The sequence below is a fragment of the Salmo trutta genome, chromosome 15 (assembly GCF_901001165.1).
Source record: "Salmo trutta chromosome 15, fSalTru1.1, whole genome shotgun sequence".
Lineage (NCBI taxonomy): Eukaryota > Metazoa > Chordata > Actinopteri > Salmoniformes > Salmonidae > Salmo > Salmo trutta.
The window spans coordinates 3,205,580-3,277,668 of NC_042971.1; the positions used below are offsets into that span (position 1 = coordinate 3,205,580).

The 72,089-nt window shown below is 40.5% G+C and overlaps 1 protein-coding gene and 2 long non-coding RNA genes across 3 annotated transcripts; 2 read left to right on the top strand and 1 right to left on the bottom strand.

The window, feature by feature from the left end:
• Positions 1–18,138: 18,138 nt before the first annotated feature.
• Positions 18,139–19,682, bottom strand: LOC115149674 (uncharacterized). The gene is made up of 2 exons (XR_003866930.1): positions 19,626–19,682; positions 18,139–18,233 (listed from the first exon to the last, which is right to left on the bottom strand). It is a non-coding gene; the product is annotated as an uncharacterized LOC115149674 (long non-coding RNA).
• A 14,277-nt stretch (positions 19,683–33,959) lies between these two features.
• On the top strand, positions 33,960–34,858 carry LOC115149683 (uncharacterized). The gene is made up of 2 exons (XR_003866938.1): positions 33,960–33,992; positions 34,778–34,858. It is a non-coding gene; the product is annotated as an uncharacterized LOC115149683 (long non-coding RNA).
• A 5,175-nt stretch (positions 34,859–40,033) lies between these two features.
• Positions 40,034–54,188, top strand: LOC115149578 (NACHT, LRR and PYD domains-containing protein 3-like; the record flags this gene model as incomplete). Its single annotated transcript, XM_029692532.1, has 5 exons — positions 40,034–40,253; positions 40,632–42,423; positions 42,656–42,829; positions 48,792–48,915; positions 53,667–54,188. Coding segments are annotated over 5 exons (2,832 nt in total), but the record flags the coding sequence as incomplete, so codon positions are not given.
• Positions 54,189–72,089: the final 17,901 nt, after the last annotated feature.

Sequence of the window (72,089 nt, forward strand, 5' to 3'; positions counted from 1 at the left end):
TATCTGACCTGCACCTAGTTATTATAGATGTTCTGTAAACAGTAACAACATATGACCTCTATCTGACCTGAACCTAGTTATTTTCAAGGAAGTACAGTCAGTTTAGTCAATTCCATCATCAAATTAGTAGATTTGTCAATTTAGTAAAAGTTGTTGTAAATTACACAAAACCACAAAGCAAGAGACTTCAAACACCATTTTTTTTATTTATTTATAAAGGGGTAGAGAGAATATTTAATGTGATGGAAGCCATGCTCCTGCTAATTAGGTTTCTTTGCCATAGTTTAAGTTATGTAAATCAGGAAAAAAAATCTAACATGAAAGTTATTTCTTGAATTCTTCCATTTTACCTGTCTTGATGTGGTTTGTTCATTTTGTTGTTGTTGCTGGTTTCACTGCAGTGGCAGAAAATGGCAGACCACCTGGTCCACCTACCTACCATCTCCTAAAGCCCAGTCCTGTCTCTATACCTGTGAAGGATCTCTCTCATTCACTTGGTCCACCTACCTACCATCTCCTAAAGCCCAGTCCTGTCCCTATACCTGTGAAGGATCTCTCTCATTCACCTGGTCCACCTACCTACCATCTCCTAAAGCCCAGTCCTGTCCCTATACCTGTGAAGGATCTCTCTCATTCTCTCTCAATCTCCTCCCCCATTTATCTCCATATAATAAATCCTCTTCAGCTTCCACTGTGTAGTCTGTGCTTTATGAAGACATTGTTCAGAATGATTAGGATCCAATATAATCCTAGATGATTGTTTAATGGCATCAACATTTACATGCAGTATAACAGATCTACGAGTTGTTCAATGAATCAGGAAAGCAGCAGATACAGCAGTCAGCACAGCCAGGAGGACACAATGGTAGATGGTATACGGCCTGTCAATATGCAATGGGACCAGGGAGAACACAATGGTAGATGGTATACTGTAGCCTGTCAATATGCAATGGGACCAGGTAGGACACAATGGTAGATGGTATACTGTAGCATGTCAATATGCAATGGGACCAGGGAGGACACAATGGTAGATGGTATACTGTAGCATGTCAATATGCAATGGGACCAGGGAGGACACAATGGTAGATGGTATACTGTAGCCTGTCAATATGCAATGGGACCAGGGAGAACACAATGGTAGATGGTATACTGTAGCCTGTCAATATGCAATGACACCAGGGAGGACACAATGGTAGATGGTATACTGTAGCCTGTCAATATGCAATGGGACCAGGGAGGACACAATGGTAGATGGTATACTGTAGCCTGTCAATATGCAATGACACCAGGGAGGACACAATGGTAGATGGTATACTGTAGCCTGTCAATATGCAATGGGACCAGGGAGGACACAATGGTAAATGGTATACTGTAGCCTGTCAATATGCAATGGGACCAGGGAGGACACAATGGTAGATGGTATACTGTAGCCTGTCAATATGCAATGGGACCAGGGAGGACACAATGGTAGATGGTATGCTGTAGCCTGTACAAGCCTATACAAGAGCCCTGTATATGTTTACAGATAAACCCAGGACATCAATAAAACACAACAGCCCTAATATACATTACAATAAAACACTATAATAAAACACAATACATAACATTAGCGCATATTTAAGAAAGGAATTGCATTCTGTAACATAAAAGTCTCCCATCAATAATGTAAAATGCTTGAAAGGCACCAGAATATCTAACTGCTTTTTATTGTTCCACACATAGAGCAAAAACAAATAAAAGTAGATTTTCCCAGTTCAGTCCAGACCAGATGGATCTCCAGAGTTATATTAACATGTGGTTCAGTAACATGAACAGTTCAGTCCAGACCAGATGGATCTCCAGAGTTATATTAACATGTGGTTCAGTAACATGAACAGTTCAGTCCAGACCAGATGGATCTCCAGAGTTATATTAACATGTGGTTCAGTAACATGAACAGTTCAGTCCAGACCAGATGGATCTCCAGAGTTATATTAACATGTGGTTCAGTAACATGAACAGTTCCCAGGTCTATAAACTGATACAATCAGAGGAGGCTGGTGAGGGGAGGACGGCTCATAATAATGGCTGGAACGGAGCAAATGAAATGGAACACCTGGAAACCATGGAAACAAAGTGTTTGATGTATTTGATACCATTCCACTGATTGTGCTCCAGCCATTACCACGAGCCCATCCTCCCTAATTAAGGTGCCACCAACCTCCTGTGGCTACAATATGTATAGGGCACACATTCATTACCATGAGTCCATCCTCTCTACCAACCTCCATACATTCATTACCATGAGACCATCCTCTCTACCAACCTCCATACATTCATTACCATGAGACCATCCTCTCTACCAGCCTCCATACATTCATTACCATGAGTCCATCCCCTCTACCAACCTCCATACATTCATTACCATGAGTCCATCCTCTCTACCAACCTCCATACATTCATTACCATGAGTCCATCCTCTCTACCAGCCTCCATACATTCATTACCATGAGTCCATCCTCTCTACCAACCTCCATACATTCATTACCATGAGACCAACCTCTCTACCAACCTCCATACATTCATTACCATGAGTCCATCCTCTCTACCAACCTCCATACATTCATTACCATGAGACCATCCTCTCTACCAACCTCCATACATTCATTACCATGAGTCCATCCTCTCTACCAACCTCCATACATTCATTACCATGAGTCCATCCTCTCTACCAACCTCCATACATTCATTACCATGAGTCCATCCTCTCCACCAACCTCCATACATTCAGTACCATGAGTCCATCCTCTCTACCAGCCTCCATACATTCATTACCATGAGTCCATCCTCTCTACCAACCTCCATACATTCATTACCATGAGTCCATCCTCTCTACCAACCTCCATACATTCATTACCATGAGTCCATCCTCTCTACCAACCTCCATACATTCATTACCATGAGTCCATCCTCTCTACCAACCTCCATACATTCATTACCATGAGTCCATCCTCTCTACCAGCCTCCATACATTCATTACCATGAGTCCATCCTCTCCACCAACCTCCATACATTCATTACCATGAGACCAACCTCTCTACCAACCTCCATACATTCATTACCATGAGTCCATCCTCTCTACCAACCTCCATACATTCATTACCATGAGACCAACCTCTCTACCAACCTCCATACATTCATTACCATGAGACCAACCTCTCTACCAACCTCCATACATTCATTAGCTGGTAATAAAAGTCATACTTAATCTGTATGTTCCTGGTCAATTCTGCAGTGTTGTTATAGTTTGATTGTACGTACCGCTGACACAATTGCCTCGTCACAAAACGTTTCTACGTGATCGTTCTGTAACGTTGAGCTCTTCCTTAACAAAAAAAGATTGCATTTTTGAAACTGCAGTAAAAGTGCAGTAACTGTAGTCGACTGTGGTATTTTGGACGCAGAAATTGCAGAATAACTGCACTGTTATACTACAGTCTTAATGGCAGTTTCACTTCAAAATTACTGCAGTAAAAAAAATGTTATTTTGAACGTAGTATTTGCAGCATACTGCAGTTATACTGTACTCTGAGTGTAGTTGTACTGCAGTTATACAGCACTCTGACCGTAGTTATACTGCAGTTATACTGGACGCTGACTGCAATCTTTTTTCATAAGGGCTACTGAACAGGTCCTGTATTTTTGACAACAGTAACTTCTGTAAAGCTCTCAACTGCTTGTATCATTATTACCATTAGAGGAAATTAATGGAACATTTTCCAGGTTCTGATCACAACAACAACTAAGTCTGACAAATAAAGAGGGAGAATGGTCAACATGCAGGTTTGGATCCCTGCTAAGGTTACGTCACCTGACATCACATGACGTTGATACTTCCTTTGTAGTAAAGGTATCATGTGATCCTGTCAGATTTGATTTGTATTATTAATATTTTGTAGTATTCATCAATTATTGAAGCTGCATCTGTCTTTCATTTGAATCATGTTGATGTTTGCATATGCATTATCCATTTTTTTCTGAAATAATTAATGTAAAAATAATGACACATTTTTTTTGGCCACATTTTGTAGTTGATTTTTCGAACCGGATTCTTATCAATATATTCACCAGTATCATTATAATATGCCTGTAAATTGTTATGTACCTCATGATAGTAGTGGGGGGCACTACTGAAGCACATGGCCACCAGGGGGATGGGATTGCACAAATATATCTGAATCACCCCAAATATAAGTTGTGCCAAGCCACAAGTCTGAGCTCCTAAAAACAAAACATAGAATTATGGGGATTCCATGACCAGAAAAGGCTTGTTAAATAGAAGGTTTTCTAGGGGTGTACAGAGCTTCATGGCTTGTTAAATAGAAGGTTTTCTAGGGGTGTAGAGAGCTTCATGGCTTGTTAAAATAGAAGGTTTTCTAGGGGTGTATGGAGCTTCATGGCTTGTTAAATAGAAGGTTTTCTAGGGGTGTATAGAGCTTCATGTCTTGTTAAATAGAAGGTTTTCTAGGGGTGTACAGAGCTTCATGGCTTGTTAAATAGAAGGTTTTCTAGGGGTGTATAGAGCTTCATGGCTTGTTAAAATAGAAGGTTTTCTAGGGGTGTATAGAGCTTCATGGCTTGTTAAAAAAGAAGGTTTTCTAGGGGTGTATAGAGCTTCATGGCTTGTTAATCTTGGCGTTCCCCTAGGATAGGGGGCGCTAAAGCGATTTTGGAAAAAAATTTGTGCCCATTTTAAACGGCCTCCTACTCAAACTCAGAAGCTAGGATATGCATATAATTAATACTTGTGCATAGAAAACACCCTAAAGTTTCTAAAACTGTTTGAATGGTGTCTGTGAGTATAACGGAACTCATATGGCAGTCAAAACCCCGAGACAGATGGAAACAGGAAGTGGAATTCTGAATTGCGAACTCAACTTCATCACGTTGCCTATTAATCACACCGTGAGCTATGGTTCATTGAGCACTTCCTATTGCTTCCACTAGATGTCCCCAAACTGAATGAATGAGATGCTGTGGAACGTAGTCACACGGAGAGGGCCATCACCATTATGACGCCGGCGCCCCTGGTTACCCTCCCCTTTCGAAACGTTTTGAAACACAATGCAATCGTCCCCCTCGAATCTTATTGGCTCTCTTGTTGAAAAACGGCCTGAAGATTTATGTTATACAACGTTTGACATGTTTGAATGAACCTAAATGGGAAAAAAATGCATTTTCTCGAAATGGCTGTCCCATGGCCGACGAAGCATTTGGATCAGCCTTCAGACGCGCTAACAAGAACAAGCTCTTGGAACATAAAGGAGTCATTTTTTCAAACGAAAATACATTTGTTGTGGACCTGGGAATTCCTGGAAGTGCTTTCTGATGAAGACAACCAAAGGTAAGGGATTATTGACAATAGTATACAAGACTAGATGTGATATGCGATTGTTCCAAGATGGCGCTGACCTGTAATGTTAGCCTATTTTTCAGAGTATCGCATCCCCTTTTATCGCAAAGTGAGATTACCCAGTAAAGTTATTTTTAAATCTGGCATTACAGGTGCTTTCAAGAGATATTCATCTATAAATCTTAGAATGACAATATTACATTTTAAAAATGTTTTCGAATAGTAATTTAGTAAATTGTAGCTCTGTTTCATCGGATGCATTTGAGGGAAAAGCACCGATGTAAAATGCTGTTTTTATATATAAATATGAACTTTATCGAACAAAAGAATGCATGTATTGTGTAACATGATGTCCTAGGTGTGTCATCTGATGAAGATTGTCAAAGGTTAGTGCTGCATTTAGCTGTTTTTTGGTTATTTGTGATGCATGTGGTTGGTCGGAAAATGGCTATGTGGCTACTTTTACGATATACTCCTCTAACATAATCTAATGTTTTGCTTTTGCTGTAAAGCCTTTTTGAAATCTGACAACGTGGTTCGATTCAGGAGAGGTGTATCTATAAAACGATATAATTTGTTTGAAAAAAATTGAAAAAAAAAATTATTACATTTTGTTATGCTAATGGCGATATGATTTTTCGCTGGATGTCTTAAATAGAAGGTTTTCTAGGGGTGTATAGAGCTTCATGTCTTGTTAAATAGAAGGTTTTCTAGGGGTGTATAGAGCTTCATGGCTTGTTAAATAGAAGGTTTTCTAGGGGTGTATAGAGCTTCATGGCTTGTTAAATAGAAGGTTTCTAAGGGTGTATAGAGCTTCATGGCTTGTTAAATAGAAGGTTTTCTAGGGGTGTATAGAGCTTCATGTCTTGTTAAATAGAAGGTTTTCTAGGGGTGTATAGAGCTTCATGGCTTGTTAAATAGAAGGTTTTCTAGGGGTGTATAGAGCTTCATGGCTTGTTAAATAGAAGGTTTCTAAGGGTGTATAGAGCTTTATGGCTTGTTAAATAGAAGGTTTTCTAAGGGTGTATAGAGCTTTATGGCTTGTTAAATAGAAGGTTTCTAAGGGTGTGTAGAGCTTCATGGCTTGTTAAATAGAAGGTTTCTAAGGGTGTATAGAGCTTTATGGCTTGTTAAATAGAAGGTTTTCTAGGGGTGTATAGAGCTTTATGGCTTGTTAAATAGAAGGTTTTCTAGGGGTGTATAGAGCTTCATGGCTTGTTAAATAGAAGGTTTTCTAGGGGTGTATAGAGCTTCATGTCTTGTTAAATAGAAGGTTTCTAAGGGTGTATAGAGCTTCATGGCTTGTTAAATATAAGGTTTTCTAGGGGTGTATATAGCTTCATGGAAGAAAACAAGTGTATGAATGTAAATGTTTATATAAACGGTTTAATATTTATATTGGAGCCTTGAGAACCCGGGAAATATACTATTTAAACATTCTACACCCTGTATATGGCCATTCAACCCCTATACCCATTATCCACATAATGTCCATAACCTCACCTCTATACCCATTATCCACATAATGTCCATAACCTCACCTCTATACACATTATCCTCATAATGTCCATAACCTCACCTCTATACCCATTATCCTCATAATGTCCATAACCTCACCTCTATAGCCATTATCCACATAATGTCCATAACCTCACCTCTATAGCCATTATCCACATAATGTCCATAACCTCACCTCTATAGCCATTATCCACATAATGTCCATAACCTCACCTCTATACCCATTATCCTCAAAATGTCCATAACCTCACCTCTATACCCATTATCCACATAATGTCCATAACCTCACCTCTATACCCATTATCCACATAATGTCCATAACCTCACCTCTATACCCATTATCCACATAATGTCCATAACCTCACCTCTATAGCCATTATCCACATAATGTCCATAACCTCACCTCTATACCCATTATCCTCATAATGTCCATAACCTCACCTCTATACCCATTATCCACATAATGTCCATAACCTCACCTCTATACCCATTATCCTCATAATGTCCATAACCTCACCTCTATACCCATTATCCACATAATGTCCATAACCTCACCTCTATAGCCATTATCCACATAATGTCCATAACCTCACCTCTATACCCATTATCCACATAATGTCCATAACCACACCTCTATAAACATTATCCTCATAATGTCCATAACCTCACCTCTATACCCATTATCCTCATAATGTCCATAACCTCACCTCTATACCCATTATCCACATAATGTCCATAACCTCACCTCTATAGCCATTATCCACATAATGTCCATAACCTCACCTCTATACCCATTATCCACATAATGTCCATAACCTCACCTCTATACCCATTATCCTCATAATGTCCATAACCTCACCTCTATACCCATTATCCACATAATGTCCATAACCTCACCTCTATAGCCATTATCCACATAATGTCCATAACCTCACCTCTATACCCATTATCCACATAATGTCCATAACCTCACCTCTATACCCATTATCCACATAATGTCCATAACCTCACCTCTATACCCATTATCCTCATAATGTCCATAACCTCACCTCTATAGCCATTATCCACATAATGTCCATAACCTCACCTCTATACCCATTATCCACATAATGTCCATAACCTCACCTCTATACCCATTATCCTCATAATGTCCATAACCTCACCTCTATACCCATTATCCACATAATGTCCATAACCTCACCTCTATACCCATTATCCTCATAATGTCCATAACCTCACCTCTATACCCATTATCCACATAATGTCCATAACCTCACCTCTATAGCCATTATCCACATAATGTCCATAACCTCACCTCTATACCCATTATCCACATAATGTCCATAACCTCACCTCTATACCCATTATCCACATAATGTCCATAACCTCACCTCTATAGCCATTATCCACATAATGTCCATAACCTCACCTCTATACCCATTATCCACATAATGTCCATAACCTCACCTCTATACCCATTATCCACATAATGTCCATAACCTCACCTCTGTTGCCATGGTTTTCAGCACAAAATATTTCTGATAACAAGACAGTTATGTACTGAATTCTCACTGTCTATCCAAATAGAGCAGCTGGGCCATGATTTTGCTTTCACCTTCAGACAATACACCCCTCTGTTAATTAGCCCACAGAACCCAAGCAGATAAACACACCTTCAAACAATACATCCCTCTGTTAAGTAGCCCACAGAACCCAAGCAGATAAACACACCTTCAGACAATACACCCCTCTGTTAAGTAGCCCACAGAACCCAAGCAGATAAACACACCTGTCACAAAACATCCCTCTGTTAAGTAGCATGTCAATATGATACAGTAGTAGTCTACAGAACCCAAGCAGCATGTCAATATGATACAGTAGTAATCTACAGAACCCAAGCAGCATGTCAATATGATACAGTAGTAATCTACGGAACCCAAGCAGCATGTCAATATGATACAGTAGTAGTCTACAGAACCCAAGCAGCATGTCAATATGATACAGTAGTAGTCTACAGAACCCAAGCAGCATGTCAAGATGATACAGTAGTAGTCTACAGAACCCAAGCAGCATGTCAATATGATACAGTAGTAATCTACAGAACCCAAGCAGCATGTCAATATGATACAGTAGTAATCTACAGAACCCAAGTAGCATGTCAATATGATACAGTAGTAGTCTACAGAACCCAAGCAGCATGTCAATATGATACAGTAGTAATCTACAGAACCCAAGCAGCATGTCAATATGATACAGTAGTAGTCTACAGAACCCAAGCAGCATGTCAATATGATACAGTAGTAGTCTACAGAACCCAAGCAGCATGTCAATATGATACAGTAGTAGTCTACAGAACCCAAGCAGCATGTCAATATGATACAGTAGTAGTCTACAGAACCCAAGCAGCATGTCAATATGATACAGTAGTAGTCTACAGAACCCAAGCAGCATGTCAATATGATACAGTAGTAATCTACAGAACCCAAGCAGCATGTCAATATGATACAGTAGTAATCTACAGAACCCAAGCAGCATGTCAATATGATACAGTAGTAGTCTACAGAACCCAAGCAGCATGTCAATATGATACAGTAGTAGTCTACAGAACCCAAGCAGCATGTCAATATGATACAGTAGTAATCTACGGAACCCAAGCAGCATGTCAATATGATACAGTAGTAGTCTACAGAACCCAAGCAGCATGTCAATATGATACAGTAGTAGTCTACAGAACCCAAGCAGCATGTCAATATGATACAGTAGTAGTCTACAGAACCCAAGCAGCATGTCAATATGATACAGTAGTAGTCTACAGAACCTCTATTATAGATCTATATGTATTATAATCTATATCTCCACCTAGTCTATTATAGGTCTATATGTATTATAATCTATATCTCCACCTAGTATTTTATAGCTCTATATGTATTATAATCTATATCTACACCTAGTCTATTATAGATCTATATGTATTATAATCTATATCTCCACCTAGTCTATTACAGATCTATATGTATTATAATCTATATCTCCACCTAGTCTATATGTATTATAATCTATATCTCCACCTAGTCTATTATAGATCTATATGTATTATAATCTATATCTCCACCTAGTCTATTATAGATCTATATGTATTATAATCTATATCTCCACCTAGCCTATTATAGGTCTGTATGTATTATAATCTATATCTCCACCTAGTCTATTATAGATCTATATGTATTATAATCTATATCTCCACCTAGTCTATTATAGGTCTATATGTATTATAATCTATATCTCCACCTAGTCTATTATAGGTCTATATGTATTATAATCTATATCTCAACCTAGCCTATTATAGGTCTATAATAAACTCCTCTCTGAAGATGTGCTTATTATCACATATAGTCCTATATTGTGTAGCCTATTTGAAGAACAGTCGGCAATATAATAAGCTATAATAAGTTGTTCCCTGTTACAAATGGTAACAGGAGCCCTGCTCAGAGTAAATAGTAGTAACACTTTATCAGCCCCTTCAAAACACTCTAAATAGTGGTAACACTGTATCAGACCCTTCAAAACACCCTAAATAGTGGTAACACTGTATCAGCCCCTTCAAAACACCCTAAATAGTGGTAACACTGTATCAGCCCCTTCATAACACCCTAAATAGTGGTAACACTGTATCAGCCCCTTCATAACACCCTAAATAGTGGTAACACTGTATCAGACCCTTCATAACACCCTAAATAGTGGTAACACTGTATCAGCCCCTTCATAACACCCTAAATAGTGGTAACACTGTATCAGCCCCTTCATAACACCCTAAATAGTGGTAACACTGTATCAGACCCTTCATAACACCCTAAATAGTGGTAACACTGTATCAGCCCCTTCATAACACCCTAAATAGTGGTAACACTGTATCAGCCCCTTCAAAACACCCTAAATAGTGGTAACACTGTATCAGCCCCTTCATAACACCCTAAATAGTGGTAACACTGTATCAGCCCTTTCAAAACACCCTAAATAGTGGTAACACTGTATCAGCCCCTTCAAAACGGCCTCATTCTTCATGACACCCCTCACGCAGGTCCACTGATTACGGAATTTGCCTACATATTCAATCTAAGTATTTGCTTTTGCTGATTGTTTTCTCATTACTCATAAATCACGATGCCTACAAAAGTGACTCATAACCTGTAGGAATCAGAATCTTATTAGGTTATAGTTTGGGAACTTTATCATGTAAAATTATATATTTTTTTATTCAATTGACATCAATTAATTTTGGTATAACAACTATTAAATAATATTGTTACGTCCTGACCAGCAGAGGGAGTAGTGGTGTAGTATTTTGGTCAGGACGTGGCAGAAGAAGTCTGTATGTGTTGTCTAGTATGTCTGTTTCTGTCTTAGTCTTGTGACTCCTGATCAGGAACCGCTGGGGATCGTTGTTCCTGATTGGGAGTCATATATTTCGGAGTATGTTTGTCACTTGGGTTTATGGGTGGTTGTGCTAACACTGCTAGTCTTTTGTTTGTATGTAGCCTGTAGTTATTGTTTTTCCTGTGGATGCTTTGCTCATATATATTAAAAAGATGAGTATCCACATTCCGTCTGCCGTTTGGTCCATTCAACACGGCAACAACCGTTACAAATATGCTGCTGTAAATAGGCATACTAGGTTATTGTCCTTCATCATCCAGTTAGCTTCAACAGGACACATGTCCTACCATCAGCCAGTAAGCTTCAACAGGGCACATGTCCTACCATCAGCCAGTAAGCTTCAACAGGGCACATGTCCTACCATCAGCCAGTAAGCTTCAACAGGGCACATGTCCTACCATCAGCCAGTTAGCTTCAACAGGACACATGTCCTACCATCAGCCAGTAAGCTTCAACAGGGCACATGTCCTACCATCAGCCAGTAAGCTTTCAACAGGGCACATGTCCTACCATCAGCCAGTTAGCTTCAACAGGACACATGTCCTACCATCAGCCAGTTAGCTTCAACAGGACACATGTCCTACCATCAGCCAGTTAGCTTCAACAGGACACATGTCCTACCATTTGAAATGATGGTGTGAGGAACACTTCCCTGCTGAAATATATGGGTTGGTCAACAGTACATTCCACTCTATATCAGATTTACATTGATACACCGTTAACCTGTTAGGGCTAGGGGGCAGTATTGACACGGCCGGATAAAAAACGTAGCCGATTTAATCTGGTTACTACTCCTGCCCAGTAACTAGAATATGCATATAATTATTGGCTTTGGATAGAAAACACCCTAACGTTTCTAAAACTGTTTGAATGGTGTCTGTGAGTATAACAGAACTCATATGGCAGGCCAAAACCTGAGAAGATTCCATGCAGGAAGTGGCCTGTCTGACAAGTTGTGTTTCATCTTGGCTCTTTTTATTGAAGACTGAGGATCTTTGCTATAACGTGACACTTCCTACGGCTCCCATAGGCTCTCAGAGCCCGGGAAAAAGCTGAACGATATCGAGGCAGCCTCTGGCTGAAACACATTATCGCTTTTGGCAAGTGGCCGATCAGAGTACTATGGGCTTAGGCGCGTGCCAGAGTCGACCCCATGCTTTATTTTCTTTCGTCTGTTTACCTAAACGCAGATTCCCGGTCGGAATATTATCGCTTTTTTATGAGAAAAATGGCATAAAAATTGATTTTAAACAGCGGTTGACATGCTTCGAAGTACGGTAATGGAATTTTTAGAAATTTTCTGTCACGAATTGCGCCATGCTCGTCACCCTTACTTACCCTTTCGGATAGTGTCTTGAACGCTCAAACAAAACACCGCTATTTGGATATAACAATGGATTATTTGGTACCAAACCAACATTTGTTATTGAAGTAGAAGTCCTGGGAGTGCATTCTGACGAAGACAGCAAAGGTAATAACATTTTTGTTATAGTAAATCTGACTTTTGTGAGTTCTAAACTTGCTGGGTGTCTAAATAGCTAGCCCTGTGATGCCGGGCTATCTACTGAGAATATTGCAAAATGTGCTTTCACCGAAAAGCTATTTTAAAATCGGACATAGAGTGCATAGAGGAGTTCTGTATCTATAATTCTTAAAATTATTGTTATGCTTTTTGTGAACGTTTATCGTGAGTAATTTAGTAAATTCACCGGCAGTGTTCGGTGGGAATGCTAGTCACATGCTAGTCACATGCTAATGTAAAAAGCTGTTTTTTGATATAAATATGAACTTGATTGAACAAAACATGCATGTATTGTATAACATAATGTCCTAGGGTTGTCATCTGATGAAGATCATCAAAGGTTAGTGCTACATTTAGCTGTGGTTGGGGTTTATGTGACATTATATGCTAGCTTGAAAAATGTGTGTCTGATCATTTCTGGCTGGGTACTCTGCTGACATAATCTAATGTTTTGCTTTCGTTGTAAAGCCTTTTTGAAATCGGACAGTGTGGTTAGATTAACGAGAGTCTTGTCTTTAAAATGGTGTAAAATAGTCATATGTTTGAAAAATTTAAGTTTTTGCATTTTTGAGGGATTTGAATAATGATGAAGCACATTTTGCAATATTCTAAGTACATAGCCCAGCCATCACGGGCAAGCTATTTAGACACCCGGCAAGTTTAGCCTTCATCAAAATCATATTTGCTATAAGAAAAATGGTCTTACCTTTCCTGTTCTTCGTCAGAATGCACTCCCAGGACTTCTACTTCAATAACAAATGTAGGTTTGGTCCCAAATAATCCATCGTTATGTTCCATCAGCGACGTTTTGTTCGTGAGTTCTAGACACTATCCGAATGGAAAATCACGGTCGCGCGCATGGTGCATAACGTGACAAAAAAATTCTAAATATTCCATTACCGTACTTCGAAGCATGTCAACCGCTGTTTAAAATCAATTTTTATGCAATTTATCTCGTAGAAAAGCGATAATATTCCGACCGGGAATCTGCGTGTCTGTAAACAGAGGGAAAAACAGAAAGGTGGGGGCGGCCAGTGCCCACGCCTAAGCCCTTTGTCCTCTGATAGACCACTTAGCAAAAGCGCTCCTGTGTTTCAGCCAGGGCTTTGAATTACGTCATTCAGGTTTTTCCCAGGCTCTGAGAGCCCATTGGAGCCGTGGGAAGTGTCACGTAACAGCAGAGATCCTTAGTTTTTGGAAGAGATGTCAAAGAAAGCAAATAAATGGTCAGACAGGGTACTTCCTGTACAGAATCTTCTCACGTTTTGGCCTGCCAAATGAGTTCTGTTATACTCACAGACACCATTCAAACAGTTTTAGAAACTTTGGAGTGTTTTCTATCCAAAGCTAATAATTATATGCATATTCTAGTTTCTGGGCAGGACTAATAATCAGATTAAATCGGGTACGTTTTTTATCCAGCCGTGAAAATACTGCCCCCTAGCCATAAGAGGTTAACACCTTTATCTATCTGTTTTAGCAGTCCCATTGAGAACAAGGACTCCATTACAACTCACAATTACACAACAATCTGAATCACATTCTGAATAATACATGGAGATGTTAAGGGGCTCAGTGAAGGGTGAAGAGGAACTTTGGGGATGGAAAGTTACTGAGTGAGACAAGGGGAAGTGCAGAAAGATCATATTCTTTTCAAACATGTTACTGGTGAAAATTCATATTTCTAAGGAAGGAGGCAAAGGGTCACATCTGGTTTCAGTTCCTGATAGGGCAGGCCAGTTGCTATGGTACCAGGACAATGAGGGATGTGGAACTCAACTCCAGATGAGGTCAGCAGTTGAAGAGAGAAGACACTGCTGGGAGGGGGGCCATTTGGGCCCACCCTGAAAACCTTCTGACTACAGTCCTATCCCATACAGACACTGCTGGGAGGGGGGCCATATGGGCCCACCCTGAAAACCTTCTGACTACAGTCCTATCCCATACAGACACTGCTGGGAGGGGGGCCATATGGGCCCACCCTGAAAACCATCAGACTCGGGCCTCACCAACCCACTCCTGAACCTAACATACCTTCAGGCCACTGCTGGACCTCAGCAACCCACTCCTGAACCTAACATACCTTCAGACCACTCCTGAACCTAACATACCTTCACGCCACTGCTGGACCTCAACAACCCACTCCTGAACCTAACATACCTTCACGCCACTGCTGGACCTCAACAACCCACTCCTGAACCTAACATACCTTCAGGCCACTCCTGAACCTAACATACCTTCAGGCCACTCCTGAACCTAACATACCTTCAGGTCAATGCTGAACCTAACATACCTTCAGGCCACTCCTGAACCTAACATACCTTCAGGTCAATGCTGAACCTAACATACCTTCAGGCCACTCCTGAACCTAACATACCTTCAGGCCACTCCTGAACCTAACATACCTTCAGGCCACTCCTGAACCTAACATACCTTCAGGTCAATGCTGAACCTAACATACCTTCAGGCCACTCCTGAACCTAACATACCTTCAGGTCAATGCTGAACCTCAGCAACCCACTCCTGAACCTAACATACCTTCAGACCACTGCTGGACCTCAACAACCCACTCCTGAACCTAACATACCTTCAGGCCACTGCTGGACCTAACATACCTTCAGGCCACTGCTGGACCTCAACAACCCACTCCTGAACCTAACATACCTTCAGACCACTCCTGAACCTAACTTACCTTCAGGCCACTCCTGAACCTAACATACCTTCAGACCACTGCTGGACCTCAACAACCCACTCCTGAACCTAACATACCTTCAGGCCACTGCTGGACCTCAACAACCCACTCCTGAACCTAACATACCTTCAGGCCACTGCTGGACCTAACGTACCTTCAGGCCACTGCTGGACCTCAACAACCCACTCCTGAACCTAACATACCTTCAGACCACTCCTGAACCTAACTTACCTTCAGGCCACTCCTGAACCTAACATACCTTCAGGCCACTGCTGAACCTCAGCAACCCACTCCTGAACCTAACATACCTTCAGGCCACTGCTGGACCTCAACAACCCACTCCTGAACCTAACATACCTTCAGGCCACTCCTGAACCTAACATACCTTCAGACCACTGCCAAACCTCAGAAATGTGGGACTCTTCACACACCGACACACACACACACACTGGTCACACACACACACACACACACTGGTCACACACACAGGACACACACACAAGACACACACACACACACACAGGACACACACACACAGGACACACACACACACAATGGACACACACACACACTGGACAGACACACACACACACTGGACAGACACACACACACACACACACACACTGGACAGAAAAACACACAAACTCGACACACACACTGGACAAACACACACACACACACACACACACACACTGGACACACACACTGGACACACAAACTGGACACACACACACACAGGACACACACACGCACACTCTCACACACACACACACACACACACACAAACATACACGCACGCACACACAGGACACACACACACACATACACACACAAACTGGGCACACAAACTGGACACACACACACTCTCTCTCTCACACACACACACACACACACACACACACACACACACACGCACTGGACACACACACACACATACACACTCTGGACTCAAGCACACACTGCAATGGAACATTTTAATTGTATGTGTCCACATAACTGAGTATGTGGCTAACCTTGTGAAACTGTCCTGTTATAATGTCCTGTTCTTGGGAGAATAATCCTGTGTTGAAAACCAGCTGTTTCCTGTGTCCTTGTATAGATATAAAGGGAAGTGAGAGTCCTGTCCAAGAACAGATATAAAGATATGTGCTGATCACACAATGCTTCTGAATTCAGACTGTCTACACTGTGGAACTCTGTTATTCTCTCTGAGATCACAGATAAACAATCTGGGTTTGACTTGGACTACACAAACACACACACACACACACACTGGACCCACATACACTGGACCCACAAACACACACTGGACCCACACACACACACACACACACACACACACACACACACACACACACACACACACACACACACACACACACACACACTGGACCCACATACACTGGACCCACACACACACACTGGACCCACACACACACACACACACACACACACACACACACACACACACACTGGACCCACATACACTGGACCCACACACACACACACTGGACCCACACACACACACACACACACACACACACACACACACACACACACACACACACTGGACCGACACACACATGACACACACACACCAGTTTGGACCAGCTTATTCCTGTAAATACACTGAATTAAAATATAAATGCAACATGTAAAGTGTTGGTCCCATGTTTCATGAGCTGAAATAAAAGATCCCAGAAATGTTCCATACACACAAAAGCTTATTTCTGTCAAATGTTGTGCACAAATGTCTTTACATCCCTGTTAGTGATCATTTCTCCTTATCCAGGATAATCCACCACCTGACAGGCTGTGGCATATCAACAATCTGATTAAACAGCATGATCATTACACAGGTGCACCTTGTGCTGAGGGCAATAAAAGGCCACTCTAAAATGTGCAGTTTTTTCACATAACACAATACCAGAGATGTCTCTAGTTTTGAGGGAGTGTGCAGTTGGCATGTTGACTGCAGGAATGTGCAACAGAGATGTTGCTAGAAAATTTAAAGCTAATTTCTCAAAATCACCTTGAACGTTGGTTTATAGAATTTGGCAGTACGTCCAACCGGCCTAAAAAAAGCAGACCACATGTACGGCATCATGTGGGCGAGCGGTTTGCTGATGTCAACTTTGTGAACAGAGTGCCCTATGGTGGTGGTGAGGTTATGGAATGGGCATAAGCTTCGGACAACAAACACAAGTGCATTTAATCGATGGCAATTTGAATGCACAGAGATACCGTGATGAGATCCCATTGTCGTGCCATTCATCCACACCAATCACCTCATGTTACAGCATGATAATGCACGGGCCCGATGTTGCTGAACACAATTCCTGGAAGCTGAAAAAAAATGTTCTTCCATGGCCTGAGTACTCACCAGACATGTCACCCATTAAGCATGTTTGGGATGCTCTGGATAGACGTGTACGACAGCGTGTTCCAATTCCCGCCAATATCCAGCAACTTTGCCATTGGAGAGGAGTGGGACAACATTCCACAGGCCACAATCAACAGCCTGATCCTCTCTATGCGAAGGAGATTTGTCTTGCCATGATCAGAATGTGTCTCTGTCTATTTCCAGCCCTGCCATTTCTACCTGTCCTGATCTAGTGTTTGACCCCTGACCTCCTCACACCGTCTCACTGTCCATGTCTGCTTTTAGCGCCCACCTCTACTTCACTGTGTTATAATGGACAGAGGTGACATAACAAGCATATCAAACATACTGACCTTTCTGACCCTATCCCACCTCTACTTCACTGTGTTATAATGGATCTTATGGTTGTTATGTCACCTCTGTAACCAGTTATCAACCATACTGACCTTTCTGATCCTATCCCACCTCTACTTCACTGTGTTATAATGGACCTTATGGTTGTTATGTCACCTCTGTAAACAGTTATCAAACATACTGACCTTTCTGACCCATATCCCACCTCTACTTCACTGTGTTATAATGGACCTTATGCTTGTTATGTCACCTCTGTAACCAGGTATCAAACATACTGACCTTTCTGACCCATATCCCACCTCTACTTCACTGTGTTATAATGGACCTTATGCTTGTTATGTCACCTCTGTAACCAGGTACCAAACATACTGACCTTTCTGACCCATATCCCACCTCTACTTCACTGTGTTATAATGGACCTTATGGTTGTTATGTCACCTCTGTAACCAGGTACCAAACATACTGACCTTTCTGACCCATATCCCACCTCTACTTCACTGTGTTATAATGGTCCTTATGCTTGTTATGTCACCTCTGTAACCAGGTATCAAACATACTGACCTTTCTGACCCATATCCCACCTCTACTTCACTGTGTTATAATGGACCTTATGGTTGTTATGTCACCTCTGTAACCAGCTATCAAACATACTGACCTTTCTGACCCTATCCCACCTCTACTTCACTGTGTTATAATGGACCTTATGGTTGTTATGTCACCTCTGTAACCAGGTACCAAACATACTGACCTTTCTGACCCATATCCCACCTCTACTTCACTGTGTTATAATGGACCTTATGGTTGTTATGTCACCTCTGTAACCAGGTATCAAACATACTGACCTTTCTGACCCATATCCCACCTCTACTTCACTGTGTTATAATGGACCTTATGGTTGTTATGTCACCTCTGTAACCAGGTATCAAACATACTGACCTTTCTGACCCATATCCCACCTCTACTTCACTGTGTTATAATGGACCTTATGCTTGTTATGTCACCTCTATAACCAGGTACCAAACATACTGACCTTTCTGACCCTATCCCACCTCTACTTCACTGTGTTATAATGGACCTTATGCTTGTTATGTCACCTCTATAACCAGGTACCAAACATACTGACCTTTCTGACCCATATCCCACCTCTACTTCACTGTGTTATAATGGACCTTATGCTTGTTATGTCACCTCTGTAACCAGCTATCAAACATACTGACCTTTCTGACCCTATCCTACCTCTACTTCACTGTGTTATAATGGACCTTATGCTTGTTATGTCACCTCTGTAACCAGGTATCAAACATACTGACCTTTCTGACCCATATCCCACCTCTACTTCACTGTGTTATAATGGACCTTATGGTTGTTATGTCACCTCTGTAACCAGGTACCAAACATACTGACCTTTCTGACCCTATCCCACCTCTACTTCACTGTGTTATAATGGACCTTATGCTTGTTATGTCACCTCTGTAACCAGGTACCAACCATACTGACCTTTCTGACCCATATCCCACCTCTACTTCACTGTGTTATAATGGACCTTATGCTTGTTATGTCACCTCTGTAACCAGCTATCAAACATACTGACCTTTCTGACCCATATCCCACCTCTACTTCACTGTGTTATAATGGACCTTATGCTTGTTATGTCACCTCTGTAACCAGTTATCAACAATACTGACCTTTCTGACCCATATCCCACCTCTACTTCACTGTGTTATAATGGACCTTATGCTTGTTATGTCACCTCTGTAACCAGTTATCAACCATACTGACCTTTCTGACCCTATCCCATGGCCCTACTTTCTAGACCTAAACATTTAAAGTCCTCTGAGTTTTGTTTAGTGTCCATTTACTTATGTATTTGCCGTGTATTGGAATTGTGCCGCAGAGCATCATGGGGGTTTGTATGTGTTGTGATGTTCACGTTCCAGATAAATGGTTGATCTGATTCCTGTCTCCCGTCTCATCATTATTGAATTGTACCAATGTTTGCTGCTGCATTAAAGAAACTATCAGAACACTGTGAGTTGAATGGTGTTGTAAATGACATCATCAGAGACAGACTAGTATGTGGGCTACGGAGTGAAGCTACACAGAAGAGACTGTTGACTGAAAGTTATTAGTTTTTTGGGCACATCATTTGTCTCCATGGCAACATGGGCAATACTGGTTAAAGCTGAATAGTTTAAGGAACTGAGATCATTCATTGTCTTCACCTTCTACTAACCAGAGTTTCTGTCACATGGGATGACGCTGGAGAGACAAAAGCAGGTACGGGGAGTCAAACACTTAATATGGAACGAGACAGGAACAGCGTCAGAAAACGAGCAACAGACAAAAACAATGAATACAGCAGCAGGGAACAGAGCAGGGAACTGACAAATATAGGGGAGGAAATAAACAGGTGATGAGGGAGTCCAGGTGAGTCCAATAACGCTGATGTGCGTGATGAGGGAAAGCAGGCGTGCGTAATGGATGATAGGAGTGATGCACGCGCCGGGGGGGGGGGGGGGGGGGGGGGAGCTGGAGGAGACGTGACAGTTTCAGTAAACCAGCTGATAAACCACAGAACACAGCTTTGTAAGAACACTATAAGAAGGAGAAAACATGTATGCAGTCAAATGCACTGTTATCTTTCTACCTTCCCCCATGTCTCATAAACACTGTTATCTTTCTACCTTCATCCATGTCTCAAATTCACTGTTATCTTTCTACCTTCATCCATGTCTCATATTCACTGTTATCTTTCTACCTTCATCCATGTCTCATATTCACTGTTATCTTTCTACCTTCCTCCATGTCTCATATTCACTGTTATCTTTCTACCTTCCCCCAATGTCTCATATTCACTGTTATCTTTCTACCTTCCTCCATGTCTCATATTCACTGTTATCTTTCTACCTTCCTCCATGTCTCATATTCACTGTTATCTTTCTACCTTCCCAATACCTTCCTCCATCTCTCATATTCACTGTTATCTTTCTACCTTCCCCCATGTCTCATATTCACTGTTATCTTTCTACCTTCCCCCATGTCTCATATTCACTGTTATCTTTGTACCTTCCCAATACCTTCCCCCATGTCTCATATTCACTGTTATCTTTTTACCTTCCCAATACCTTCCCCCATGTCTCATATTCACTGTTATCTTTCTACCTTCCTCCATGTCTCATATTCACTGTTATCTTTCTACCTTCCCAATACCTTCCTCCATCTCTCATATTCACTGTTATCTTTCTACCTTCCCCCATGTCTCATATTCACTGTTATCTTTCTACCTTCCCCCATGTCTCATATTCACTGTTATCTTTCTACCTTCCCAATACCTTCCCCCATGTCTCATATTCACTGTTATCTTTCTACCTTCCCCCATGTCTCATATTCACTGTTATCTTTCTACCTTCCCCCATGTCTCATATTCACTGTTATCTTTCTACATTCCCCCATGTCTCATATTCACTGTTATCTTTCTACCTTCCTCCATGTCTCATATTCACTGTTATCTTTCTACCTTCCTCCATGTCTCAAATTCACTGTTATCTTTCTACCTTCCTCCATGTCTCATATTCACTGTTATCTTTCTACCTTCCCCCATGTCTCATATTCACTGTTATCTTTCTACCTTCCTCCATGTCTCATATTAACTGTTATCTTTCTACCTTCCCCCATGTCTCATATTCACTGTTATCTTTCTACATTCCCCCATGTCTCATATTCACTGTTATCTTTCTACCGTCATCCATGTGTCATATTCACTGTTATCTTTCAGCCTTCCCAATTCCTTCCCCCAGTTTAGAGATGGCTTTTTGCGGTGTGCAGCATAGTCCTTTAGTCTCTATGGGCCAGATGGCCAGTTGGTGAGGGCCACAGCATAGTCCTTTAGTCTCTATGGGCCAGATGGCCAGTTGGTGAGGGCCACAGCATAGTCCTTTAGTCTCTATGGGCCAGATGGCCAGTTGGTGAGGACCACAGCATAGTCCTTTAGTCTCTATGGGCCAGATGGCCAGTTATTGAGGGCCACAGCATAAGGAAAGAAACTGTTTAGATGGGGGTCATAACATCCAATCACAGAGGTTTACAGCAGCTGACAGTTGCACCATCATTGCTAATAACTTAAACTGCCTTATTCAGATAAAGACAATCTCTGTACAAATGTAGGATCTTAATTTGATCATCCTGTTGCAGGACAACGTTGCTGCAATGCAGTTAATTTTAAACTTGTATTGTATTTGAGATTTAAAAAGGCTTTTGGAGATTGTAATAGAGGCTACTTCCTCTGCAAGAAAACCAGTCGTCCACATCCCGTGACTGAAGTTATGTGATTTCCTCATAGGAAATTAAAAGCGTGTTTGAAGCCTACGCAGTTTCAAAACGGCTGTTGAAACTATCGCAAACATTTGTCAACAACATTAGAAGTGGGATAAATGTGTTGATTTGAAGGAAAGACGGGCAGACTGGTAAGTCTACTGTAGGCTAAATATAACTATTATAAAGTTAGGTTGTGGTCAGACAAAGCTTGAGATATGATCCTATATCATGCTGACTGACCTGAAGGTCTCTGTATGAAATGTTGTGAACATATCAGGTCTAGGCAACATGCTCTGGTATTTAGACTGAAAACTGATTTGTAGGTGGTCAGTCCTGCTACTGATAGTTTATGTGAACTGATCTGAACAGGTTTAGACTGGTCATCTATGATATGTAGGTTATATACAGTACATTCTCTGTCCTGCTACTGGTAGGACTATAACATTATGTTGATCTGAACAGGTTTAGACTGGTCATCTATGATATGTAGGTTATATACAGTACATTCTCTGTCCTGCTACTGGACTATAACATTATGTGAACTGATCTGAACAGGTTTAGACTGGTCATCTATGATATGTAGGTTATATACAGTACATTCTCTGTCCTACTTATTATTATTATTATTATTATTATTGTTGTTGTAGTGTCTATAACTACCTTAACAAACAGTGACTTATTATTATTATTAATATTATTATTATTATTATTATTGTTATTGTTGCTGTACTGTCTATAACTACCTTAACAAACAGTGACTTATTATTATTATTAATATTATTATTATTATTATTATTATTGTTGCTGTACTGTCTATAACTACCTTAACAAACAATGACTTATTATTATTATTATTATTGTTATTGTTGTTGTTCTGTCTATAACTACCTTAACAAACAGTGACTTATTATTATTATTATTATTATTATTACTATTATTGTTGTTGTTCTGTCTATAACTACCTTAACAAACAGTGACTTATTATTATTATTATTATTATTATTATTATTATTGTTGCTGTACTGTCTATAACTACCTTAACAAACAGTGACTTATTATTATTATTATTATTATTATTATTATTATTGTTGCTGTTCTGTCTATAACTACCTTAACAAACAGTGACTTATTATTATTATTATTATTATTATTATTGTTATTGTTATTGTTGTTGTTCTGTCTATAACTACCTTAACAAACAGTGACTTATTATTATTATTAATATTATTATAGTTATTATTATTATTGTTGCTGTACTGTCTATAACTACCTTAACAAACAGAGACTTATTATTATTATTATTATTATTATTATTATTATTGTTGCTGTTCTGTCTATAACTACCTTAACAAACAGTGACATATTATTATTATTATTATTATTATTATTATTATTATTATTGTTAATATTATTATTATTATTATTATTATTATTATTGTTGTTCTGTCTATAACTACCTTAACAAACAGTGACTTATTATTATTATTGACAGTTACCATGGAGATGAAATGTCACAACAACATGTTCATGTGATGCATTAAATCACCTGACTGTTTCTATGTCTGTTAGTAAATGTTTTATTTCTCTAAGAGATAATGAATAAATGAGAACAATTGACAGTCAATAATTAGTTGTCACTGTGTTAACCACAATCAACATGCTGGATCTCTGTTTAGTTGTCACTGTGTTAACCACAACCAACATGCTGGATCTCTGTTTAGTTGTCACTGTGTTAACCACAACCAACATGCTGGATCTCTGTTTAGTTGTCACTGTGTTGACCACAACCAACATGCTGGATCTCTGTTTAGTTGTCACTGTGTTAACCACAACCAACATGCTGGATCTTTGTTTAGTTGTCACTGTGTTAACCACAACCAACATGCTGGATCTCTGTTTAGTTGTCACTGTGTTAACCACAACCAACATGCTAGATCTCTGTTTAGTTGTCACTGTGTTAACCACAACCAACATGCTGGATCTCTGTTTACAGGGGTCCTGTCTCTAAAATGAGTCTCTCTGGGGAGAGAGAGGAGGGGGGTCCTGCCTCTAAAATGAGTCTCTCTGGGGAGAGAGAGGAGGGGGGCCCTGCCTCGAAAAGGAGTGTCTCTGGGGAACATGGCACCAAATCTAAGAGGTGAGATGACAATTTTTTAAAGAATTTATGAAGAGTTTATACACAAAATGCTATATCCACCATTTTTTCACATTTGTGTTTTTTCATCAGAAATGTAGGCTTATGAGTGTGTAAAATATTACTGTTCTAAGATTTTAAATTCATAGATTTTAGCTTATGACATTTTACTGAGAACATCACAGCAAGATGAAACAAATATTGTTGCATTCTCTAGATTCTGCATTCACCAGATTCTCACATTTCATTTGTGTTATAGAGCCTCACAGTGGAGGTGTTATAATACCCATAACACCTAGCGGTCAAACAGGGAAATGGTTCCAATAGTTTTATAGAGCCCCACAGTGGAGGTGTCATAATACCCATAACACCTAGTGGTCAAACAGGGAAATGGTTCCAATAGTTTTATAGAGCCCCACAGTGGAGGTGTTATAATACCCATAACACCTAGCGGTCAAACAGGGAAATGGTTCCAATAGTTTTATAGAGCCCCACAGTGGAGGTGTTATAATACCCATAACACCTAGCGGTCAAACAGGGAAATGGTTCCAATAGTTTTATAGAGCCCCACAGTGGAGGTGTCATAATACCCATAACACCTAGCGGTCAAACAGGGAAATGGTTCCAATAGTTTTATAGAGCCCCACAGTGGAGGTGTTATAGTACCCATAACACCTAGCGGTCAAACAGGGAAATGGTTCCAATAGTTTTATAGAGCCCCACAGTGGAGGTGTCATAATACCCATAACACCTAGCGGTCAAACAGGGAAATGGTTCCAATAGTTTTATAGAGCCCCACAGTGGAGGTGTTATAGTACCCATAACACCTAGCGGTCAAACAGGGAAATGGTTCCAATAGTTTTATAGAGCCCCACAGTGGAGGTGTTATAATACCCATAACACCTAGCGGTCAAACAGGGAAATGGTTCCAATAGTATTTCCAATAAAACACATGAGCTGGCGCACACCCAAAGATTTTTATTTTTTTAATGAGGAAGTTCTGACTAATGGCTAATAAACTATAAGCTATAAAAATAAGGAGAGTGGCACACTCCATACAGTGAGGGAAAACAGTATTTGATCCCCTGCTGATTTTGTACATTTGCCCACTGACAAAGAAATGATCAGTCTATCATTTTAATGGTAGGTTTATTTGAACAGTCAAGTAATGCATGGGGAAGAAATGGCACAGCAGCCATTTTGGGAGGGGGTGTGGATGCCCACACACCATAGCAGTCATCTTTTATATAACAACAAAAAAATCCAGAAAAACGCATGTCAAAAATGTTATAAATTGATTTGCATATTAATGAGAGAAATAAGTATTTGACCCCGTCTCAATCAGAAAGATTTCTGGCTCCCAGGTGTCTTTTATACAGGTAACGAGCTGAGATTAGGAGCACACTCTTAAAGGGAGTGCTCCTAATCTCAGTTTGTTACCTGTATAAAAGACACCTGTCCACAGAAGCAATCAATCAATCAGATTCCAAACTCTCCACCATGGCCAAGACCAAAGAGCTCTCCAAGGATGTCAGGGACAAGATTGTAGACCTACACAAGACTGGAATGGGCTACAAGACCATCGCCAAGCAGCTTGGTGAGAAGGTGACAACAGTTGGTGCGATTATTCGTAAATGGAAGAAACACAAAAGAACTGTCAATATCCCTCGGCCTGGGGCTCCATGCAAGATCTCACCTCGTGGAGTTGCAATGATCATGAGAACGGTGAGGAATCAGCCCAGAACTACATGGGAGGATCTTGTCAATGATCTCAAGGCAGCTGGGACCATAGTCACCAAGAAATCAATTGGTAACACACTACACCGTGAAGGACTGAAATCCTGCAGCGCCCGCAAGGTCCCCCTGCTCAAGAAAGCACCTATACATGCCCGTCTGAAGTTTGCCAATGAACATCTGAATGATTCAGAGGACAACTGGGTGAAAGTGTTGTGGTCAGATGAGACCAAAATGGAGCTCTTTGGCATCAACTCAACTCGCCGTGTTTGGAGGAGGAGGAATGCTGCTTATGACCCCAAGAACACCATCCCCACCGTCAAACATGAAGGTGGAAACATTATGCTTTGGGGGTGTTTTTCTGCTAAGGGGACAGGACAACTTCACCGCATCAAAGGGACGATGGACGGGGCCATGTACCGTCAAATCTTGGGTAAGAACCTCCTTCCCTCAGCCAGGGCATTGAAAATGGGTTGTGGATGGGTATTCCAGCATGACAATGACCCAAAACACATGGCCAAGGCAACAAAGGAGTGGCTCAAGAAGAAGCACATTAAGGTCCTGGAGTGGCCTAGCCAGTCTCCAGACCTTAATCCCATATAAAATCTGTGGATGGAGCTGAAAGTTCGAGTTGCCAAACGTCAAACCTTAATGACTTGGAGAAGATCTGCAAAGAGGAGTGGGACAAAATCCCTCCTGAGATGTGTGCAAACCTGGTGGCCAACTACAAGAAACGTCTGACCTCTGTGATTGCCAACAAGGGTTTTGCCACCAAGTACTAAGTCATGTTTTGCAGAGGGGTCAAATACTTATTTCCCTCATTAAAATGCAAATCAATATACAACATTTTTGACATGCGTTTTTCTGGATTTTTTTGTTGTTATTCTGTCTCTCACTGTTCAAATAAACCTTCCATTAAAATTATAGACTGATAATTTCTTTGCCATTGGGCAAACGTACAAAATCAGCAGGAGATCAAATACTTTTTTCCCTCACTGTAAATCTCTACTTGCACATTCATCTTCTGCACATCAATTACTCCAGTGTTTATTTGGTATATTATAATTACTTCGTCACCATGGTCTATTTATTGCCTTACCTCCTTTATCTTACCTCATTTGCACACACTGTATATATACTTTTTATGCTGTATTATTGACTGTATGTTTGTTTATTCCATGTGTAAATCTGTGTTGTTGTCTGTGTCACACTGCTTTGCCTTTTTCTTGGCCAGGTCGCAGTTGTAAATGAGAACTTGTTCTCAACTAGCCTACCTGGTTAAACAAAGGTGAAATAAATTAAAAAAATTAAAAAAATCTGCCTTGAATAACAGGTTGCCACTGCTCCAAAGCAATTACATGTGGCACAGGAACCACTGACTGGCTGCATGTTTCTATTATTCAGATACCTGCTGGTACCTCTTAACTGGTTAGGACAGCTCATGAGGTTATTATCCAGATACCTGCTGGTACCTCTTAACTGGTTAGGACAGCTCATGTTTCTATTATCCAGATACCTGCTGGTACCTCTTAACTGGTTAGGACAGCTCATGTTTCTATTATTCAGATACCTGCTGGTACCTCTTAACTGGTTAGGACAGCTCATGAGGCTATTATCCAGATACCTGCTGGTACCTCTTAACTGGTTAGGACAGCTCATGAGGTTATTATCCAGATACCTGCTGGTACCTCTTAACTGGTTAGGACAGCTCATGAGGTTATTATCCAGATACCTGCTGGTTCCTCTTAACTGGTTAGGACAGCTCATGAGGTTATTATCCAGATACCTGCTGGTACCTCTTAACTGGTTAGGACAGCTCATGAGGCTATTATCCAGATACCTGCTGGTACCTCTTAACTGGTTAGGACAGCTCATGAGGTTATTATCCAGATACCTGCTGGTACCTCTTAACTGGTTAGGACAGCTCATGAGGTTATTATCCAGATACCTGCTGGTACCTCTTAACTGGTTAGGACAGCTCATGAGGTTATTATCCAGATACCTGCTGGTACCTCTTAACTGGTTAGGACAGCTCATGAGGCTATTATCCAGATACCTGCTGAGGTCCTAAATATCTGCCAGTAGATGGGACACAATATTACTAATGTAACCCACTGTAAAGACTGGGTTTAGTTGATTGTGTTGCACTGCTCATGTCTGCGTTCTGGAACTGCCCGCGTCCACGTACATTGTGGCGCCAAACATATTGTCCGGTTATGCGCAGAGTGGGCTGAGGTGATTTTGGGGAATAACGACAGAGTTTGTTACAGTGTTGAAACGCTGAAGTTTATTGTTCAATTAGCTTTTTGCTTTACGGTCAGGGACAGTATGAGTGTAGCCAGATCCTTTTCACTCTCTATCCTCGTTTCATTTTGTGTTTCACCGGATTCGTCATCGAGACGAGGGACAGACGAACGACCTGCTAGCTAGCCAAGCTAGTCAATACAGCTAGGTAAGCTAGCTACTCTACCAGCAGCATCCTCATTTTTCCTAGCTACCACTACATCATCACTAGCTGCCCGCATTACTTGTGGACCGATGGAGCTCCCTGGTTGTTTCATCCACCAGTTAAATCCCATGGAAGGCTTCCGTCTCTCTCGTTGACGGATGCTGGCTACCTCTGTCCGGTTCTCCTCTTTTCACTAGATGGACGGTAACTTTAGTGTTTAACCCCTCTGTGTCCAATGACCGAAGTTTAAAAAAAATAAATTGTGACGCCTCAAGTAGTCTGGACACATTCCATTTTTAACAAGGTTTTTTTTTCTGATAAAACTAGTTCATTGCATCCGCCATGGAGCCCAGTTTCATAATATTACCTTATGTCCCTAGTTATGAAGTTATAGCGAAAAAACAGGCCTTATTTTAGGTCATTTTTCACCCTTCCAGCTCCTATTAGTTTAATTGAGCACTGTGGCACCACCTGACATTCTGAACGTTCTATACCATTGCCCATTGTTCTGCGTCACAATGCCAGCTTCGCTATTGTTATCAATGAGACCTGCCTGCGTTAACATTGTAGGCTGACCTCAAGTATTATTATTAGTATTATTACTAATATTATCACAGCTACTTGGTGCACACTTCACCTGGGTACACGCTGTGGTGACCCACAGTACTAGTGATGGCTGGCGCAAACCGATCAAACGTTAAGCATTTTCTGGTCATAGTTAACCAATTTTGTTTTCAGAAAAATGTATACAACCTAAACAGAACACATGTCCCTGCCCTCTTTTTCAAGATGTGGCCGATTTATACAGACATAATAAAAAATGTAATTAAGATATAACACTTTTTTTGAGGAGTTATTGTTTCTGAATGGCTACTGGGTAATTTGATATGCATCGAAATCTTCGTTTGTAGGCATTGAATTGAGCAAATGCTGCACAGGTTCACTGAGTTACAACCCAAATGGATAGGTCTAGCTCATTGATTTGTAGATCTGACGCAGTTGAGCCTTGAAAGTCTTGTGAATGAGTTATGTAGTACCCACAGAAGACCACAGGGAGGAGCTAGAGAGCTATAAACCCATAACGTTTTTAGCCTTAAAACCCTTAAACCTAACAATCAATAAAATGTATTTATGAAGCCCTTTTTACATCAGCAGATGTCACAAAGTGCTGTACAGAAATTCTAACCCTACGTATAACCTATTTTAGCCTTAACCCCTAACCCTAATTCTAGGGTAGGGTAGCCTAGAACACTTTTAGAAACTATTTTAGTAATAATATTATGTTAGTAAATACAAGTATAGTACCAAACAGCATGTTGATTATTTTGTTAATCAAACCTGTCTAAGCCTTTTGCTGTTTTTATTTTGTTATTAGTTTTTTTCTAATATTTATTATTGCAAGGCACACAACAAGCCACATGTGTTTTTATTTTTCAAATGTGGTTTGAACTGGGAGACCTAGTAACCTCTTTGTGAATGTCCAGCAATTGGCACATGGGATAGACAGGGCAGGTTTGAGACTAATCTAAGGAATTAACAATGTTTTTTTTTCTTCTCAGGTGTCTCACTAATGTCTGTCTGTGAATGACTGACTTTTAATTGCTAAATATTTCCAATAGATGGCAGCATAAGACCACGAAGCATCAGTTGTAGGATACAAGCAGCAATATGATTGACATAAAATAACATGCAATCACAAACTATATGTCCCATGATTTTCTAAAATGGCCAATCATTACTTTAGTTAGCTATATATCTCCTTCTCGCGCATGAAGCTGACTTCATGCGCGAGAAGGCATCGCGGGTTGATGCTGGTTGATGAATTTGACAATGAATGTACTGGGAAAATACATTTTTCTCAACTAGAGGTGACTGAATTAATGTTCAGGCTTATTGATAATCGTTATATTAATGAAGTATAATTTCAAACATGAGCATAAAAACAGGTAATAATAAACATGAATCATCATTATATTACTAAACAGTAATCTGTTAAATGCTTTTTCAGTCCTTCCTCTTGTGTTAGCAGTGTGGAAAGGGACAGAAAGAATCTCACACCGGAGTTCTCCTGTGAGGGGGAGTGGTGGTGTATCCAGGGAGAAAACTAAACTAATCTTCTGATAAGTCATTCGTGGTGTTATGCTGCCATCTAATGAAATGATTTAGAAACTGCAGTAATATTGAATAATGTGTAATTCCTTACTAAAGTAGTAATTTCTCAGAATTGCAAAATTGAATATTTTCTAGTTAATTTTACAACTTACAACCATAAAATAACAATTTATTGCATAATAAACAATGAAACTGACGAAACCAAAAACATAATATATTTAGTTAATTATATATATGAAAAACTATTTATTAGATGGGAGACATTATCAGCCAAAGTAACAGCCCTGTAGACAAAGAAGAGCTCTCCAGTAGGTACCAAAACATTCAAAGGCCATTTTCTCAAAAGTGAGGTTACAAGTTCATCAACGTTCAAAGAAGAATTACTTTCCCATTGTTCATCAACTGTTTTGTATGATATACCATTTTCTAGCCCTGAGTCTCTAAATGTATCCAGTGTAAAAAACACATTTGAAAATGTTTCTAAAATAAGACCGAATCGTGCCGGGCGGTTACATTTGACTGTGTTAAACCTAGCAGTACTACTGATTTCTCTGAGAGTGAGGCAGATATATATTATTACTGTATTAAACCTAGCAGTACTACTGATTTCTCTGAGAGTGAGGCAGATATATGTTATTACTGTATAAAACCTAGCAGTACTACTGATTTCTCTGAGAGGCAGATATATATTATTACTGTATTAAACCTAGCAGTACTACTGATTTCTCTGAGAGTGAGGCAGATATATATTATTACTGTATAAAACCTAGCAGTACTACTGATTTCTCTGAGAGAGAGGCAGATATATACTATTACTGTGTTAAACCTAGCAGTACTACTGATTTCTCTGAGAGGCAGATATATATTATTACTGTATAAAACCTCACAGTACTACTGATTTCTCTGAGAGTGAGGCAGATATATATTATTACTGTATAAAACCTAGCAGTACTACTGATTTCTCTGAGAGTGAGGCAGATATATATTATTACTGTATAAAACCTAGCAGTACTACTGATTTCTCTGAGAGTGAGGAAGATATATATTATTACTGTATAAAACCTAGCAGTACTACTGATTTCTCTGAGAGTGAGGCAGATATATATTATTACTGTATTAAACCTAGCAGTACTACTGATTTCTCTGAGAGGCAGATATATATTATTACTGTGTTAAACCTAGCAGTACTACTGATTTCTCTGAGAGGCAGATATATATTATTACTGTATTAAACCTAGCAGTACTACTGATTTCTCTGAGAGTGAGGCAGATATATATTATTACTGTATAAAACCTAGCAGTACTACTGATTTCTCTGAGAGAGAGGCAGATATATACTATTACTGTGTTAAACCTAGCAGTACTACTGATTTCTCTGAGAGGCAGATATATATTATTACTGTATAAAACCTCACAGTACTACTGATTTCTCTGAGAGTGAGGCAGATATATATTATTACTGTATAAAACCTAGCAGTACTACTGATTTCTCTGAGAGTGAGGCAGATATATATTATTACTGTATAAAACCTAGCAGTACTACTGATTTCTCTGAGAGTGAGGCAGATATATATTATTACTGTATAAAACCTAGCAGTACTACTGATTTCTCTGAGAGTGAGGCAGATATATATTATTACTGTATAAAACCTAGCAGTACTACTGATTTCTCTGAGAGTGAGGCAGATATATATTATTACTTTGTAAAACCTAGCAGTACTACTGATTTCTCTGAGAGTGAGGCAGATATATATTATTACTATGTAAAACCTAGCAGTACTACTGATTTCTCTGAGAGTGAGGCAGATATATAGCATTGAGCAAAGAAAACATTTGACTCTCTAAAATGAAACCGTCATGTGATAGTTTATAAACAAATTCATGTCTGTCATTGAACAACACCATGTCATAATTAGATAGTGAAAAACACACCAGTCTCTTTCATAATTTCTTTAAAAAAATAAAAGCTCATTTACGAACATTTCTGAAAAGTTATATATAGCGTTTTGGAATGAAACTCTTCTTATGTTTCCCATCTGAGATCAGAGTAGATGAGAGATGTAATGTTTGTCTCTGTTGTGTTGAAGACCAATCAAGCAGGAGAGACCAGCCTCCCCTGTACCCAGCTGTGTGTCCATGAAGAGTGACCAGTCTATGGATCCTCTTATATACTTTAGAGAGGGAGACTTTTCTACTGAACAAAGGTAAGAAGAACTCATGGGTCATGGTCAGTGAGTTAAACAACACTGTCTCTAGTCATTTCTCCTCTCCCATTTTCCCATTTCTTGTGGTTGTTTTCATAATCCATAGGCTAATCCTTTTATCCATTTATATAGTCCTAAAACAATATTAAACAAACACATCGTTCCCTCCCTGTGTGTGTGTGTGTGTGTGTGTGTGTGTGTGTGTGTAGAGGAAAATGTATGGAGTAAAAAGTAGATCTTTTTCTTCATGAATGTAGTGAAGTCAAAGAGAAAGTTGTTAAAAATATATTTCTCAAAGAGATAATGAATGAATGAAAACAATTGACATTCAAGAATTAGTCACTGTGTTAACCACAATCAACATGCTGGATCTCTGTTTAGTTGTCACTGTGTTGACCACAACCAACATGCTGGATCTCTGTTTAGTTGTCACTGTGTTAACCACAACCAACATGCTGGATCTCTGTTTAGTTGTCACTGTGTTAACCACAACCAACATGCTGGATCTCTGTTTAGTTGTCACTGTGTTAACCACAACCAACATGCTGGATCTCTGTTTAGTTGTCACTGTGTTAACCACAACCAACATGCTGGATCTCTGTTTAGTTGTCACTGTGTTAACCACAACCAACATGCTGGATCTCTGTTTAGGGGACAGTTCTCTAAAATGAGTCTCTCTGGGGAGAGAGAGGAGGGGGGCCCTGCCTCTAAAATGCATCTCTCTGGGGGACATGACACCAAAGCTAAGAGGTAAGATGACAATTTTATGAATAATTCATTAAGTTTATTTCCTAAATAAACAGCTATCTTAAGGTGAATGCACTTACTGTAAATCTCTCTGGATAAGAGCATCTACTAAATCAGGGGTTCTCAATCCGGGGTCTGCAGAGGTACTGCAGGGGCTCCACGGCACCCTGACTGTACTCGTTGCAATGTAACACATTTGATAGAATTTTCTCATGACACGACCACTTTGCCTACTCTTAATTATTGCCTAATATAATGGAATGCATATTTTCTTTACCAATTCTGATGGTTGTTACAATAAGAATGTTGACAATATAACTGTTATATCAACACACTCCTCACACCCGTTTAACAACTCTAAATAGCTTTAGCATAGTAGGCATCAAGTCCCTTGCCAATAATGTTGCCTACAACGTTCATTTTCATCGAACACATATTACGCCCGAGATGCTTTAAATTTCCCAATTTATAGCCACGCCCAATTTAGGATTATGTTTTAACAACGTGATGTTGCGCTCCAAAGGGATATCTTGAAATAACATGATGTAGATAATTAAATAATCAAAAGAAAAACGTGTTAATTTTACACTCTTAGAAAAGAAGGTTCCTTATAGAACCAAAAAGGCTTCTATCACTTCCTTAATATATGGAATCACTAAAAGTTATATATATTTTTGGGTTCAGTGAAGAAGAACCTCTAGAGTTCTGATCAACGAATGGTGATTGTTTTGAGGATGTGAACCCAGCAGCCCTCCAGTGGTCAGATCAATTCCTCCCGTCTTTTCCAGCGCCCGGCCCGGGATATAAACCAGCCACCTTTCAGCCACAGGTCCAACTCCTGCCACAGCTCCAACTCCTTAGCCACTGGGCGAAAACCTGAGTTAATCTTGAGAAATTAGCATAAATCAATGTGCCAAAATGAAGACAAAATGCTTTGGAGACATATATGGTATCACTTATTATACATAAGTATTATACATAAATCATTGCCAAAAGCACAAGACATATATTATTTATGGATTTATCATATCAAATATCAAAACATTATTTTTATCTTCTATGGGCTAGGTGGGACGCTTGCGTCCCACCTACTCAACAGCCAGTGGAATCCCGTGGCGCGATATTCAAATACCTTAGAAATGATATTACTTCAATTTCTCAAACATATGACTATTTTACACAATTTTAAAGACAAGACTCTCGTTAATCTAACCACACTGTCCGATTTCAAAAAGGCTTTACAACGAAAGCAAAACATTAGATTATGTCAGCAGAGTACCCAGCCAGAAATAATCAGACACCCATTTTTCAAGCTAGCATATAAACCCAAACCACAGCTAAATGCAGCACTAACCTTTGATGATCTTCATCAGATGACAACCCTAGGACATTATGTTATACAATACATGCATGTTTTGTTCAATCAAGTTCATATTCATATCAAAAAACAGCTTTTTACATTAGCATGTGACGTTCAGAACTAGCATGCCCACCGCAAACTTCTGGTTAATTTACTAAATTGCAGAACTCCTTTATGCAATCGCTATGTCCAATTTTAAAATAGCTTTTCGGCAAAAGCACATTTTGCAATATTCTGAGTAGATAGCCCGGCATCACAGGGCTAGCTATTTTGACACCCACCAAGTGTGGCCCTCACCAAACTCCGATTTACTATAAGAAAAATGTGATTACCTTTGCTGTTCTTCGTCAGAATGCACTCCCAGGACTTCTACTTCAATAACAAATGTTGGTTTGGTTCAAAATAATCCATAGTTATGTTCAAATATCCTCTGTTGACTTCGTGCGTTCAAGACACTATCCGAAGGGTGACGAAGGGTTACGTGCCCGACGCGTTTCGTGACAAAAAAATTCTAAATATTCCATTATCGTACTTCGAAGCATGTCAAACGCTGTTTAAAATCAATTTTTATGCGATTTTTCTCGTAAAAAAGCGATAATATTCAGATAAATATTAATGTGCATTAATAACTTTTAATTGCTAAATATTTCCAATAGATGGCAGCATAAGACCACGAAGCATCAGTTATAGGCTACAAGCAGCAATAGGATTGACATAAAATAGCATGCAACCACAGACTATATGTCCCATGATTTTCTGAAATGGTCACTCATTAACATAACTTTAGTTAGCTATATATCTCGTTTTAGGGCTGTGTTGCTTTTGGGAGAGCAAAATAATAGTGACTATAGCAGGTATTGAACCCCGGGTAAATTATCACTAGTCAGAACCTCAACCTCAGTATACATGCATTATAAAAAGTAATGTTAATATCTTATATTGCGAGTAAACAACTTCGGAATAGAAAAGACAAGAGTGCATCATCCAGCCCGCCAATAAATTACATAATTCAACCCTCCCGGTTAGTAAATTCCCCTCAACATGCCCCTGGAGAAGGCAGAGTGACGACACCAGCTTTTTACCGGGGCTGAGTTGACTACTAGAGAGAGAAGGCAGAGTGACGACACCAGCTTTTTACCGGGGCTGAGCTGACTACTAGAGAGAGAAGGCAGAGTGACGACACCAGCTTTTTACCGGGGCTGAGTTGACTACTAGAGAGAGAAGACAGAGCGACGACACCAGCTTTTTACCGGGGCTGAGTTGACTACTAGAGAGAGAAGGCAGAGCGACGACACCAGCTTTTTACCGGGGCTGAGTTGACTACTAGAGAGAGAAGGCAGAGCGACGACACCAGCTTTTTACCGGGGCTGAGTTGACTACTAGAGAGAGAAGACAGAGCGACGACACCAGCTTTTTACTGGGGCTGAGTTGACTACTAGAGAGAGAAGACAGAGCGGCTCGATGCTGGTTGATGAATTTGACAATTAATGTACCTGGAAAATACATTTTTCTCAACTAGAGGTGACTGAATTAATGTTCAGACTTATTGATAATCGTTATATTAATGAAGTATAATTTCAAAAGATGAGCATAAAAACAGGTAATAATAAACATGAATCATCATTATATTACTTCACAGTAATCTGTTAAATGCTTTTTCAGTCCTTCCTCTTGTGTTAGCAGTGTGGAAAGGGACAGAAAGAAGCGGAGACAGGAGTTTTCCTGTGAGGGGGTGTGGTGGTGTATCCAGGGGGAGAACTAAACTAATCTTCTGAAATGTCATTTGTGGTCTTATGCTCCCATCTATTGGAATTATGTAGCAATTACTCAGAATTGCAAAATATTACATTTTCTAGTTCCTTTTACCACTTATAATAAAATAAAATGTTTATAGCATAACAAACAATTAAACTGACATAAAACAAAAACACCATACATTTAGTTAATTATATATATAACAACTATTTATTTAGATGGGTGACATTATCTGCCAAAGCAACAGCCCTGTAGACAAAGAAGAGCTCTCCAGTAGGTACCAAAACATTCAAAGGACATTTTCTCAAAAGTGAGGTTACAAGTTTATCATCTTTCAAAGCAGAATTACTTTCCCATTGTTCCTCAACTGTAGTGTCTGATATACAATTTTCTAGCTCTGTGTCTCTACTTTTATCCAACGTAAAAAACACAATTTCAAATTTTGCTACATATGACCGAATTGAAACGGTCGGTCACAGTTGAGAGTGAGGCAGATATATAGCATTTGGTAAAAAAATATTATTATTTGTCTCTGAAATGAAATCATTAAGTGATAGATTTTAAACAAATACATGTCTGTCATTGAACAACACCATGTCATGATTAGATAGTGAAATAACACGCCAATCTCTTTCCTAATTTCTTTAAACAATAACAGCTAATTTACCAACATTTCTGAAAATGGATATGTAGCGTTTTGGAATGAAACTCTTCTTATGTTTCCCCATCTGAGCTCGCTCGCTCGCTCTCTCTCTCTCTCTCTCTCTCTCTCTCTCTGTCTGTCTGTCTGTCTGTCTGTCTGTCTGTCTGTCTGTCTGTCTGTCTGTCTGTCTGTCTGTCTGTCTGTCTGTCTCCATCTGTCTGTCTGTCTGTCTGTATCTACCTCCGTCTGTCTGTCTGTCTGTCTGTATCTACCTCCGTCTGTCTGTCTGTCTGATCCAGAGCTCTTCTTATGTTTCCCCATCTGAGATCAGAGTAGATGAGAGATGTAATGTTTGTCTCTGTTGTGTTGAAGACCAATCAAGCAGGAGAGACCAGCCTCCCCTGTACCCAGCTGTGTGTCCATGAAGAGTGACTGGTCTATGGGTTGTCCTCTAAACTTTAGAGAGGGAGACTTTTCTACTGAACAAAGGTAAGAAGAACTCATGGTCAGTGAGTTAAACAACACTGTCTCTAGTCATTTCTCCTCTCACATTTTAACATTTTCTTTTTGTTGTTTTCATAATCCATAGGCTAATCCTTCAGTCCATTTTCATAGTCCTAAAACAATATTCAACAAACACTACTTTCCCTCCCTGTGTTTGTGTCTCTCTGTCTGTGTGTCTTTTGCTGTCTGTGTGTCTTTCGCTGTCTGTCTGTCTGTCTGTCTGTCTGTCTGTCTGTCTGTCTGTCTGTCTGTCTGTCTCTGTGTTACGAATCCCTTTGACCCTACTAGGGGGGGATGGCAACGAGACCCGTAACATAACTCATGCAAATTATAATATAGTGATCAGGTAACAGTGAGAACAAATAATGACAGACAACTACAATCTACCGTCAAACTGTAATGGTTTATTTCTAAACACACGGTAAGGGGTGTGAGAAGAGGGGCTGAGCTGGACCCAAGGAAAGAAACAATAATCCTAAACTAGCCTATTTCAATAACTAGCTAACTAACCAAAATACAGTGGGTGGTCCGCCCAGTTCTAACTAGGGTATTTAGACAACAGTTTACCTACGGGTAGTGTATGCCCATGGGCGACTTGTCTTGGTACCCCTTTTCCCACCAACAAACAAACAGTCATGCACCACAACAAAACTCACAGGTAGAGAGAGAGAGAGAGAGAGAGAGAGAGAGAGAGAGAGAGAGAGAGAGAGAGAGAGAGAGAGAGAGAGAGAGAGAGAGAGAGAGAGAGAGAGAGAGAGAGAGAGTAAAGGAGCAGGTGTCTTCTGATTGGGGAATGCTGATTGCCACCTGTGAGGGGAGAAGGAGAGAAAAGAAATACACATACAGGATACACACTACCTGTATCCGTAACACTGCATGTCTGTGTGTCTGCCTGTCTGTGTGTCTGTATCTGTCTATGTCTGTGTCTGTCTCTATCTTTCTAATTTCTGTCTTTCTCTGTGTCTGTCTGTGTGTCTGTCTCTGTCTGTCTGTCTCTGTGTCTATCTCTGTGTCTGTCTGTCTCTGTGTCTGTCTGTCTGTCTGTCTGTATCTCTGTGTCTGTCTGTCTCTGTGTCTGTCTCTGTCTGTCTGTCTCTGTCTCCATCTGTCTCTGTCTCTCTGTCTGTTTCTATCTGTGTCTCTGTCTGTGTGTCTTTCTCTGTGTCTGTCTGTGTGTCTGTCTTTCTAATTTCTTTCTGTCTCTGTCTGTGTGTCTTTCTCTGTCTGTATGTATCTGTCTGACTGTCTGTCCCGCTTTCTGTCTGTCTGTCTGTCTGTCTGTCTGTCTGTGTTTGTCTGTCTCTGACTGTCTGTCCCGCTTTCTGTCTGTCTGTCTCTCTTTGTCTGTATGTGTCTGTCTGTGTCTGTCTCTGTTGTGTCTGTCTCTGTCTCTGTCTAGCTCTGTTTGTCTGTGCCGCTTTCTGTCTGTGTCTCTGTCTGTCTGTCTGTGTCTGTCTCTGACTGTCTGTCCCGCTTTCTGTCTATGTCTATCTGTTTGTCTGTCCGTACTCACTCACTCCCTGGATGAGGAGATGTAATCTCATGTTTTGTCCACAGAAACCAACAGGTGAGATCAGAGTCAGAGATTCTCAGTGGTCAGTCATCCCAGAGTCATCAAACAGACCTGGACTCTGTATTCAGTGTATGTGGTCCTGTTATGAACATTTGTTTTTGTTTTCCTCAAGTAAAGTTGATCTGTCAATCATTCATTATTAATGTGTTAATGAGAAAGCATTTCTTCTCTTGCTTAACTTATTTACATTATTTATTTAGTTGCTTGAAGAGAAAATGATGACATTTGTGAAGAACGAGCTGAAGATGTTCAAGAGGATTCTTAGTCCAGAACTCCCAGAAGGCTTTGAGAGTCAGAAGCAGGATGAGGAAGTGGTGGATGCTGAAGATGAGAAGCAGGAGAGCAGTGCCAGAGAGGGGGCTCTGAAGATCACACTGCACGTCCTGAGGAAAATGAACCAGAAGGAGCTCGCTGACACACTGGAGAAATGTAAGATCTGTCTGCCTCGTGTTGAATGCTGTTTTATAACATTTAAAAGCTGTAGCTAAAGTACAGCTAAAGTAGCTGTGTAACTCAATGATATTGTAGCAGCCTTAACACAACACCTAGTGACCTCATCAAGTAGCAGCAGGGATGTGTTGTGTTGATTAATTTAGAGAGACAGAGAGAGACAACATTAATAATACCATCAATAATACCAATAATAATATAATCAGTCACACCAGTCAGTAATGCATTATGAAAACATTTATACAGTCAGTTAAGAGAATAAATGATCATAATTTGAAATGTTATAACAGTCCTACAATACTGTAGGCATTAAAACAGACGTAACATTAATATCCTCTGTGTTATTTCTAGATTCAGATGAGCTTGCTGTGATTTGCCAACGTGAACTCAAATCTAATCTAAAGAAGAAGTTTCAATGTGTATTTGAGGGGATCGCTAAACAAGGAAACCCAACACTTCTCAATAAGATCTACACAGAGCTCTACATCACAGAGGGTGGAACAGGACAGGTCAATAATGAACATGAGCTGAGACAGATTGAGACAACAACCAGGAAACAAGCAAGACCAGAGACTGCAATCAAATGTAACGACATCTTCAAACCCTTAACTGGACAAGACAAACGTATCAGAACTGTGCTGACAAAGGGAGTCGCTGGCATTGGAAAAACAGTCTCTGTGCAGAAGTTCATTCTGGACTGGGCTGAAGGAAAAGCAAATCAGGATGTCCAATTTGTATTTTCATTCCCTTTTCGGGAGCTGAATTTGATGAAAGGGGACAAACACACTTTGATTGTTCTTCTCAATCACTTCTCAATGGAAATCAAACAATCAAGAATCTCCAATTACGACAAGTACAAAGTTCTGTTCATCTTTGATGGTCTGGATGAGTGCCGACTGCCCCTAGACTTCCAGAAGAACAAGATCTGTTGTGACGTCACAGAGTCAACCTCAGTGGATGTTCTGCTGACAAATCTCATCAAGGGAAATCTGCTTCCCTCTGCTCTCCTCTGGATAACTACCCGACCTGCAGCAGCCAATAAGATCCCTTCAGGGTGTGTTGACCAGGTGACAGAGGTACGAGGGTTCAATGACCCACAGAAGGAGGAGTACTTCAGGAAGAGATTCAGTGATGAGGACCTGGCCAGCAGAATCATCTCACACATAAAGACATCAAGGAGCCTCCACATCATGTGCCACATTCCAGTCTTCTGTTGGATTTCTGCAACAGTCCTCGAACACATGCTGAAACATAAGAGAGAAGAGATGCCCAAGACTCTGACTGAGATGTACACACACCTTGTGGTGTTTCATACCAAACAGAAGAATGAAAAGTATCTTGGGAAAGAAGAGACAGGTCCACACTGGAGTAAAGAGAACATTCTGTCACTGGGAAAACTGGCTTTTCAACAGCTTGTGAATGGCAATCTGATTTTCTATGAAGAAGACCTGAAAGAGGCTGGCATTGATGTCAATGAAGCCTCAGTGTACTCAGGATTGTGCACACAGCTCTTTAAAGAGGAATGTGTTCTGTACCAAGACAAGGTGTACTGCTTTGTTCATCTGAGCATTCAGGAGTTTCTGGCTGCTGTATATGTGTTCCTCTCATTCATCAACAACAATGAGAATATCATGGACAAACTGCAAACAAAGTCCAGTATCTTTTCTCTGCTGTACAGAGACAAGTCTGAAGTTACTGTCTACAAGAGTGCTGTGGATAAAGCCTTACAAAGTGAGACGGGAAACCTGGACCTGTTCCTCCGCTTCCTTCTGGGCCTCTCACTGGAGTCCAATCAGAAGCACTTACGAGGTCTACTGACAAAGACAAGAAGCAGCTCACAGAGCCATGAAGAAACAGTCAAGTACATCAAGGAGAAGATCAGGGAGAATCCTTCTCCAGAGAGGTGCATCAATCTGTTCCACTGTCTGAATGAACTGAATGACCATTCTCTAGTGGAGGAGATCCAAAGCTACCTGAGCTCAGGAAGTCTCTCAAAACCCAACCTGTCACCTGCACAGTGGTCAGCTCTGGTCTTTGTGTTGCTGACTTCAGAAAAGGAGCTGGATGTGTTTGACCTGAAGAAATACTCCAGATCAGAGGAAGGTCTTCTGAGGCTGCTGCCAGTGGTCAAAGCCTCCAGAGCTGTTCTGTGAGTACATACAATTACATATAAGAAGTATTCATCAGGAAGAAATATTATGTTTTAGAGAAAAATATGTATTATAATATGTATATTGAATAACATATTGAATAAATGCATTGATGGAAGATGAATCTGTGTTGTTTGGGAATATGAACCAAATGCATCTACCATTGTCCTTCTACACTATTGGTGTTAAATTAACAGTGTGTTTGTGAAGTCATGATGATCTCTTTGTCAGGCTGTCAGGCTGTGGAGTCACAGAGAAAGGCTGTGATTCTCTGGTCTCAGCTCTGAAGTCAAACCCCACACACCTGAGAGAGCTGGACCTGAGTAACAATGACCTGAAGGATTCAGGAGTGAAGCTGCTCTCTGCTGGACTGGAGGATCCACACTGCAGACTGGAGACTCTGAGGTCAGTATTCCTGTAGTTGGTCAACAGGTGATAACTGTTCACCAGATCCACATGTGTTTACCAGGCACACATAGTCCACACCATATGTGTTTGGACAGTGAAGCTTACAGTTTTACATTTGGTGCTATGCTCCAGCATTTTGGATTTGAGATCGAATGTTTCATATTAGGTGACAGTACAGAATGTCACCTTTAATTTGAGGGTATTTTCATACATAGCTGTGTTACTGTTAAGAAAGGAAAGCACTTTATGTATTTAGTTCTCCCATTTGAAAAAGTTGTACATATTCGGACAAATTCACTTATATTGTATTAAAGTTGTCATAAGTTTAGTATTTAGTCCCATGTTCCATGCCTGCAGTGATTACATCAAGCTTGTGATTCTACAAACTTGTTGAATGCATGTGCAGTTTGTCTTGGTTGTGTTTTGGATTATGTTTTTCCTAATAGTAACTGAATGGTGAATAATGTCCTGTCATTTTGGAGTCACTTCACTTGTATTGTCAGTAAGAATAGAAGATGTTTCTGAACACTTCTACATTCATGTGGATGCTACCATGATTATGAATAATCATGAATGAATCGTGAATGATGATGAATGAGAAAGTTACAGAGGCACAAAGATCAGACCCCCTCTGTTATTGGTGTTATTCTGTATACTTCTGTCCCTTCTTTGGACACTGTGTTAACTAACCTCCAGACGAGCTTCAATGCCATACAACTCTCCTTCCGTGGTCTCCAACTGCTCTTAAATACAAGTAAAACTAAATGCTCTTCAACCGATCGCTGCCTGCACCTGCCCGCCTGTCCAGCATCACTACTCTGGACGGTTCTGACTTAGAATATGTGGACAACTACAAATACCTAGATGTCTGGTTAGACTGTAAACTCTCCTTCCAGACTCACTATAAGCATCTCCAATCCAAAGTTACATCTAGAATTGGCTTCCTATTTCGCAACATAGCATCCTTCATTCATGCTGCCAAACATACCCTTATAAAATTGACCATCCTACCGATCCTCGACTTCGGCGATGTCATTTACACAACACCCTACTCAATAAATTGGATGCAGTCTATCACAGTGCCATCCGTTTTGTCACCAAAGCCCCATATACAGTTTATTTTGATCCCCTGCTGATTTTGTACGTTTGTCCACTGACAAAGAAAGGATCAGTCTATAATTTTAATGGAAGGTTTATTTGAACAGTGAGAGACAGAATAACAACAAAAACATCCAGAAAAACTCATGTCAGAAATTTTATAAATTGATTTGCATTTTAATGAGGGAAATAAGTATTTGGCTCCCAGGTGTCTTTTATACAGGTAACAAGCTGAGATTAGGAGCACACTCTTAAAGGGAGTGCTCCTAACCACAACTTGTTACCTGTAAAAAAAGATACCTTTCCACAGAAGCAATCAATCAATCAGTTTCCAAACTCTCCACCATGGCCAAGACCAAAGAGCTCTCCAAGGATGTCAGGGACAAGATTGTAGACCTACACAAGGCTGGAATGGGCTACTCGACCATCGCCAAGCAGCTTGGTGAGAAGGTGACAACATTTGGTGTGATTATTCGCAAATGGAAGAAACAAAAGAACTGTCAATCTCCCTCGGCCTGGGGCTCCATGCAAGATCTCACCTTGTGGAGTTGCAATGATCATGAGAACGGTGAGGAATCAGCCCAGAACTACACGGGAGGATCTTGTCAATGATCTCAAGGCAGCTGGGACCATAGTCACCAAGAAAACAATTGGTAACACACTACGCCGTGAAGGACTGAAATCCTGCAGCGCCCGCAAGGTCCCCCTGCTCAAGAATACATATACATGCCCGTCTGAAGTTTGCCAATGAACATCTGAATGATTCAGAGGACAACTGGGTGAAAATGTTGTGGTCAGATGAGACCAAAATGGAGCTCTTTGACATCAACTCAACTCGCCGTGTTTGGAGGAGGAGGATTGCTGCCTATGACCCCAAGAACACCATCTCCACTGTCAAACATGGAGGTGGAAACATTATGCTAAGGGGGTGTTTTTCTGCTAAGGGGACAGGACAACTTCACCGTATCAAAGGGACGAACGACGGGGCCATGTACCGTCAAATCTTGGGTGAGAACCTCCTTCCCTCAGCCAGGGCATTGAAAATGGGTTGTGGATGGGTATTCCAGCATGACAATGACCCAAAACACACAGCCAAGGCAACAAAGGAGTGGCTCAAGAAGAAGCACATTAAGGTCCTGGAGTGGCCTAGCCAGTCTCCAGACCTTAATCCCATAGAAAATCTGTGGTGGGAGATGAAGGTTCAAGTTGCCAAACGTCAGCCTCGAAACCTTAATGACTTGGAGAAGATCTGCAAAGAGGAGTGGGACAAAATCCCTCCTGAGATGTGTGCAAACCTGGTGGCCAACTACAAGAAACGTCTGACCTCTGATTGCCAACAAGGGTTTTGCCACCAAGTACTAAGTCATGTTTTGCAGAGGGGTCAAATAACTACTTCCCTCATTAAAATGCAAATAATTGTATAACATTTTTGACATGCGTTTTTCTGGATTTTTTTTGCTGTTATTCTGTCTCTCACTGTTCAAATAAACCTACCATTAAAATTATAGACTGACCATTTCTTTGTCAGTGGGCAAACGTACAAAATCAGCAGGGGATCAAATACTTTTTCCCCCCACTGTACTACCCACCACTGCGACCTGTACGCTCTCGTTGTCTGGCCCTCGCTTCATACTCGTCGCCAAACCCACTGGCTCCAGGTCATCTACAAGACCCTGCTAGGTAAAGTCCCCCCTTATCTCAGCTCACTGGTCACCATAGTAGCACCCACCTGTAGCACGCGCTCCAGCAGGTATATCTCCCTGGTCACCCCCAAAGCCAATTCCTTCTTCGACCGCCTCTTCTTCCAGTTCTCTGCTGCCAATGACTGGAACGAACTACAATAATCTCTAAAACTGGAAACACTTATCTCCCTCACTAGCTTTAAGCACCAGCTGCCAGAGCAGCTCACAGATTACTGCACCTGTACATAGCCCATCTATAATTTAGCCCAACTACCTCTTCCCCTACTGTATTTATTTATTTAGCTCCTTTGCACCCCATTATTTCTACTTTGCACTTTCTTCCACTGCATATCTACCATTCCAGTGTTTTACTTGCTATATTGTATTTACTTTGCCACCATGGCCTTTGTTTGCCTTTACCTCCCTTATTTCACTTCATTTGCTCACATTGTATATAGACTTATTTTTCTACTGTATTATTGACTGTATGTTTGTGTAATACCCTTGTTTGATACATAATTGTTTCAATTTAATGCATGGGATGGTTTATCCTGATTCAATAACAGAAACCTATAATCATTTAATCTGAAGTTAATACCCTATTGTCATAACCCTAGATAGTTTACAATAGGAATTCTTATTGGAGATGTCCTTCTCACCTAACATCCCATGCTGCTGAGATACTCTACATATGTTAATATTGTGAGAGTCATATTCAAGCCTGGTGAGAGGGTTACATTTGTTTAACTCCATGTGTAACTCTGTGTTGTTATATGTGTCGAACTGCTTTGCTTTATCTTGGCCAGGTCGCAATTGTAAATGAGAACTTGTTCTCAACCTGCCTACCTGGTTAAATAATGGTGAAATAAATAAATAAATTGTTAATGGTGAGAGGTTAGCATGTTTTGTTGTAGCCTCTGTTATTGGTAATGGTGAGAGGTTAGCATGTTTTGTTGTAGCCTCTGTTATTGGTAATGGTGAGAGGTTAGCATGTTTTGTTGTAGCCTCTATTATTAGTAATGGTGAGAGGTTAGCATGTTTTGTTGTATCCTCTGTTATTGGTAATGGTGAGAGGTTAGCATGTTTTGTTGTAGCCTCTGTTATTGGTAATGGTGAGAGGTTAGCATGTTTTGTTGTAGCCTCTGTTATTGGTAATGGTGAGAGGTTAGCATGTTTTGTTGTATCCTCTGTTATTGGTAATGGTGAGAGGTTAGTATGTTTTGTTGTAGCCTCTGTTATTGGTAATGGTGAGAGGTTAGCATGTTTTGTTGTAGCCTCTGTTATTGGTAATGGTGAGAGGTTAGCATGTTTTGTTGTAGTCTCTGTTATTGGTAATGGTGAGAGGTTAGCATGTTTTGTTGTATCCTCTGTTATTGGTAATGGTGAGAGGTTAGCATGTTTTGTTGTAGCCTCTGTTATTGGTAATGGTGAGAGGTTAGCATGTTTTGTTGTAGTCTTTGTTATTGGTAATGGTGAGAGGTTAGCATGTTTTGTTGTATCCTCTGTTATTGGTAATGGTGAGAGGTTAGCATGTTTTGTTGTATCCTCTGTTATTGGTAATGGTGAGAGGTTAGCATGTTTTGTTGTAGTCTCTGTTATTGGTAATGGTGAGAGGTTAGCATGTTTTGTTGTAGCCTCTGTTATTGGTAATGGTGAGAGGTTAGCATGTTTTGTTGTATCCTCTGTTATTGGTAATGGTGAGAGGTTAGCATGTTTTGTTGTAGCCTCTGTTATTGGTAATGGTGAGAGGTTAGCATGTTTTGTTGTAGCTTCTGTAACTTTCTCACTCATTATTATTCATGATTCATTCATGATTTTTCTTAATCATGTTATCATCAGGATGCTTTTAATAGTGTTTAGAAACATGTTATCTACTCACTTGTAAATAAAATGACTCCAGTCACCATCTGTAATGAACACGATGGGAGACAGAGAGCTGGTTTCAAGCGCGGCGCTCAGCAGGTATTTATCGTAAAGGACCACAGGAGGAGGCAGGTAGCTGGGTCCAGGGGCAGGCAGAAGGTCATACACACGGGGTCCAAAAAGGCAACAGTACAGGCAGGGAAACGGCAAAAGGCATCATTAGTGAGGCAGGCAAAAACTATCATTCACGGGAGGCGTAAATTACGGGAAATGCAGCACTCCGAATAGCCTTGTGTCACAAAACAAACAACACTTCACAATGATGGGGGTGCAAAGAACTGAACTAAATAGAGTTTGATAATGACATACAGGTGTGTGAACAGGTGATCAGAATTCAGGTGACTGGGATCTGGAGAGTGAGCTGCGTTCAGGGGATCTACGTGTTTGAGAGTGTGAGCTGGAAGCAGACGTTACACCATCCACCATTTTAATATTGGGCAAAACACAACCCAAAACACAACCAAAACAAACTGCAAAATCAATCAACGAGTTTGAGTCACAAGCTTGATGTAGTCGCTGCGTTGAAGGAATATCGGATCAAATACTCAACTTGTGACTACTTTAAGCCACTATGAGTGAATTGGTCAGAAAACATATGACTTCTTTAAATAGGGGGACTAGATACATAAAGTGCTTTCATTTTTCTAAACGGTGAAACAGAAATGTATGAAAATATCCTCAAATAAAAGGTGACATTATATACTGTCACCTCATATGAAACATTTGATCTGAAATCCAAAATGTTGGAGTATAGAGCCACATTTTAAAATGTTATCTTCACTGTCAAAATAGATATGGTGTGGACTGTATACTCAATACAATCTAAATCTGATACCTCACTGTCTGTCTTTTGACTGATACTGCTTTTAAACTGGTCTGGTCAGTCTACTCAAATATTTGTACTATACATGTTTCTATCTGCAGGCAAAACTTTAATAATCTGTAATTTATATTGTGATACATTAGTTTATGAATAGATATGGAAGGTTTCAGGACACTGATGTATCTGAATATGTTGAAGAAATATACTGCTACTATTTTCACCACCAAAGAATAGCAGTGTGATTTTAATATGATTTGACTCTTTGCAGGCTGTCAGGCTGTCTAGTCACAGAGGAAGGCTGTGCTTCTCTGGTCTCAGCTCTGAGGTCAAACCCAACACATTATTTGTAAACGGGTAACAGCGTAAACAGAGAAAGCTAAGCGTATCATTTTAATACAACCTGTCTGTCATTGTATTTCTCCTATGTTGGCAGACTCACTGGCTGTAAACTCACAGACACATCCTGTAAAGTGTTGGCCTCAGTTCTCAGTTCAAACCCCTCACACCTGAGAGAGCTGGACCTGAGTAACAATGACCTGAAGGATTCAGGAGTGGAGCTGCTCTCTGCTGGACTGGGGAATCCCCACTGCAGACTGGAGACTCTGAGGTCAGTATTCCTGTAGTTGGTCAACAAGTGTTTCGTTGTTGTCTCTGTTATTGGTAGTGGTGAGAGGTTAGCATGTTTTGTTGTAGCCTCTGTTATTGGTAATGGTGAGAGGTTAGCATGTTCTGTTGTAGTCTCTGTTATTGGTAAGGTTGAGAGGTTAGCATGTTTTGTTGTAGCCTCTGTTATTGATAATGGTGAGAGGTTAGCATGTTTTGTTGTAGCCTCTTATTGGTAATGGTGAGAGGTTAGCATGTTTTGTTGTAGCCTCTGTTATATTGGTAATGGTGAGAGGTTAGCATGTTTTGTTGTATCCTCTGTTATTGGTAATGGTGAGAGGTTAGCGTGTTTTGTTGTATCCTCTGTTATTGGTAATGGTGAGAGGTTAGCATGTTTTGTTGTAGCCTCTGTTATTGGTAATGGTGAGAGGTTAGCATGTTTTGTTGTAGCCTCTGTTATTGGTAATGGTGAGAGGTTAGCATGTTTTGTTGTAGTCTCTGTTATTGGTAATGGTGAGAGGTTAGCATGTTTTGTTGTAGCCTCTGTTATTGGTAATGGTGAGAGGTTAGCATGTTTTGTTGTAGCCTCTGTTATTGGTAATGGTGAGAGGTTAGCATGTTTTGTTGTAGCCTCTGTTATTGGTAATGGTGAGAGGTTAGCATGTTTTGTTGTATCTGTTATTGGTAATGGTGAGAGGTTAACATGTTTTGTTGTAGCCTCAGTTATTGGTAATGTTGAGAGGTTAGCATGTTTTGTTGTATCCTCTGTTATTGGTAATGGTGAGAGGTTAGCATGTTTTGTTGTAGCATCTGTTATTGGTAATGGTGAGAGGTTAGCATGTTCTGTTGTAGTCTCTGTTATTGGTAATGGTGAGAGGTTAGCATGTTTTGTTGTAGTCTCTGTTATTGGTAATGGTGAGAGGTTAGCATGTTTTGTTCGATCCTCTGTTATTGGTAATGGTGAGAGGTTAGAATGTTTTGTTGTAGTCTGTTATTGGTAATGGTGAGAGGTTAGCATGTTTTGTTGTAGCCTCTGTTATTGGTAATGGTGAGAGGTTAGCATGTTTTGTTGTAGCCTCTGTTATTGGTAATGGTGAGAGGTTAGCATGTTTTGTTGTAGCCTCTGTTATTGGTAATGGTGAGAGGTTAGCATGTTTTGTTGTATCCTCTGTTATTGGTAATGGTGAGAGGTTAGCATGTTTTGTTGTAGCCTCTGTTATTGGTAATGGTGAGAGGTTAGCATGTTTTGTTGTAGCCTCTGTTATTGGTAATGGTGAGAGGTTAGCATGTTTAGTTGTAGCCTCTGTTATTGGTAATGGTAAGAGGTTAGCATGTTTTGTTGTAGCCTCTGTTATTGGTAATGGTGAGAGGTTAGCATGTTTTGTTGTAGCCTCTGTTATTGGTAATGGTGAGAGGTTAGCATGTTTTGTTGTAGCCTCTGTTATTGGTAATGGTGAGAGGTTAGCATGTTTAGTTGTAGCCTCTGTTATTGGTAATGGTAAGAGGTTAGCATGTTTTGTTGTAGCCTCTGTTATTGGTAATGGTGAGAGGTTAGCATGTTTTGTTGTAGCCTCTAACTTTCTCTCTCATTATTATTCATGATTCATTCATGATTTGTATTAATCATGGCATCATCAGGGTTCATTTAGTAGTGTTTAGAAACATGTTATCTACTCACTTAGACAGAAAATTATCCAGTTATCATCCACCATTTTATTATTGGGCAAAACAAACTGCAAATGTGACCAACTAGTTTACAACCAAACACTAATCTTTTGACTGCTTTAATACACTATGAGTGAATTGGTCAGAATACTTATGACTTCTTTAAATAGGGGGACTAGATACATAAAGTGCTTTTATTTGTCTAAATGGTGAAACAGAAATGTATGAAAATATCCTCAAATAAAAGGTGACATTATATACTGTCACCTCATATGAAACATTTAATCTGAAATCCAAAATGTTGGAGTTTAGAGCCACATTTAAAATGTTATCTTCACTGTCAAAATAGATATGGTGTGGACTGTATACTCAATACAATCTAAATCTGATACCTCACTGTCTGTCTTTTGTCTGATACTGCTTTTAAACTGGTCTGGTCAGTCTACTCAAATATTTGTACTATACATGTTTCTATCTGCAGGCAATACTTTGATAATTTGTAATTTATAATATGATACATTAATTTCTGAATAGATATGGCAGGTTTCAGGACACTGATATATCTGAATATATTGAAGAAATATACTGCTACTATTTTCACCACCAAAGAATAGCAGTGTGATTTTAATATGATTTGACTCTTTGCAGGCTGTCAGGCTGTCTAGTCACAGAGGAAGGCTGTGTTTCTCTGGTCTCAGCACTGAGGTCAAACCCCTCACACCTGAGAGAGCTGGACCTGAGCTACAATCACCCAGGAGACTCAGGAGTCAGACTGCTCTCTGCTGGACTGGAGGATCCACACTGCAGACTGGAGAAACTCAAGTATGTAGAGGGTTTATGTCAATGTTCATATCAGACATGTTTGACTTTTCAGGCTAGTTAGGACAAACATTCTGACCACCACTTGGACAACGTTATATGCTGACTGTGTGTGTGTGTCCACTGTCTGTGTGTGTCCATTGTGTGTGTGTGTCCATTGTGTGTGTGTGTGTGTGTCCATTGTGTGTGTGTGTGTGTGTCCATTGTGTGTGTGTGTGTGTGTGTGTCCATTGTGTGTGTGTGTGTGTGTGTTCATTGTGTGTGTGTGTGTGTGTGTGTGTGTCTGTGTGTGTGTCCATGTGTGTGTGTGTGTCCATTGTGTGTGTGTGTCCATTGTGTGTGTGTGTGTGTGTGTGTCCATTGTGTGTGTGTGTGTGTGTCCATTGTGTGTGTGTGTGTGTGTGTGTCCATTGTGTGTGTGTGTGTGTGTGTGTCCATTGTGTGTGTGTATGTGTGTGTGTGTCCTGTGTGTGTGTGTGCATGTCCAGTGTGTGTGTGTGTGCATGTCCAGTGTGTGTGTGTGTGCATGTCCAGTGTGTGTGTGTGTGTGCATGTCCAGTGTGTGTGTGTGTGTGCATGTCCAGTGTGTGTGTGTGCATGTCCAGTGTGTGTGTCCAGTGTGTGTCCATTGTGTGTGTGTGTGTGTGTGTCCATTGTGTGTGTGTGTGTGTGTGTCCATTGTGTGTGTGTGTGTGTGTGTGTCCTGTGTGTGTGTGTGCATGTCCAGTGTGTGTGTGTGTGCATGTCCAGTGTGTGTGTGTGTGCATGTCCAGTGTGTGTGTGTGTGTGTTGCATGTCCAGTGTGTGTGTGTGTGTGCATGTCCAGTGTGTGTGTGTGTGTGTGTGTGCATGTCCAGTGTGTGTGTCCAGTGTGTGTACAGTGTGTGTGTGTCCTGTGTGTGTTTCCATTGTGTTCTGTGTGTGTGTGTGTCCAGTGTGTGTGTGTGTACAGTGTGTGTCTTTCCATTATGTGTGTGTACAGTGTGTGTACAGTGTGTGTGTGTCCTGTGTGTGTGTGTGTGTGTGTGTGTGTGTGCGTGTCCAATGTGCGTGTCCATTGTGCGTGTCCAGTGTGTGTGTGTGCGTGTCCAGTGTGTGTGTGTGCGTGTCCAGTGTGTGTGTGTGTGCGTGTCCAGTGTGTGTGCATGTCCAGTGTGTGTGTGTGCATGTCCAGTGTGTGTGTGTTCATGTCCAGTGTGGTGTGTGTCCAGTGTGTGTGTGTGTACAGTGTGTGTCTTTCCATTATGTGTGTGTACAGTGTGTGTACAGTGTGTGTGTGTCCTGTGTGTGTGTGTGTGTTTCCATTGTGTCCTGTGTGTGTGTGTGTACTGTGTGTGTCTTTCCATTATGTGTGTGTACAGTGTGTGTACAGTGTGTGTGTGTCCTGTGTGTGTGTGTGCGCGTCCATTGTGTGTGTTCCCATTGTGTGTGTGTGCGTCCATTGTGTGTGTTCCCATTGTGTGTGTGTGTGTGTGTGTGTGTGTGTGTGTCCAGTGTGTGTGTGTGTCCGTCCATTGTGTGTGTGTGTGTGTCCATTGTGTGTGTTTCCATTGTGTATGTGTGTGTGTGTCCAGTATGTGTGTCCGTCCGTGTGTGTGTCTGTCCATTGTGTGTGTGTCCAGTGTGTGTGTGTGTGTGTCCAGTGTGTGTGTGTGTCCAATTTGTGTGTGTCCATTGTGTGGGTGTGTGTGTCTCCATTGTGTGTCTCCAGTGTGTGTGTGTGTGTGTGAGTTCAGGTGTATCCCTCAATGACTGTCTGTTCTTCTGCTTACCGCTACAGTGTGGAACATGGTGGAGAGAACAGAATGAAACCTGGGATTAGAAAATGTGAGTGTTGACTGCTGTGAAGAATATGACTAAGAATAAGTCTTAATTCAAGTTAAGTCAAAGACCACCATCATTACTGACTTGGTCATATTAAATATCATCTGTAGTTCTACAGAAGCAGAAATCAGGGACACCAACGTTTACAAAGAGTTGATGTGTGTGTGTGTGTGTGTGTGTGTGTGTGTGTGTGTAATTAATGGGAATAAGTGTGTAATATGTTACCATACAGTATAACATGTGATCATTCAACAAGTCTCAAGTTACCTTAACTTCTCCTTTTGATACCTAGAAACATCTACATTAAATGAATTAGTGAAAAGTGAGTTAACATTCTAATGTGAATGATGATGATTTCTAATATTGTGTCTGGTTTCATACATCAGATGTCTGTGATCTCACACTGGACCTAAAAACAGTAAACAGACACCTCTCTCTTTCTGAGAAGAACAGAAAGGTGACATGGAGGAGAGAGAAGCAGCCGTATCCTGATCACCCAGAGAGATTTGAGGACTGTGTCCAGGTGCTGTGTAGAGAGGGTCTGACTGGGCGCTGTTACTGGGAGGTAGAGTGGAGTGGGGTAATGGGGGCTGGTATAGGAGTGACATATAAAGGAATCAGCAGGAGAGGAAGGGTTAAGGACTGTTGTCTTGGATACAATGACAAGTCCTGGTGTCTGTTCTGCTATGACAACAGATACATTGCCAGGCACAATAATAATCCCACTACCATAGACGTCCCCTCCTCCAGATCCCACAGAGTAGGAGTGTATCTGGACTGGTCAGCCGGCTCTCTGTCCTTCTATAGAGCCTCCTCTGACACACTGACCCACCTGATCACATTCACCTCCACATTCACTGAGCCCCTCTATCCAGGGTTTAGGGTTTGGGATGATGGTGACTCAGTGTCCCTGAAATAATAACTGGACACACACACACACACACACACACACACACTGGACAAACACACACACACACACACACACACACACACACACACACACACACACACACACACACACACACTGGACGGACACACACACACACACACACTGGACACACACACACACACACACACTGGACACACACACACACTGGACACACACACACACACTGAACACACACACACACACACTGAACACACACACACACACACACACACACACACTGGACACACACACACTGAACACACACACACACACACACACACACTGAACACACACACACTGGGCACATACTCACACACACACACACACACACACACACTGAAACACACAGACACACACACTGAAACACACACACACACACTGAACACACACACACAGACACTGGACACACACAAAGACACTGGACACACACACACACACACACACTGAACACACACACACACACACACACTGGACACACACACACACACACACTGAACACACACACACACACACACTGAACACACACACACTGGGCACATACTCACACACACACACACACACACACACACACACACAACACACTGAAACACAGACACACACACTGAAACACACACACACACACACTGAAACACACACACACACACACTGAACACACACACACAGACACTGGACACAAACAAAGACACTGGACACACACACATGCACACACACACACACACACTGAACACACACACACTGAACACACACACTGGACACACACACACACACACACACTGGACACACACACACACACACACACACACACACTGGACACACACTGAACACACATACACACACACACACTGGACACACACTAAACACACACTGAACACACATACACACTGGACATACACACACACACACACTGGCCACCCTCTCAAACTGGACAAACACACATAAACACAAACACTGGGCAAACACACTGGACACACACACACACACACACCACACACACACAAACTGGACACACACGCACACACTGGACACAGACACACACACACTAGGCACACCACACACACACACACACACACACACACACACACACACTGGACACAAACACACACACACACACACAAACTGGACACACACGCACACACTGGACACAGACACACACACACACTGGACACAAACAGGACACACACACACTGAACACACACTGAACACACACACCACACACTGGACACACACACACTGGACACAAACTGGACACAAACTGGACACACACACATAAACACACACACACACTGAACACACACACACTGGGCACATACTCACACACACACACACACTGAAACACACAGACACACACACTGAAACACACACACACACACACTGAAACACACACAGACACTGGACACACACAAAGACACTGGACACACACACACACACACTGAACACACACACACACACTGAACACACACACACACACACTGGACACACACACACACACACACACACTGGACACACACACACACACACACACACTGAACACACACACACACACACAACACACTGGCCACACACACACTGAAACACACACACACACACACACACCACACACTGAACACACACACACTGGGCACATACTCACACACCACACACACACACACACACACCACACACACACACACACTGAACACACAGACACACACACTGAAACACACACACACACACACACACTGAACACACATACACACACACACACACACTGGACACACACTGAACACACATACACACTGGACATACACACACACACACACTAGGCACACACACACGCTGGCCACCCACTCAAACTGGACATACACACATACACACAAACACTGGGCAAACACACTGGACACACACACACACACGCACATACTGGACACAAACACACACACACACACACACACAAACTGGACACACACGCACACACTGGAAACAGACACACACACACACACTGGACACAAACAGGACACACACACACTGAACACACACACACACTGAACACACACACACACTGGACACACACACACTGGACACAAACTGGACACAAACTGGACACACACACATAAACACACACACACACTGAACACACACACCACTGGACACACACACACACTCAACACACACACACTCAACACACATACTCTCAACACACACACACACTCAACACACATACTCTCAACACACACACTGAACACGTACACTGGACACACACACACACAAACACATTCTGGACACACACACACACTGGACACAAACTGGACACACACACATAACACACACTCAACACACACACAATCAACACAGACACACACTGGACACAGACACACTGGACACACACACACACACACTGAACACACACACACACACACACACACACTGAACACACACACCACACACACACACACACACACACACACACACACTGAAACACACAAACACACACACTGAAACACACTGAAACACACACACACACACACACACACAACTGAAACACACACACTGGACACTGAACAAACACACACTCTGGACATACACTCACACACACTGAACACACACACACACACACACACTGAACACACACACACACACACACACACACACACACACACTGAAACACACAAAACACACACACTGAAACACACTGAAACACACACACACACACACACACACTGAAACACACACACTGGACACTGAACAAACACACACTCTGGACATACACTCACACACACTGGACACACACACACACACACTGGACACACACACAAACACACTGGATACACACACACATACACACACTCTGGACACACACCACAAACACTGACACACACACACACACACACAAACACTGACACACACACACACTGGACACACACATGACAGGCTTGTAATACTTTTCTATCTTTTACCACTTTGCATTTTTTATGATATATTTTACTGTTTGTGTTTTTACCCACAGGAGGTTGGTGGGACCTTATTTAGGGAGGACAGGCTTGTAATGGCTGGAGTGGAATAAGTGGAATGGTATCAAACACGTGGTTTCCATGTGTTCCATTTCATTCACTCTGTTCCAGACATTATTATGAGCCGTCCTCCCCTCAGCAGCCTCCACTGGTATGTACTGTCCTGTATGTGAGAGAGATCCAACAAGCAATTACAATGTATGTATTACTTTTAATACCTGCAAATGGCAAATAAACTACTGGAACTCCTTATGAATGTCTGCAGCCGACAAGAGGTGAAAATATTACCGGACTATTCTGCAAAATGTTGATGAAGACGTCACTCAATCCACCCAAAACAACATGCAGTCTTTCCACAAGACTCCCATGAAGTTATAGTGTGACGTTATGAGTCGACGTTAAAGTAACATTCTCACAACATACTACACTTGTTTTATCCTGTTTTAGATGTATCCTCTGTCTAAACATTTAAACTCTTACAATAAAATACCAATGTGATCATTTGTTGTCTTTTAAGTTGGAAAAACAAATTGTACAATTATATGTGGACATACGCTCCATAGTTGTACAAGTATACATGGTTATATTGTACTTTTCATAATAAAACATACTTGAAACAAGAAAAAGCATGTTAATTGTGAAAACAATTTAGTTATTGATTTTTACATTGCTTCTCCCTGTCTCATGTTGACGTTTGTCATGAATCTTGACCTGGTGGCAGAACTGTGCGATTTCCTCTAGATATGTCAACTGCTAAGTCAGAATTGGCTGTGGAAAATAATGTTTGTTTTATGGTCTTAATTTAAGGGAAGGATTAGCAGTGTGGTTGAGGTTAGGATTAAAATCTGATTGTATTATTTTGTATAATTTATAAATGATGACTATACTGTATGTACATTTACTCATGTTTCGTTCTTGTTGTTGTTCTTAGTAGTTAATGCTACTTCATATTTCTACTCCACTAAAACTCCATAATGTTTAGGCCGACCTACGTGTCAACATTAGTTTCTAGTTACTTTGCAGTTGGCTCTTTCAATCCAGAGAAAAAACTATAGTCTATCATAATAACTAAATATGTTACCTTGATGATATCAACAGGCTAACCAGCATTTTAAAGTCATAATTACCTCACCTTTACCAGCTGTAACATTAAAGTGGTAAACACATCAATGCATCACTAATTCTTATCCAATAACCTAATAAATATGGTTCTGAAATCTACCATCCTGTATTGTAAGTGATTTTAATTTTAGCACTTTATGTTTTGTGTTTTATTAATCCATTTTTTGGCCAAGACAGCAGCATAAAACAAAAAAAGTTGCAGACAAGACACAAAGGAAAATAATGAAAAACTAATATTTTAATCTACTTAATCAATTTTTTGGCCAAGACAGCAGCATAAAACAAAAAAAAAGTTGCAGACAAGACACAAAGGAAAATAATGAAAAACTAATATTTTAATATGTTTTTTTTCTTTAAAGTACTTTATGTTTTGTGTTTTATTAATCAATGTTTGGCCAAGACAGCAGCAAAAAAACAAGAAAAAGACACAAAGGAAAAAATAATGAAAAAAGTAATATTGTAATCAGTAAAATGTGTGAATAGTCCTTAAAACACTGCACTCCCCAATAGCCAAGTGTAGTCTGACCGAAGCACTGCATCCTCAGCCGCTCGTTCAGCTCCACCGCTTTGACCACGTTGCTCCCGTTGTCGGTTGTTATAACAACCGGATGCTTTTCTCGGAGTTTCCAGCTGCGTCCTGCAAGGCCTCAGCTATATGCTCACCGGTGTGATCCTGGGGGGGAAATAACTTGTTTTGGAGACGACACGACGCTGTTTTCATCATCATCTCAGGCTCACATGTCCTGCTCGACCACATATCGCTGGTCAACGCAAAATGGGTCCCGTTAGCGAGCCGGTCAGCAAGGCTCTGCCTGACTTCAGTGGACATTTGTGGCAGTGCTTCTCGTGCAAAGTAGTTGGGAAGCTCATATCTCGGGTCCATAGTTTTCAGTAGCTTTTGAATCCGACTTGTTCCACAGTTGCAACAGGGACCATATCTTTAGCAATGTGATAGGACACCGCTTTAGTTATAGTACACCACTTGCCAATTTTCTTTCATTAGGCACCACACTGCGGGAAAATGAAGTTTGCAGTGAGCTTTGTTTCGGGGGCTGGAGCTTTTTCGGGTTGTCGACGCTTGCGGCTGGGGCTTCTGCAGCGCGCAGTTTTCACACACTCTTCGTATTGCAGTTTGTGCCACTGTTTTAGGTGGTGAAAAAGATTTGTAGTGCTGGAACTTTTTTTATGGCACTGCCTACATATAACGTGATTTTGGTTGCTCATCTGATACTTTGAATCCGAACCATCTCCAAATGACTGAGCCAGAGAGCTCCGGGTCTGCAGCTTGCTTGGAGCAAGGATCAAAGCGCAAATTTTCAACTATACTCGATATATGCGAAATGGTCTAATTTCATATCACATTTAAAATATAGATCGATATATTTTTTATATCGATATATCGCCCAGCCCTATTAGACTCTGAACCAGGTTAATGGTGTGTATTAGACTCTGAAACCAGTTAATGGTGTGTATTAGACTCTGAACCAGTTATGGTGTGTATTAGACTCTGAAACCAGGTTAATGGTGTGTATTAGACTCTGTAACCAGGTCATTGACAGATGGTGTGTATTAGACTCTGAAACCAGGTTAATGGTGTGTATTAGACTCTGAAACCAGGTTAATGGTGTGTTTAGACTCTGAAACCAGGTTAATATCAGGTGGTGTGTATTACACACTCTGAACCAGGTTAATAACAGATGGTGTGTATTAGACTCTGAAACCAGGTTAATGACAGATGGTGTGTATTAGACTCTGAAACCAGGTTAATGGTGTGTATTAGACTCTGAAACCAGGTTAAAAACAGATGGTGTGTATTAGACTCTGAAACCAGGTTAATGGTGTGTATTAGACTCTGAAACCAGGTTAATGGTAGATGGTGTGTATTAGACTCTGAAACCAGGTTAATGACAGATGGTTGTGTATTAGACTCTGAAACCAGGTTAATGGTGTATATTAGACTCTGAAACCAGGTGTAATGGTGTGTATTAGACTCTGAAACCAGGTAATAACAGATGTTGTGTATTAGACTCTGAAACCAGGTTAAGGACAGATGGTGTGTATTAGACTCTGAAACCAGGTTTATGGTAATGGTGTGTATTAGACTCTGAAACCAGGTTAATGACAGATGGTGTGTATTAGACTCTGAAACCAGGTTATTGGTAGATGGTGTGTATTAGACTCTGAAAAACCAGGTTAATAGGTGTGTATTAGACTCTGAAACCAGTTAATTGACAGATGGTGTTTATTAGACTCTGAAACCAGGTTAATGGTGTGTATTAAGACTCTGAAAACCAGGTTAATGACAGAGTGGTGTTATTAGACTCTGAAACCAGGTTAATGGTGTGTATTAGACTCTGAAACCAGGTTAATAACAGATGGTGTGTATTAGACTCTGAAACCAGGTTAATGACAGATGGTGTGTATTAGACTCTGAAACCAGGTTAATGGTGTGTATTAGACTCTGAAACCAGGTTAATGGTGTGTATTAGACTCTGTAACCAGGTTATTGACAGATGGTGTGTATTAGACTCTGAAACCAGGTTAATAACAGATGGTGTGTATTAGACTCTGAAACCAGGTTAATGACAGATGGTGTGTATTAGACTCTGAAACCAGGTTTATGGTGTGTGTATAGACTCTGAAACCAGGTTAATGGTGTGTATTAGACTCTGAAACCAGGTTAATGACAGATGGTGTGTATTAGACTCTGAAACCAGGTTAATAACAGATGGTGTGTATTAGACTCTGAAACCAGGTTAATGGTGTGTATTAGACTCTGAAACCAGGTTAATGACAGATGGTGTGTATTAGACTCTGAAACCAGGTTAATGGTGTGTATTAGACTCTGAACCAGGTTAATGGTGTGTATAGACTCTGAAACCAGGTTAATGACAGATGGTGGTATTAGACTCTGAAACCAGGTTAATGACAGATGGTGTGTATTAGACTCTGAAACCAGGTTAATAGATGGTGTGTATTAGACTCTGAAACCAGGTTAATGACAGATGGTGTGTATTAGACTCTGAAACCAGGTTAATGGTGTGTATTAGACTCTGAAACCAGGTTAATGACAGATGGTGTGTATTAGACTCTGAAACCAGGTTAATGACAGATGGTGTGTATTAGACTCTGAAACCAGGTTAATGACAGATGTGTGTATTAGACTCTGAAACCAGGTTAATGACAGATGGTGTGTATTAGACTCTGAAACCAGGTTAATGGTGTGTATTAGACTCTGAAACCAGGTTAATGGTGTGTATTAGACTCTGAAACCAGGTTAATGGTGTGTATTAGACTCTGAAACCAGGTTAATGACAGATGGTGTGTATTAGACTCTGAAACCAGGTTAATGACAGATGGTGTGTATTAGACTCTGAAACCAGGTTAATGACAGATGGTGTGTATTAGACTCTGAAACCAGGTTAATGATGGTGTTGTATGACTCTGAAACCAGGTTAATGACAGATGGTGTGTATTAGACTCTGAAACCAGGTTAATGGTGTGTATTAGACTCTGAAACCAGGTTAATGGTGTGTATTAGACTCTGAAACCAGGTTAATGGTGTGTATTAGACTCTGAAACCAGGTTAATGGTGTGTATTAGACTCTGAAACCAGGTTAATGGTGTGTATTAGACTCTGAAACCAGGTTATGGTGTGTATTAGACTCTGAAACCAGGTTTAATGGTGTGTATTAGACTCTGAAACCAGGTTAATGACGGTGTGTATTAGACTCTGAAACCAGGTTAAATGGTGTGTATAGACTCTGAAACCAGGTTAATACAGATGGTGTGTATTAGACTCTGAAACCAGGTTAATGACAGATGGTGTATTAGACTCTGAAACCAGGTTAATGGGTGTATTAGACTCTGAAACCAGGTTAACAGATGGTGTGTATTAGACTCTGAAACCAGGTTAATGGTGTGTATTAGACTCTGAAACCAGGTTAATGGTAGATGTGTGTATTAGACTCTGAAACCAGGTTAATGACAGATGGTGTGTATTAGACTCTGAAACCAGGTTAATGGTGTGTATTAGACTCTGAAACCAGGTTAATGGTGTGTATTAGACTCTGAAACCAGGTTAATGACAGATGGTGTGTTAGACTCTGAAACCAGGTTAATGACAGATGGTGTGTATTAGACTCTGAAACCAGGTTAATGAGATGGTGTGTATTAGACTCTGAAACCAGGTTAATGACAGATGGTGTGTATTAGACTCTGAAACCAGGTTAATGACAGATGGTGTGTATTAGACTCTGAAACCAGGTTAATGGTGTGTATTAGACTCTGAAACCAGGTTAATGACAGATGGTGTGTATTAGACTCTGAAACCAGGTTAATGGTGTGTATTAGACTCTGAAACCAGGTTAATGACAGATGGTGTGTATTAGACTCTGAAACCAGGTTAATGGTGTGTATTAGACTCTGAAACCAGGTTAATACAGATGGTGTGTATTAGACTCTGAAACCAGGTAATGACAGATGGTGTGTATTAGACTCTGAAACCAGGTTAATGGTGGGTGTATTAGACTCTGAAACCAGGTTAATGGTGTGTATTAGACTCTGAAACCAGGTTGACAGATGGTGTGTATTAGACTCTGAAACCAGGTTAATAAGATGGTGTGTATTAGACTCTGAAACCAGGTTAATGACAGATGGTGTGTATTAGACTCTGAAACCAGGTTATGGTGTGTATTAGACTCTGAAACCAGGTTAATGTGTGTATTAGACTCTGAAACCAGGTTAATGACAGATGGTGTGTATTAGACTCTGAAACCAGGTTAATAGATGGTGTGTATTAGACTCTGAAACCAGGTTAATGTGTGTGTATTAGACTCTGAAACCAGGTTAATGACAGATGGTGTGTATTAGACTCTGAAACCAGGTTAATGGTGTGTATTAGACTCTAACCAGGTTATGTGTGTGTATTAGACTCTGAAACCAGGTTAATGGTGATGGTGTGTATTAGACTCTGAAACCAGGTTAATGACAGATGTGTGTATTAGACTCTGAAACCAGGTTAATGGTGTGTATTAGACTCTGAAACCAGGTTAATACAGATGGTGTGTATTAGACTCTGAAACCAGGTTAATGACAGATGTGTGTGTATTAGACTCTGAAACCAGGTTTTAATGGTGTGTATTAGACTCTGAAACCAGGTTAATGACAGATGGGTGTATTAGACTCTGAAACCAGGTAATGTAGATGGTGTGTATTAGACTCTGAAACCAGGTTAATGGTGTGTATTAGACTCTGAAACCAGGTTAATGACAGATGGTGTGTATTAGACTCTGAAACCAGGTTAATGGTGTGTATTAGACTCTGAAACCAGGTTAATGACAGAGATGTGTGTATTAGACTCTGAAACCAGGTTAATGGTGTGTATTAGACTCTGAAACCAGGTAATAGATGGTGTGTATTAGACTCTGAAACCAGGTTAATTGACAGATGGTGTGTATTAGACTCTGAAACCAGGTTAATGGTGTGTATTAGACTCTGAAACCAGGTTAATGGTGTGTATTAGACTCTGAAACCAGGTTATGACAGTGGTGTGTATTAGACTCTGAAACCAGGTTAATACAGTGGTGTGTATTAGACTCTGAAACCAGGTTAATGACAGATGGTGTGTATTAGACTCTGAAACCAGGTTTATGGTGTGTATTAGACTCTGAAACCAGGTTAATGGTGTGTATTAGACTCTGAAACCAGGTTAATGACAGATGGTGTGTATTAGACTCTGAAACCAGGTTAATACAGATGGGTGTATTAGACTCTGAAACCAGGTTAATGGTGTGTATTAGACTCTGAAACCAGGTTAATGACAGATGGTGTGTATTAGACTCTGAAACCAGGTTAATGGTGTGTATTAGACTCTGAAACCAGGCTAATGGTGTGTGTATTAGACTCTGAAACCAGGTTAATGGACAGATGGTGTGTATTAGACTCTGAAACCAGGTTAATGACAGATGGTGTGTATTAGACTCTGAAACCAGGTTAATGACAGATGGTGTGTATTAGACTCTGAAACCAGGTTAATGACAGATGGTGTGTATTAGACTCTGAAACCAGGTTAATGACAGATGGTGTGTATTAGACTGAAACCAGGTAATGGGTGTATTAGACTCTGAAACCAGGTTAATGACAGATGGTGTGTATTAGACTCTGAAACCAGGTTAATGGTGTGTATTAGACTCTGAAACCAGGTTAATGACAGAGTGTGTGTATTAGACTCTGAAACCAGGTTTAATGGTGTGTATTAGACTCTGAAACCAGGTTAATGGTGTGTATTAGACTCTGAAACCAGGTTAATGGTGTGTATTAGACTCTGAAACCAGGTTAATATAGTGGTGTGTATTAGACTCTGAAACCAGGTTAATGACAGATGGTGTGTATTAGACTCTGAAACCAGGTTAATGACAGATGGTGTGTATTAGACTCTGAAACCAGGTTAATGGTGTGTATTAGACTCTGAAACCAGGTTAAAACAGATGGTGTGTATTAGACTCTGAAACCAGGTTAATGGTGTATTAGACTCTGAAACCAGGTAATGGTAGATGGTGTGTATTAGACTCTGAAACCAGGTTAATGACAGATGGTGTGTATTAGACTCTGAAACCAGGTAAATGGTGTGTATTAGACTCTGAAACCAGGTTAATGGTGTGTATTAGACTCTGAAACCAGGTTAATAACAGATGGTGTGTATTAGACTCTGAAACCAGGTTATGGATGGTGTGTATTAGACTCTGAAACCAGGTTGGTAAATGGTGTGTATTAGACTCTGAAACCAGGTTAATGACAGATGGTGTGTATTAGACTCTGAAACCAGGTTAATGATAGATGGTGTGTATTAGACTCTGAAACCAGGTTAATGGTGTGTATTAGACTCTGAAACCAGGTTAATGACAGATGGTGTGTATTAGACTCTGAAACCAGGTTAATGGTGTGTATTAGACTCTGAAACCAGGTTATGACAGATGGTGTGTATTAGACTCTGAAACCAGGTTAATGGTGTGTATTAGACTCTGAAACCAGGTTAATGAGTGGTGTGTATTAGACTCTCTGAAACCAGGTTAATGACAGATGGTGTGTATTAGACTCTGAACCAGGTTTGAATGGTGTGTATTAGACTCTGAAACCAGGTTAATGGTGTGTATTAGACTCTGAACCAGGTTATGACAGATGGTGTGATTAGACTCTGAAACCAGGTTAATGACAGATGGTGTGTATTAGACTCTGAAACCAGGTTAATGACAGATGGGTGTGTATTAGACTCTGAAACCAGGTTTATGGTGTGTATTAGACTCTGAAACCAGGTTAATGGTGTGTATTAGACTCTGAAACCAGGTTAATGACAGATGGTGTGTATTAGACTCTGAAACCAGGTTAATAACAGATGGTGTGTATTAGACTCTGAAACCAGGTTAATGGTGTGTATTAGACTCTGAAACCAGGTTAATGACAGATGGTGTGTATTAGACTCTGAAACCAGGTTAATGGTGTGTATTAGACTCTGAAACCAGGTTAATGGTGTGTATTAGACTCTGAAACCAGGTTAATGACAGATGGTGTGTATTAGACTCTGAAACCAGGTTAATGACAGAGGGTGTGTATTGGACTCTGAAACCAGGTAATGGTAGATGGTGTGTATTAGACTCTGAAACCAGGTTAATGACAGATGGTGTGTATTAGACTCTGAAACCAGGTTAATGGTGTGTATTAGACTCTGAAACCAGGTTAATGACAGATGGTGTGTATTAGACTCTGAAACCAGGTTAATGACAGATGGTGTGTATTAGACTCTGAAACCAGGTTAATGACAGATGGTGTGTATTAGACTCTGAAACCAGGTTAATGACAGTGGGTGTGTATTAGAGATCTGAAACCAGGTTAATGTGTGTGTATTAGACTCTGAAACCAGGTTAATGGTGTGTATTAGACTCTGAAACCAGGTTAATGGTGTGTATTAGACTCTGAAACCAGGTTAATGACAGATGTGGTATTAGACTCTGAAACCAGGTTAATGACAGATGTGTATTAGACTCTGAAACCAGGTTAATGACAGATGGTGTGTATTAGACTCTGAACCAGGTTAATGGATGGTGTATTAGACTCTGAAACCAGGTTAATGACAGATGGTGTGTATTAGACTCTGAAACCAGGTTAATGGTGTGATTAGACTCTGAAACCAGGTTAATGGTGTGTATTAGACTCTGAAACCAGGTTATGGTGTGTATTAGACTCTGAAACCAGGTTAATGTGTGTATTAGACTCTGAAACCAGGTTAATGGTGTGTATTAGACTCTGAAACCAGGTTAATGGTGGGTGTATTAGACTCTGAAACCAGGTTAATGGTGGTGTGTATTAGACTCTGAAACCAGGTTATTGACAATGGTGTATTAGACTCTGAAACCAGGTTAATACAGGTGGTGTGTATTAGACTCTGAAACCAGGTTAATACATGGTGTGTATTAGACTCTGAAACCAGGTTAATGACAGATGGTGTGATTAGACTCTGAAACCAGGTTAATGAAGATGGGTGTATTAGACTCTGAAACCAGGTTAATGACAGATGGTGTGTATTAGACTCTGAAACCAGGTAATGGTGTTGTATTAGACTCTGAAACCAGGTAATTGTTGTGTGTATTAGACTCTGAAACCAGGTTAATGACAGATGGGTGTATTAGACTCTGAAACCAGGTAAGTGTATTAGACTCTGAAAACCAGGTTAATGGTGTGTATTAGACTCTGAAACCAGGTTAATACAGGTGTGTATTAGACTCTGAAACCAGGTTAATGACAGATGGTGTGTATTAGACTCTGAAACCAGGTTAATGGTAGAGTGTGTATTAGACTCTGAAACCAGGTAATGACGATGGTGTGTATTAGACTCTGAAACCAGGTAATGCAGATGGTGTGTATTAGACTCTGAAACCAGGTTAATGGTGTGTATTAGACTCTGAAACCAGGTTAATGACAGATGGTGTGTATTAGACTCTGAAACCAGGTTAATGGATGTGTATTAGACTTGAAACCAGGTTAATACGAGTGTGTATTAGACCTGAAACCAGGATGGTGTGTATAGACTCTGAAACCAGGTTAATGACAGATGGTGTGTATAGACTCTGAAACCAGGTTAATGACAGATGTGTGTATTAGACTCTGAAACCAGGTTAATGGTGTGTATTAGACTCTGAAACCAGGTTAATGGTGTGTATTAGACTCTGAAACCAGGTTAATTGACAGATGGTGTGTATTAGACTCTGAAACCAGGTAATAGATGGTGTGTATTAGACTCTGAAACCAGGTTAATGACAGGTGGTGGTATTAGACTCTGAAACCAGGTTAATGGTGTGTTATTAGACTCTGAAACCAGGTTAATGGTGTGTATTAGACTCTGAAACCAGGTTAATGACAGATGGTGTGTATTAGACTCTGAAAACAGGTTAATGACAGATGGTGTGTATTAGACTCTGAAACCAGGTTAATGGTGTGTATTAGACTCTGAAACCAGGTTAATGACAGTGGTGTGTATTAGACTCTGAAACCAGGTAATGGTGTGTATTAGACTCTGAAACCAGGTTAATGGTGTGTATAGACTCTGAAACCAGGTTAATGACAGATGGTGTGTATTAGACTCTGAAACAGGTTAATTAATACAGATGGTGTGTATTAGACTCTGAAACCAGTTTAATGGTGTGTATTAGATCTGAAACCAGGTTAATACAGATGTGTGTATTAGACTCTGAAACCAGGTTAATGACAGATGGTGTGTATTAGACTCTGAAACCAGGTTATGAGAGGTGTGTATTAGACTCTGAAACCAGGTAATAGATGGTGTGTATTAGACTCTGAAACCAGGTTAATGACAGATGGTGGTATTAGACTCTGAAACCAGGTTAATGGTGTGTATTAGACTCTGAAACAGGTTAATGAGATGGTGTGTATTAGACTCTGAAACCAGGTTAATGGTGTGATTAGACTCTGAAACCAGGTTAATGACAGATGGTGTGTATTAGACTCTGAAACCAGGTTAATGGTGTGTATAGACTCTGAAACCAGGTTAATAGATGGTTGGTATTAGACTCTGAAACCAGGTAAGACAGATGGTGTGTATTAGACTCTGAAACCAGGTTTAATGGTGTGTATTAGACTCTGAAACCAGGTTAATGGTGTGTATTAGACTCTGAAACAGGTTAAGAGATGGTGTGTATTAGACTCTGAAACCAGGTTAATGACAGATGGTGTGTATAGACTCTGAAACCAGGTTATGACAGATGGTGTGTATTAGACTCTGAAACCAGGTTATGGTGTGTATTAGACTCTGAAACCAGGTTAATGGTGTGTATTAGACTCTGAAACCAGGTAATAGATGGTGTGTATTAGACTCTGAAACCAGGTATTAAACAGATGGTGTGTATTAGACTCTGAAACCAGGTTAAGAGGTGTGTATTAGACTCTGAAACCAGGTTAAGACAGATGGTGTGTATTAGACTCTGAAACCAGGTTAATGGTGGTGGTATTAGACTCTGAAACCAGGTTTAATGGTGTGTATTAGACTCTGAAACCAGGTTAATGAGATGGTGTATTAGCTCTGAAACCAGGTTAATGACAGATGGTGTGTATTAGATCTGAAAACAGGTTAATAGATGGTGTGTATTAGACTCTGAAACCCAGGTTAATGACAGATGGTGTGTATTAGACTCTGAAACCAGGTTAATGACAGTGGTGTGTATTAGACTCTGAAACCAGGTTAATGGTGTATTAGACTCTGAAACCAGGTTAATGGTGTGTATTAGACTCTGAACCAGGTTAATGAGATGGTGTGTATTAGACTCTGAAACCAGGTTAATGGTTGTGTATTAGACCTGAAACAAGGGTTAATAAGAGGTGTGTATTGATAGACTCTGAAACCAGGTTAATGATGTGTTGTATTAGACTCTGAAACCAGGTTAATGACAGATGGTGTGTATTAGACTCTGAAACCAGTTAATTGGTGGTATTAGACTCTGAAACCAGGTTATGGTGTGTATTAGATCTGAAACCAGGTTAATGGTGTTGTATTAGACTCTGAAACCAGGTTAAGGACAGATGGTGTTATAGACTCTGAAACCAGGTTAATGGTGTGTATTAGACTCTGAAACCAGGTTAATGGTGTGTATTAGACTCTGAAACCAGGTTATTGAGATGGTGTGTATTAGACTCTGAAACCAGGTTAATAACAGATGGTGTGTATTAGACTCTGAAACCAGGTTAATGACAGATGGTGTGTATTAGACTCTGAAACCAGGTTAATGCAGATGTGTGTATTAGACTCTGAAACCAGGTTAATGGTAGATGGTGTGTATTAGACTCTGAAACCAGGTTAATGACAGATGGTGTGTATTAGACTCTGAAACCAGGTATGACAGATGGTGTGTATTAGACTCTGAAACCAGGTTAATGACAGATGGTGTGTATTAGACTCTGAAACCAGGTTAATGGTGTGTATTAGACTCTGAAACCAGGTTAAAAGATGGTGTGTATTAGACTCTGAAACCAGGTTAATGGGTGTATTAGACTCTGAAACCAGGTTAATGGTAGATGTGTGTATTAGACTCTGAAACCAGGTTAATGACAGATGGTGTGTATTAGACTCTGAAACCAGGTTAATGGTGTGTATTAGACTCTGAAACCAGGTTAATTGGTGTGTATTAGACTCTGAAACCAGGTTAATACAGATGTGTGTGTTAGACTCTGAAACCAGGTTAATGACAGATGGTGTGTATTAGACTCTGAAACCAGGTTATGGTAGATGGTGTGTATTAGACTCTGAAACCAGGTTAATGACAGATGGTGTGTATTAGACTCTGAAACCAGGTTAATGGTAGATGGTGTGTATTAGACTCTGAAACCAGGTTAATGGTGTGTATTAGACTCTGAAACCAGGTTAATGACAGATGGTGTGTATTAGACTCTGAAACCAGGTTAATGTGTGTATTAGACTCTGAAACCAGGTTAATGACAGAGTGTGTATTAGACTCTGAAACCAGGTTAATGGTGTGTATTAGACTCTGAAACCAGGTTAATAACAGATGGTGTGTATTAGACTCTGAAACCAGGTTAATGACAGATGGGTGTATTAGACTCTGAAACCAGGTTAATGGTGTGTATTAGACTCTGAAACCAGGTTAATGGTGTGTATTAGACTCTGTAACCAGGTTATTGACAGATGGTGTGTATGACTCTGAAACCAGGTTAATACAGATGGTGTGTATTAGACTCTGAAACCAGGTTAATGACAGGGGTGTGTATTAGACTCTGAAACCAGGTTATGGTGTGTATTAGACTCTGAAACCAGGTTAATGGTGTGTATTAGACTCTGAAACCAGGTTAATGACAGATGGTTGTATTAGACTCTGAAACCAGGTTATAACAGATGGTGTATTAGACTCTGAAACCAGGTTAATGGTGTGTATTAGACTCTGAAACCAGGTTAATGACAGATGGTGTGTATTAGACTCTGAAACCAGGTTAATGGTGTGTATTAGACTCTTAAACCAGGTTAATGGTGTGTATTAGACTCTGAAACCAGGTTAATGGTAGATGGTGTGTATTAGACTCTGAAACCAGGTTAATGACAGATGGTGTGTATTAGACTCTGAAACCAGGTTAATGGTGTGTATTAGACTCTGAAACCAGGTTAATGGTGTGTATTAGACTCTGAAACCAGGTTAATAACAGATGTGTGTATTAGACTCTGAAACCAGGTTAATGACAGATGGTGTATTAGACTCTGAAACCAGGTTATGGTAGATGGTGTGTATTAGACTCTGAAACCAGGTTAATGACAGATGGTGTGTATTAGACTCTGAAACCAGGTTAATGGTAGATGGTGTGTATTAGACTCTGAAACCAGGTTAATGGTGTGTATTAGACTCTGAAACCAGGTTAATGACAGATGGTGTGTATTAGACTCTGAAACCAGGTTAATGGTGTGTATTAGACTCTGAAACCAGGTTAATGACAGAGTGTGTGTATTAGACTCTGAAACCAGGTTAATGGTGTGTATTAGACTCTGAAACCAGGTTAATAACAGATGGTGTGTATTAGACTCTGAAACCAGGTTAATGGTGTGTATTAGACTCTGAAACCAGGTTAATGGTGTGTATTAGACTCTGAAACCAGGTTAATGGGTGTATTAGACTCTGAACCAGGTTATGACAGATGGTGTGTATTAGACTCTGAAACCAGGTTAATAACAGATGGTGTGTATTAGACTCTGAAACCAGGTTAATGATGGTGTGTATTAGACTCTGAAACCAGGTTTATGGTGTGTATTAGACTCTGAAACCAGGTTAATGGTGTGTATTAGACTCTGAAACCAGGTTAATGACAGATGGTGTGTATTAGACTCTGAAACCAGGTTAATAAGATGGTGTGTATTAGACTCTGAAACCAGGTTAATGGTGTGTATTAGACTCTGAAACCAGGTTAATGACAGATGGTGTGTATTAGACTCTGAAACCAGGTTAATGGTGTGTATTAGACTCTGAAACCAGGTTAATGGTGTGTATTAGACTCTGAACCAGGTTAATGGTAGATGGTGTATTAGACTCTGAAACCAGGTTAATGACAGATTGTGTATTAGACTCTGAAACCAGGTTAATGACAGATGGTGTGTATTAGACTCTGAAACCAGGTTAATGACAGATGGTGTGTATTAGACTCTGAAACCAGGTTAATACAGATGGTGTGTATTAGACTCTGAAACCAGGTTAATGGTGTGTATTAGACTCTGAAACCA